At 42.4% G+C, this 71,401-nt stretch overlaps 5 protein-coding genes and 1 long non-coding RNA gene across 6 annotated transcripts; 2 read left to right on the plus strand and 4 right to left on the minus strand.

The window, feature by feature from the left end:
- The first annotated feature begins 7,363 nt into the window (after nucleotides 1-7,363).
- LOC129734930 (transmembrane protein 272-like) lies at nucleotides 7,364-7,714 on the plus strand. Its single transcript, XM_055700354.1, is given in 1 exon segment — nucleotides 7,364-7,714. A coding segment is annotated over 1 exon segment (327 nt). The 5' UTR covers nucleotides 7,364-7,387.
- A 12,360-nt stretch (nucleotides 7,715-20,074) lies between these two features.
- On the plus strand, nucleotides 20,075-58,883 carry LOC129734926 (dehydrogenase/reductase SDR family member 12-like). Its single transcript, XM_055700347.1, has 7 exons — nucleotides 20,075-20,143; nucleotides 20,561-20,694; nucleotides 52,852-52,913; nucleotides 53,688-53,792; nucleotides 54,346-54,436; nucleotides 55,787-55,921; nucleotides 58,494-58,883. The coding sequence occupies exons 1-7, from the start codon at nucleotides 20,088-20,090 to the stop codon at nucleotides 58,619-58,621; spliced, it is 711 nt and encodes a 236-aa protein (XP_055556322.1). The 5' UTR covers nucleotides 20,075-20,087; the 3' UTR covers nucleotides 58,622-58,883.
- Nucleotides 29,620-32,580, minus strand: LOC129734937 (uncharacterized). The gene is made up of 2 exons (XR_008730464.1): nucleotides 31,476-32,580; nucleotides 29,620-31,393 (listed from the first exon to the last, which is right to left on the minus strand). It is a non-coding gene; the product is annotated as an uncharacterized LOC129734937 (long non-coding RNA).
- LOC129734921 (syncytin-1-like) lies at nucleotides 32,650-34,635 on the minus strand. The gene has a single exon (XM_055700340.1). The coding sequence runs from the start codon at nucleotides 34,439-34,441 to the stop codon at nucleotides 33,278-33,280; it is 1,164 nt and encodes a 387-aa protein (XP_055556315.1). The 5' UTR covers nucleotides 34,442-34,635; the 3' UTR covers nucleotides 32,650-33,277.
- LOC129734927 (uncharacterized) lies at nucleotides 46,454-48,369 on the minus strand. Its single transcript, XM_055700348.1, has one exon. The coding sequence runs from the start codon at nucleotides 47,238-47,240 to the stop codon at nucleotides 46,623-46,625; it is 618 nt and encodes a 205-aa protein (XP_055556323.1). The 5' UTR covers nucleotides 47,241-48,369; the 3' UTR covers nucleotides 46,454-46,622.
- On the minus strand, nucleotides 47,479-52,845 carry LOC129734922 (uncharacterized). Its single transcript, XM_055700341.1, has one exon. It carries the CDS (start codon nucleotides 49,306-49,308, stop codon nucleotides 48,280-48,282), a length of 1,029 nt encoding a protein of 342 aa, XP_055556316.1. The 5' UTR covers nucleotides 49,309-52,845; the 3' UTR covers nucleotides 47,479-48,279.
- Nucleotides 58,884-71,401: the final 12,518 nt, after the last annotated feature.

Below are 71,401 nucleotides of genomic sequence, written 5' to 3' on the forward strand. Positions count from 1 at the left end.
GTCACAGAGATATGTATACCAGGAGTGGTGAGAGACAGTGGTACGGATTAAGATGCCCAGTTGTCACCATGCTTTTTGAAAGCTATTATCTGTGGGTGTTTTAAGTGCTGCTGGCAGACTGGTGTCGTGGATGGGGTGAGGATCTGGAAGGAGGGAGCTGTATTTCCTGGATTTGCCACAAAATCCTTTTTCAGCCTTAACCTCTCAGCTCCAATTTGTGTCCTCTTCTTTAAAATGCCAGTAACATCCTCTGCACAGCTCTTGAGAGAACCACGGGGTAAATGCACTGATGGTGTGGCATGCTATAAGACCTCTGAACGGGACGTACCATATACCATATAAGTACCATAAGTGCAAAGTACCCTGCTGCTGCTTTTCAGCAGGCTGGTGCAGGGCTGATGGCTCCCTGCAGAGGGATCCTTGCAGGCTTTGTTATTTATGCCTTCATTAGGAAAGAAGATCAGTTTACACAAATCCCCTCTCCCCATCCTTGGGAAGGATGGGTGCTTCAAATAATATCTGCCCTGTTAATCAGTTCCACCTCTATCAGCTCTTGATTGCATCTGCTCTCAGGGAAGCACCACTCCCCAGCTGATCAGTGGGAAAGGTCAGGTCACACAATCGTTTCTTCATCTCTCAATTATTTCACAGTATTAATGGCTTTCTATCAGGCTGCTGCTTGGGCTGGCTTTTTAATTAAACACAGCTGCTGATTGCATAGATGCAAATCTGAGTGCCACTGAAAAGAATAAAATGTCGTGTGTCTCGGTATGATGTAAAGTCAATGTAGGTCACTTGAAAAATGAAGTGTGTATATGACAGGTATGAAGCAACCAGAGGATGTATAGCTTTCTCTTCAGTGGGGCTGCATGTGTTTGGGCTGCAGCTCGGAATCACGATGGAGTCTGCAGGGAGAGCTGCTTTTTTTTGTGTGAGTCAGTAGAGAGAATGCATGTTCACAAAAGAGGCACTCGCTGTGATTCCAGTGAGAATTCACTTTGGTTCACACTTCCCTCCCGCCTGCAGCGTGGCAGTCAAGCCACAGATGCACAGGGTGATCTTGAAGAAAGTGGAAGAAAACCTGTACATGAATTGGGAATTGACTGGCAGGGTGAGCAGCCAAGTGACGTGCGGAATTAGACTCTATAACTCGAAAGTTATAAAGTAGGTATGTTTATTGCGCGCAGATGCACGGGGGATCGCTCCTCCACAAGCGTGCATACCCGAAGTGACCAACCATCTCACATTTATACAATGAACAAATGAATATTCAATTAACGCCTATACATATTCGTTACCTAAACCCCGCTTCGTATGTTAATTAGCTTATCAGTCCGTTTCCTGGAATGTGGTGGTCTTGCAGGTTTGTGGGTGATTCATGTCCTTGTGACCATCCGATCTTCTCCAGCAAGGAGACTTAGCACTCCCTCCCTCTAGATAGCATTGGAATATCTCTCATCCTTTTCTCATTCTCTTTTAAATAGCCCCTTTGTTAGAGGAGGAGGGGCAGGCGTCTCTTCAAAACTGTAGTTGTGTCCTCAGAGCTGTGTGCCTATGTGACCAGACACCGCACCCATGACCAGTCACCACACCCACATTCCTTGAGCAGACATATACAATCACAATCGATGTCCATTGTCGCCATTTCACACTATTTCTCCATATTACTGTTACCTCTTGATTTTTTATTTTAATTTCTAATTGCAATTCAACAATTAAATCTCGTCCTAACAGATTAAATTCTGCTTCAGGGACGAGCAAGAGTTCACCCATTCCAAATTTATTTTCAGTTTTGAATACCACATTTTTGATTTTGCTTACTTTAAAGGGTTCTCCTTTTGCCCCAATTACTTGTACTTTTTCAGGGGAAACTTTACATCCCTCAGGTATTTGCTTAATAGTTGATTTTTCAGCCCCAGTGTCTACTAAAAAGGTGAACTCTTGTTTATGGGGACCTATTTTTAATTTTATCAAGGGCTCATGATGACTCCGGTCCCCTAAGATATAGAGCCCCTGACTCTCCTATTTGCCACAAACTGAGTTTTTAGGAGCGCTTGCCCTAAAGGGTCGTCTGGATTTACCCCAGAGTACAGCTGAAGGGCTTTCCTCAGTCGTTCCAGCCACTCAGTAGGGCTTTCATCTTTCTTTTGCATTTCATTAAATGCTTTATTGATATTCTGGCCACGGGGTACTGCTTCCCTAATCCCCTGAATTACTATAGTTCTCAGGTACTGCATATGAGTTCTATGCACTGGATCCTGATTATCCCAATTAGGTCTTTGGAGTGGCCATTTAATATCTGCTTGGGGTCCCTGGGCATGCTGAGCATCCCACAGTCTCATTCCTGCTCGTCATCATATCACTTTCCTCGGTAGTAAATAATTGACCAAGGATAGATTACATCTCATCCCAAGTATAAAGGTTTGGTCCCAAAAAATTGATTTAATCTTTCTGCCACTCCGAGTGGGTCCTCAATTAAGTTTCCCATCTTGGTTCTTTTAAAATCTCGTAGGTCAGCCGAGTTTAGGGGTACGGAAATATATCCGATCACAGGTTGAGGTCCCCCCATGGGTATTTCCCTTAGGGGGTACATCTGAGCTGCCCCTTTCTGACTTCTAGTTATGCGTCTAGGAAGAGGGGGAGACCCTTGTTCCGACTCTGGTGGGGGAGTGGGCGCTCTGGGGACCTCTGCGGGAGCAGGAGGAGGAATGTAAGGAGGGGGGGTTAGAAGGGTTTCGTCCAACTCTTCCTGCTTTTTCTTTTGTTTAGTTTTCATTTCATTCAGTGGGTAAAGTCTAGCTCCCGGTCTTTCTAGCCACACTTCCGCATATCGACTCTCCTCCGGGTTAAGGGGTTTTTTATTATTAACCCAGAGGTTTAATTGCTGTCTTACCCAATCTTCTTCTGACCCATAGACTGGCCAAAAGACATTTTTAGAAATCTTCTTCCCTCCCCATATCTTAGTACAATATTCTATCATCTTCTGCTTATCTTTCCCTAGAGTTCCAGGGAAATATCTCCAATTGTCTAAGATATATGCCAGAGGGGTATTCTTAGGTACAGTGGGTACCCTTCCCATGGGAGTCGAAGGCTTGCTGCCCTTCGCCCCCATCTTCTGGAATATCCACAAACATACACTCACTCGTTATATTCCAGGAAACCCAATCCCGCCCGAACGGCAAACCCGCGAACAACTTCGCAATATACTTACGCGTCCTGCGTCTTCGTCCGGACTCCCGTGCACAGAATTTTTATGGGATTTTACCGGTTTCTCCTTTGCTCATTATTCTAGAATTTAGGTTCGTCGGTAAGGTTGGAGTAAGCTGTTGGTCGCGGGGCCGCGAAATGTCGCGGGGCGCCTCCCCGGAGGACCAAAGCCCACCGTTCCTTATCCGTGTCACGGCACCAGAATTGTTATAAATTGAGACCACAATAGATCATAATCCAATTAAAATTTTTATTAATTATAGCAAGTAGAATATGAGCAAAACCAGCGCTGGACGACAGGGGAGTCTGCGCTCTGCCAACTGCCGTCCTGAGCAGTTCAAACAGTCCCTTTTTATACCTTTTTTTTTACTTTCGTGTTCATGAAGTAGTGGAGGTGTTGACCCTTCATTCATATGCACAAGCGGCATCCTGGACACCTGGCGGTTATCTTATCTTTTGTTGCCTAATCTTTACATTGGGCTTAACATAAATCTTAATAAACAATACCGTATTCCATAGTTTCTTACATCCGTGTCACACCCTCATCACTATAAAGCTATAACTCTGCATTTACTCTAGGGTAAAGGATTGTCTTTTTCTGACAGTCCCTTTGCAGATGGTGTTAACTGTCTGCTAGAGGCTTGTCACAACAGACTGCAGAGCTACTTTAGGGCTTCTCAGCAGGATTAAGCAAAACTTTTTTTTTTGCTGTCCCAGTGATGTTCCTGTGAAAGGAAGGGAAAGGGACAGAGCTGAAGGAAAAACTTTGGAACTGGCACTGGTAGGGCATGAAGGGATAAGAACAGCAAGTGCTGCTGCTGGAGGAAACATCTGTACTGGTAGCAGTGGCTGTTCTGGATAGCTAACGGGGGCAGCAGCAAGCTGGTACCCAGCCTACCTTCCTGGTGCACAGCATTGGCAGAGCAGGCAGGGTAGACCTGATGGGTTGTGGCCTAATGTTTCAGTGCAGGCAGCCTGTCCCTTGAAAGGGAATCTGCCAGTCTCCCATTTGACAGCACTGCATATTGCAGCCAGGAGGTAGCTATGTTTCCCTTTCATTATGTTTCTAGCCCAAAAAAATTGATCTAGGATTGAAAGGTGGGAAAGAATATTCCTCTGCAGGTCTTTGCATCCCCTACACTCTTTCACAGTGGTAAACAAACCACAGTACATCACTGGGACATGGATCCTCCTCCTGAGGACCTTTGGTCAGTAAATAAGTAAATGGAGAATAAAAGAAAGTGCTTAATCTTGTTATGAGGAATTTGCTATGTTAAGAGTTCTACTGAGAAATGCTTAGCCATTCAATCATACCAGTGGACTTATCTGTATAATCAAAGGTTCATTTAATAATAGTTTAGAAAAGATTAGAGCAGAATCAAAAGGAAATTTTAATGCTAGTGAGTTGAAGCCTACATAAAAAATGTTGACTGTTTCTTAGCAATTTCTGGTTTAAAGTCAGTTTTTCTCACCCTAAATAAGATGGTAAGTGGGTCAGTTAATATTCATGCTGATGTCAAATAATGGCTTGAATTTGGCTTCAGTTGACAGCAGGACTGCCTATTCTACTGTTTGGCAATACATTTAGTCAGAATTTGATTGGCTTAACTCATGTGTCATCTCCCAGTGTAGTCAAATTCGACCTGTCTCAGCTCTGCCCTCTGTTGTGTTCATCAGACTTCACTGACCTTGAAGTTTTGGGTTTTTTTGCTTGACCTCTGAAAGTTAAAAAGTCAGAGAATGTGTATAGGATGAAGTTTGAATGAACACTGTCCAGTGATGGACATCATGTAATAGCAAGTCATTCTGGCCCACATCTGCATAGATCTGTAGGCTCCTCATCTGTTTCTTTATCACCTTCGGTCTTTTAAAAGGCAATGGTAACCTACAGACATTCACCAAAGCAACCGAACCATTCTACAACATCCAGAAAGGCCTGCTGAATTCATGTCATGCTCCTCCATAAATGTATATTCAGCAGTAATTAACAATGTGAGCAAGTGCCAGAATTTGTTTCAATCACAGCTTGGCAAGGCAGTATCCATAAGAATTAAATGCACTTTTCATGAACTGGTAAGATGTAGCTGAGATGCATAAATCACCTGGGAGGTTCCTCTGACTTCCTCAAAACCAGTGCTCACCATTCCCACTGCTAGGCTTGGTGAAGCTTGAGTACAGACAGCTGCCTATGTGTTAAGCCCACCCTAGCGAGCTGCACAGAGCTTCAGTCCAGCCACAGGTCCCTATGTGGAAAACTCAGACCCACTGGCCAGATATGTTTATCTCTCCTGTGTGTCATGAGCCTGCCTAAAATAAACGTTCACCTGAAAAGAAGATGCCCTGCTCATTTGAACAAGCCTACCAGTCTGAGTGCTCAGCTGGATGTGAGACATCCAGTGGAAACACCATTTTTTTTGGCCTATGTTGGTGCTGGGACTTTAATCTGTTTCTCACAAACTGGTACCAACACCTGGGCTAGAAAAATAGCTGGTTTTCTGAACAAGTATGTAATTGTTTACATATAATTGAATAGTTTTACAGGGAAGAACAAGAGAATCCTCTTCCCGAGATGTCCTGGATCCTCTTGCTAAGCCTTGCCTGTAGAAAATTTGGCACCCAGACTAATATCTGAACTAAGCCAAACATATACCCAAATGGCTTTTCCTTAGCTGGTGTTCTCACCATTAATCACTGACAAATGGAGAAGGAAGAGTGTAAAACAAGGGGTGCTATTCTACCTCATTTCAAAGAGAAGAATGAGCACAATATAACTTGGAGAGAACACAGCTGAGAACCCCTGCTTGGACAGTATGTCACTCCCCATAGCCACTCAAAAATCCACATTTTTTACCTCTCCATCTGAATTTTATTCCTGGTTGGCCAGGGCAGTTTCTTGCTCAGTTGGTTTCTGAGAGTCCCTTTCCTAAAGACACAGCTCACTGCAGGAAGGCTTACACAGGAACCTAAAAATGGGAATTGTGATAACAATAGCTAGTGTCTTGAGGACTGGGCCAAGTGTTTCAGGTGTAGCAAGAACACAGGTTTCACAATGTTTGGCTCAAATCCTTGTTGGACCCTTTATATATCTCACCTATAAATCTACCAAAATTAAGAAACTCATTTAGGGACAGAAATTTGAAAGCTTCTACACACCTACATACAACCTACTTACCTACCTGTAGAGGAATGAAGCTGGGTTAATTATCATTGATAATATCCAGCTGTGGGCTGGCTTCAGGGGTAGTGGGTTGGCTGATGTAGATAAGGTGCAGCTGTGGCTGGTTCTGTTAAGGAGTTGGGCAGCCAAGGAAAGGAGAGCAGCTGAGGAAGAAACAGAGAGAAGAGCAGGTTCTGGATGAGGGTAGACTAGGAGAAGGCAACAGAGGGACTGGCATGAAGAGTATGTTGGTATGAGAAGGTAAAAGACCTTGTTGCAGTTTGATAGTTTGGAGAGTGCTGTGATACCTACCTACCTACATATTTTGTATTGCCCAAAATAAACTAGAAAACTTCTAAGCGTTGCTGATGAATCCTACTGCATTTCCCTGTAGACCAGACCTTCCCAACCTCACAGTGTCATGGTATTCCACCTATTTCTCTGCTTGTTCTGACTGAAGGCAGGAACGGAGCAATCTGAAAAAATTACATTTAATTGAAGAAAACTTGACAGAATCATTCTGAGTAGCTGAAGCAATTTATTTGGGGTTTAGGTCAAAGTCTAAATACTTCATAGTTTTATTTAAGCTGATTCACCTACATAGCCATGGAAAACAGGAGAGATAAATCCACCTGCTACACAGCAGGAACCACTCTACTTAAGTCATGTAGCAGTTCCTTTAATCTGTTCTTAAGTCTTCAGCGTGGGAGCTGCTGTTGTCTCCCTACACAATTTGTTCTCATGCCTTTCCATTCTTACCATTGGCAAGTTTTTTTTTTTTCCCCAATGTCTGGCCTAAATCTCACTGGTGTAGGGGAAAACTGCATTATTTTCCAGCAGGATCTGCCTCATTTGTGGGTCCTCAGCTTTCTCTCATGTGATTATTTTTTTTCCCACACCCATTTTAATTCGGCCCAAAGGCTGGCCATGGCCAGGTTTTCAGACTTTCCGCAGCCCATTACTTACTGCCTTTTTCTCCTCCAATGCCTCCAGGTGACTCTCCTGCTGTATGACTCAACCGGGATGAGGCAGTTGCTTTCCAAGTCTGTTGTGATTGATGATGATGACTAATATCCCTGGAGGCAGAATGCTCACAAGTACTACATCCATCTAACTCTCAGCCTTTTCCTCTTTCTCTGGTTCATTCTTGGGAACTACTGGTTTTTTTCTGTGTACCTGCCAAATTTCATCCCACCTTTCCATCAGCCTCAGGATTACTGTGACAAAACCCTGTACATTTTTGCCTTTGGTGTTCTCATTATTAGCCATACTGTTCTCTTTCTCCTCATCTTTTGTAGCTGCTGCATATATTGTTTTTCCAGGCAAAGATACTCTTTCAAGGAAGACTAAATGTCACATAAATAAAACCCCAGATGTTTGGGAAAGCATGTACAACAAAGAACAGGCAATAATTCATCCTTGTGTACATCTTTGTTGTACTATATATGTATGATAGTCAACTGCAAGAGAAAATTGTAAAATACAGTGCCATCTGGAAATTGCTAAGCTGAAATACAGCAAAGTCAATGTAAAATTGCTGCTATGGGTGCCAGGGTGCACTCTTGCTAACTTGTACATCCCCTTTTTTAACTCTTGGATATTCTATCTGAAGTAAGCTCTTGCAGATGGCAAACTCCTCTAAACCCAGGTCCCCTTATGTTGTTTCAGCATAGTATACCTTTGCCTATAAAAGTAGCCATGTTGTCTTCACTGGATCCGAAAATCTCCGTAGCCTTGCTGAGGTGTACTGTTGTCCCTGTGTTACAGGTGAGGGAGCTGAGACAAAGAGGTAAAGGGCTGTATTCAGACCACCTTGCATGGTGCATGGACTTTGACAGTAACTTAGACGCTCACTGGAGAGCTATTCAGGCCACTGTTGGACCAGCCTGTAAATAGCTATGATTGCAATGCAAGCGTGTATAAAAGGCAGCCTGAATACGGCCCCCAGGTACTTAGACTAGAAAGCATCTATATGTAACTTTGGTGCTAAACCAGATAGTCTGAATATATCCGTGTTTTTCTGATACATCCAAACTGAGCCAAGGCTGCTTTGCAAGTCATCAGCAGAATAAGGAACTGAGCTACAGAGTACTGAATTGGTGCTTTACCCAGGGCTCAGCATTCCTCGGTCTGGGGAGACCCTTCAACTTTTTGTAGAGTGGTAATTTCACAGCACCACAGCAACACAAAGATGGTTTTCAAACCATTGTGATCAAGTTCATAGAAAAATGATGTTGGTATTTTACATATGAATTTTAAATATAATATAGATTTAAAATATAAAACACGATAATAAGGCATGGGCAGGGATGTGAGAATTTCAGGTGGATGTGTTTGCTGTGGCAGTTCTCTGGTTGCGGTGTGAGTGTACGTTTGATTTGTTCACCTTGGTGCTGTACATATGAAAATTTATACTTGATGCACAGATGTAATGCAAACAGCTTTTGAGTCAACAGCAGTGTCAGCTTTAAAAGCACCAGCATGCACAGAGGCAATTGTTTTGTGACATGATGGAAGAAGCCTGTAACTGGTCCTGGTAGGCTGTTTTTCATGTGTTGATGAATGCAGTGTAAAAGTGCTCTTTCTGCTTTCACTTTTATGCGCTTCTGTTAATATGGTCAAAATGGAGGGGCTCCCCTTTATAAAAGCATGAGAGTGGCCCCAGACACAGGAAGAGGATGTGTGTTTTGGGTATTTTTTCTGTCAAAACCCACACAGCTGAAACCTCTGTTTTAGAGAAACCTAAAAGAATTATACAATGCCTGTGGAAGGGTGAGATCTGTAAAAGAACCTCAACAATATGCCACAGCTAAACAGGCTCTGCTCAACCATCCTTCCCGGGACTGAGGCTGAACACACTGTGACATCTGTGGAAACCACCTGTCTTCAACCACAAACATTTTTCTCAGGGGCTATTGTATTGTTAACTAAGGGTGCATTTGGTTCATAAGGACTTTAATTCAGGTCCTGGCTTTAAAAATTGTTTATTTCCAGTAAACTAATCTTAGAAAGAAGGTAGGATAAAGGGTGAAATAATCCGATAAGAGGGCCGCATTAGTGTAGCATTCTCCTGCTCGGCAGCAGCCACTCAGGAGAAGTCACAGTCAGGCTGTCCCTGCTCAGAAATCCATGGAATGGGAATTAGTAACACTGCTGGCTGACTTAGGCCATGCATCATTTTATGTAGGGAGATATGACCAGTGGAAATCTTTCCTTTTGTTTGTGGGCTTCAGATTGTGTCTGGGAGAAATCACAGGCTGTGTTTTGCCAAAAGCTGCTCCTCCCCGTGTTCTCCACTGCCTTTCTAAAGGTACTGTGCATTTCTGAAACGTAATTGCACTGCTTCCATCAGTGGAATGTTAGAATTCCTCCTTCCCACCCCAAATACTCCACTGGCTCAGCACTTGGGCTCCTGGATTTCAGTGTTCAGTTCTAAACTGATCTACGCGATCTTACCCTCAGTGGAAAGCGTCTTTCATTCATTAAGATGCCAAAGCATTTAAGAAACTGCCTATCAGCAGGCATAACTCCATCACTTACTTGAATGCAACAAAGCAGCTGTTTATCGTTACTCATGAACTTTACCCAAAAGCTTAGAACAGGCATAAAAAAGAAAATTATACTCAGCTGATAATGTAAAAGATATTTAACAAGAAAATAGATACACAGGACTCCAGTACAAACTTCCCTTTCTTATAAAACACTGCTAGAATAATTCTTGATCACAAAGAATTAAGGGCTCATACTCCTGATTAACTCTGAATTGATTCCCACGCCACTGCACATTCAGTAACCTTGCAGCAAGTGATGATGTATGCACTCCTATCTGAGCAAATAGGAGGTGATTCTAGTTCAGCCCGGAGGAGATGTAAGCAAAGTCACATTGCCTTGCATTTTGTGTGCCTCTGTGAACACAGTTACAGCAGCTCAGCAGATGTGCAATGATTTATCAAACTTCAGCCGCACAACAGTAAGCCTGAGGCCTATGTCTCATTCATGGGAGGCTAAGGCTAACTGCTTCTTTACAGTCTACCACGCAAGCTTAATTCTTTAGGTATAAGAACCCAGTGCCTTCATTGATATCGCAGGAAACTTCTGTCAAAACAAAGTGCTGGTGTTTAGTACCTTGTTGGCATAAACCCAGTATGATGGAGAAAGTATTAACAAAGCAAAAGGCATTTGTGAAATATTTTGAAGTTATACAAAGTAAACAAAAAAGCTTTGTTAGGAGAGGAAAATTCCAAATCAATAGTATTTACCTTTACTTATGTAAATAAGCTATGGCACATCTAAGTGTGAACATCAACACCTCCAAAACTGTTGGAGCCATCAGCTCTGTATCCAGAGAGACTTGATGTGCCTTCTGCACTTTCACTGCTACTGTGTCCTTCAGCAGGCAAAAATCATGCAGGTGTGGAGCAGGAACACCTGGTTTTGGGCATATCATTAAGTACAACTGAGTTACAGTGACTTACTAAGTTACCACTCTTCTCCTGACCCACCATCAGCAGTGTAATTTCTCTTGGGTTGCTCCAATGGCTAAATAAAGCACTCTGCTTAAATCCAGAGTAGCTTAATTGAAGGCACTTTATCTCACTTTGGGATAAGCTAGGAACATATGCATGGGCCACAGCACCTTAACTTGGCAAGCAGCAATGTTTTAAATTGCCACAAACTGATGGTGTCCCAGACATATATGCTCAGTCCCTAGAGAAGTAGGCACATTTACATTTCCTCAGAAACAGCTGTGGGGGAATTAAGTCATTACAGCCCAAAGGTCAAATGGCTGAAAATACAATCTACACCTTGGTATGAAAACATTTAATATTTTGCCAGTGGACCAAAATTACAAATTGAAATGTTCTTTTTTCTTTCTTTTTTTTTTTTTCCCCCACGGTAATGTAAATGTGTTCTGGAAATGGAAAAAAATACACCCTTAAGCTAATTATTATGAACTCAGAAATATGTTGACTACAATGCAGGAAACCAGCTGTAACTGTTCCAGTTAAATCCTCTTGCCTTCTTGAGAAACAAAGGTCTATTTCTAGCTTTTAAAGCAAAAAAATATACATTATTTCAAGCCTGCTTACTTCTAGTTATGGGTACTACAAAAATCTAATAATATAAAGACACAAAGGCACTTTTGCATGCACACACAGACTCTAGACATATGTATATCATAAATGCAGTGGTAACAACCATGAAATAAATCACCTTATTACAGTTTATTGCCTACAGTATATTTCTCCTCCCATTACTCCACCTTCTTCAGCAATGGGCATAATACTCCAAAGCTCTAGGGAGCATCTTCCCACAGCTATTTTAAAAACTGCAGCCAGACAGGCAAATGCTTTGTTCCTTCATTCCAAATGCTGAACACAGACAGTTCCTACCTGCTGACCCAGAGAGGAAAGATGAACATCAGACATATCACATCTCTTCAGGAGCAGAAACAGGAACGTTGTGCTGTGGGATAAAAGAAGCAGATCTCTCACACAGCACTTGCTCTGAGCTTTATGAGGTCCCAGGACATTAGTTTTTAAAACTACAAGGTGACTGCAGAAAAAAATAGAGAAGCAGGAGCTATTCTAGGTTATGTCAAAAGCTGTTCTGAACGTGTCAGATCCTGAAATGTGAACAGCTGGTGTAAATGAGCCTAAATGCTTTGACAGGCACAGGGCTATGAAGATTAAACTGGTGATAACTTGTATACATTGTAAAACATTCTAAACCAGATCAGTTATTTTGAATCTTATCTCTGATTATTCATCTTCCCCAGATTCTAATTGATAGAGATCTTGCATCATGATGAAGACCTATGTATATTCTACATATGATATGGAAAGGATTGTTACATCAGGACTGCCATTTGAAATTGTTGCTTCTTGGCTTATGTTTCTTGAGGTTACTGTTCACTGCTGCAATACATGAAAGTTCCACAGGTGGTAGCCATACCAGGGAAAAGAAAATGTTTTGAAAGGGTATAATATTAGAGGGAAAATAAAAAAGGCTGACAAGTGCCATGTGATGGTGCATAGTACAAGAAAACTGCTAAAAGGAACAAGGTTATATTGCAAGAACAGGTTTTCAAAGAAATTGTATGAAGTTCTGAGAAATCACATATACATGTTTGTAACAGTAAATTTCTACCAGATGTCTCATCTGAATAAAAATGCAGGGAGCAAGATATTGACCAGTGTAAGTGCATGAGCCTATGTGACTGGAGTTTAAAGATTAAGGTACTTTACATTTAGCAGTCATGCTAATTATAATCAACCCTGCTGCAATTTCACTGAGATAAATAGTTATATCAGAGATTGATTTCACCCACAGATTTGAATCTAAGCCATACTGGCTCTTCTGCATGATCATTAGTACTCAAGCAAAGGGGGAATCTGTGATACCTTTCCCTCTGCTGCAGTACAGCAGCTCAAATGTGAGAGATGCTCAGAGATACAAACTGTGGGCCTGTAGGCCAACATACATGAAAGCTTTTTTTAACAAGGTCCTCTTGATGTCCATGTGAGTTACGTACCTGCATATCTTAAGGATTTGATTCTCAGACCTTTGCAAAAAACTTATTTAGCCTTTCAGTACCAATATGAAATGAGTACCCAGAGCGCAAATAGTGGGGAAAAAAAAAATCCACTGAGCACATTTGTTCACAAGTTGCTATAGACAACACCTTTTTATTATTGTTGCTTATTTTTGCTCTTTGTATTGCTATTCTACTGCTGCATGGATTTCACATTACTAGTTCATAAATTCTATTTCTTTTCAGAATCTATCAGAAAGAGTTGCTTCATTATTTTTAATGGACTTTTGAAAAAATCTGTCCAAAGACAGGTGGAATAAAACTTTTAATAAACAAGTCTGGTGGTTACTTGCAGGGGAGGGTTTGGCTCCATAGCTTTATATGGGTAAGTTTTACGCATCTCTGTGGGTTCTGTTACCACAGCATGTGGACTGCTCGCAGACACAAAACTTCAGTCCATTCCTTTGGCATTTGAAGACGACATACAGCAACCATATAAGCTGAGGTGTCTCTGTTGCCCTACTTGTAGATATTTCTTGGTAGATACATACTACTAGAAGTTATCTGCAATTTGGTAACAACTGTGCTAGAATAATCAATGCTAATAAGGTGTAAGATTTGCAGAAGAATAAGAAAAATAAGAGAAAAGAGTGGAGTATAGCAGAACTCACCTGAGTCAGCCAGCCCATGGGCATCCCTGTCCAACATCTGGTAGTAAGAACAGGGTAGAAGAACAATAAGAAGAGAAACAGCTAGCTGAAGAAAATATTAGTACTGCATTACCGTCACAGCCTAGCAACAAATGTGTCCATTCAAGTATGTTGCCTACTGTAAGGATATAAAGATATTTTTTCACTCACGGAAATCATAAAATTGACCTTTTATTGACTAAAAATTTTCAAAGATGAATGTCAACTATAAGGCTGCTAGTATTTTTAAAACAGTTGTATACTAAAGTATGCATAAATTATCTCCTATACATAGATTAATTAGGTTAGCAGCAGGTTTAGCTGCTGCTCCCAGTGAATTCTTTTCACTTTGGGAAGACACTTGGTGGTCCCTCTCCTTGCCAGGACATGCCTTCCCCTGGGAGGCTCCACAGGCTCACAGAGACCAGGGCCCTCAGCAGCTGATGGAGCAAACCTATACTTCTGCAAGGCAAAGTATGAGATGTCTTTTACTGGCCCCTGAGTAAAAAGGAGTGATTCAGCTGAGCTGATGACATACTGCCACATTTGTTTCTCAAGAACAAAAGGCTGTTTGGTCTTGGGAAAGCCTGACACTTCATTGGAAACAACACTGCTGATGACAGCAGCTGGCAAACTTAACGATGACTTGGGTATATGAGCACACAACAAAGAAAATACCCTACCATTCATAAAGACACCACACATGCCAGAACCTTAACCCATCCCTGCATTCAGGATGAGCAGCTTTTGCTTCTCTCACCCTGCTGCTAGCATAAGCACTACAGACATGTCCCTGAGACCTCAAGGCCTGGATGTTCCTCTTCAACCACTTGCCAAACTCTCCTCCTTTTGCCTGGATGAAGCAGAGTGCCAACTGCCTCCCCCCCAGGCTGCTGACAGCTCTTAATTGCTATTACAGTCACTGGGGCAGAGCTAGCGTCTAAAGCTGGAGCTTTCAAGTGTTCTGCACCCAGAGCTGAGGCCAGCATGGCAAATGCAGGGTTGGAAGTGGCTCCCACAGCAACAGTGGCTTGCACGTGGTTGCTACTTCCTTTGACAACCTGATCCCAATTATAGATGCCCAGCTTTTCTGCAAATCTGGCCCTAAAAGCCTGCTCCTGTTCCCATTGCAATCAGTGGCAATGTCTGATTGATTTAATGGGAGCAGGCACAGAGATTTTCTAATTAAGATTAGAAAATTGGTAACTGCAAAGAAAGCAGAGAATGCACAACAGCCTGCCAGATCTCTGATAGGAAGCAAGAAATGAGCCAGTTGTCTGTAAGACAGAGATTTTGGTCTTTCTCTCTCAAAAAAACCCCAACCAACAAAGAAATAACCAAACCCCAAAACAGATTGGCAAGATGGCCTTGAAGCTGCTCTTAAACATTTTATATAACCTGGTCTAGTGTAAGGTGTCCCTGGTCATGGCAGGGGGATTGGAACCATGATTTCTAAGGTCCCTTCCAACCCAACCCATTCCATGTAATAGACAATTGTTTTTCAGCTCTTGAGTACTCTGTCTTCCCTTGGAAAGAAAACATGAAACATGCTGAATCACACAGGCCTTAACAGAAATTGGTATTTTTAACTTTTCTTTTATGTGGGGAGGCAATTAAAACTTTGTTTAAAACTACTTGCTTTTTGACAGGTACAAAGATGGATTGAGTTTAAGGTGTGTTTTTCACTTTAGTCCAGCTGGGGGCCAGAGAGGCATTTTTTACTAGCTCTTATGTTTTAAGAAAATACTGAGATTCTCAATTTATTACTGTATGAGAAATCCTAGTATCTGGAGGCTCAGTCACAACATTTCAGAATTTTTGTTTGCTTTGAGGGTTATGTGCATTCATGGAGGGCCTGCATAACAGACTCATAGGCTATTTCTACACTGGTAAATGCATCTACCTGAATGCAGGATCACCAGTGCCAAGCCAAGCTGTGCAGTGCTAAACCTGGTGCTGTCTCATTTATAGCACTTGGGAACTAATTACCCCTTGAGCAAACTATCCCCCTGATGGTGTTTGAGCTTGTTTTGGATAGAAATATCTGTTTAATACCTAAAAAGAGCCTGGGCATCAACAATTGTTTGCCTAGTATGGACAATAAAATGATCAGGACCTGGGAATATGCTATGAGTTATTTGATCGTGTAGATATACCTGCTGTGTTGTGGTGGTTCTCAAGGGGAACAGTTACCTTGGGTATGTTTCATCAGGGTTAAACAGTGGGTTGTGTTTAGCCAGGGTGAAGCCATTTATTCTGTGCTCAAATGAGGGAAATGTCAGGAGCTCAACAGACTTGTGGTTCTCTTGATTGCCCCCTTTCCAGTGGGGGAGCAGGCTACACACACACACACATATATATATATACACATATCAGTTGCTGGCTGTGATAAAGATCTAAGATGCTGGCAGCCATTCCATTGATATGGAGAAATAATGTGAAATGGGGATAATGGACATGGATTGTGATTGTATGTGTCTGCTTAAGGAATGTGGGTATGGTGACTAGTCATGGGTGCGGTGACAACTACAGTTTTGAGGAGACGCCTGCCCCTCTTCCTCTAACAAAGGGGAGATGGGGAGACGCCTGCCCCTCTTCCTCTAACAAAGGGGAGACGGGGAGATGCCTGCCCCTCTTCCTCTAACAAAGGGGCTATTTAAAAGAGAATAAGAAAAGATGAGAGACATTCAAATGCTATCTAGAGGGAGGGAGTGCTAAGTCTCCTTGCTGGAAAAGATTGGGTGGTCACAATCACCTGAAGAAGATGGGATGGTCACAAGAACATGAATCACCTACAAACCTGCAAGACCACCACATTCCAGGAAACGGACTGATAAGCTAATTAACATACAAAGCGGGGTTTAGGTAACGAATATGTATAGGCGTTAATTGAATATTCATTTGTTCATTGTATAAATGTGAGATGGTTCATCATTTCGGGTATGCACGATTGTGGAGGAGCGATCCCCCGTGCATCTGCGCGCAATAAACATACCTACTTTATAACTTTCGAGTTATAGAGTCTAATTCCGCATGTCACCATGAGGAGAATTCCTTGTCTAAAAAATTCCTCATATTCAGAGCAGTGTCCTACTGGAGTCTAATGCTAAGCTAGTAGCACCCATGAAAGAAATCTAAAGCTGTAACTCCAAATTTCCAAGTTCCAGAATGGATTCTAAATCAGCTAACAAGGTATATCAATCTAGAATTCAGTACAAAAGGCAAAATGCAGCCAAAAGTCTTGATGTGGGCATAAATTTTGCCTGTACAATTATTATTTTTTTTTTTTGGCAAGGCAGGCCCTTCATTAGCACCAGCCAACTCTGGGCAAAACTACGTCTTACCTTTCTTCTGCGCACAACCCATAGTGCCTCATCAATGAAATGGCTGGGTTAGCCAGAGACCATTCATCCATTCATAGGGTCTCTGCAGTCTCCTGCCTCTGGAACAACAATACAAAAGTGAAATATCACAGGGGGTAAAATGAGGTAGCAGAAACATCTAGGTGTTAGGACAGCATGCAATGGCTTGCTTCTGATGTGAAGTTGTTCAGACAGAGTGATGTGCCAAATCCTTTCCGGGTGCAAGCTTAGGCACTCACTATGGAAAAAGCAAGTGTGTCTAAGCAGAAGAGTGTGCTCAGGGTTTGTTGCGCTCTGGCAAAGGCATCGTGTCTCAGCAGTTAGGAAATCTGCTGAAAATGGCATTTGCTAGAAGGATATGGCTAACATCACAGTAGTGGTGATGCAGTATTTATATAATATCCTCAGAGAATTTTGTGTGTGTACCAGGGTGACACTGGTTCCCAACCCTACATTCAAATGTTCTCCTAACAATCTTATCCTCTCTAATATTTTTAAGAGTAATATGCTGTAATTGCCCATTACTGCTTAAACCCCCAAATATTATGAGCTGTTCACATCATCTGGCTGATGTAACATATTTTTGTGTTTGACTCATGGACAGCTTCTGCTGTGCATACTCACTTTGGTTAGTACCTCAGAGCTACACCACACAGCATCTTGTTGTTTACAGTCCAAATGGTTTAGCCTACAATGAATTCTGCATATGTGCATACACCCCATTTCCTTTCAGAGGTCAGCAGACCCACAAACCCCCCAGTCTGTGAGAACATAGACTGAAACTACAAACAAAACACATCAGAGCCATCATCCAGTTTTGTCTGTGCTAAGCCATAGTCTCAGTGCTTAAGAAATAAACAGAGTAAACACAGAAGTGACAAGGGAATAAAGCACAACCTGGCTTATTGCATTTATTCACAGGAACTTCCACAGGGTGGTGTTTTGGGTTTTTTTTTGTTTGGGGTTTGCTTATGTTTTTCAGACTGAAACCATATTTCCTCTAAAGAATGCAGCTAATTCTGTGGCATAAGCAACCGTGGAACATTACTGTTCTCCTGACAGCACGCTGAGATGCACCAAGGGTTACAAAGCCTAAGGTGAGACATTCTCTAACTAGCATAAAAACATGGGACAACACTTCAGTTTTCTGCCTTGATATTCATAACAGCAGGCATGCCCACATAATTCTCTGGTTTTCCTCTGCTGTGTATTCTCTCTGAGCCAGGGTCTGAGAATAACCAGACAGATTTGTACAGGGTGTGGGGGATAGGGAGAAGCTTAAGGGCACGGAGGGCAAGGGATTGAAAGTAGGAAGAGAGGACATTATCTCAGCCTGTAAGCAGGACTTGCACAAGCCTAACATCCACTCAGTTCACAGTAAGTGTGATTATCTAACATCATTATAGCAGTCTAGGCTGTACAGTTTTGGTTCCTAATTGCATGTTGTAGGTGATGATCACAAAACTATTTCCATATAGCTCACAATTATATACTTAGAGGCATCATAGTATGCATCTGTAGTTCAGGCTGCCATTCATCTGCCATTATAGGAAATAATATTCTGCCACTCACACTCTTGCCAAGCTGTTCCTTTCTGGGCCAGAAGTCTCAATTTCAAGCATCAGAATCAGGATGAATTGTTTAGGAACACTTCAGTCAAAATGTCCCAGCCATTTCCAAGAACAAAGTCAGTTAAAACTGACTGAGGTTTTGAATAAATACTTTCAACTGTTTTAACATGAACAAGCATTTTGAGATTTCATGCACTGGTATGACATTTAGCTGGATGGTCTCTGAATGGAAGAAAACATCACTGTCTCTTTTTTTCCCTCTGAAAACTCTTATTTCACCCACGATACCTAGTACAAACAGATAGTGCTGGGTTCAAAAGTTTTAAATTCACTGTGGGAAGTACCTTTTGTGCAAGCCTAATACACAAGGTGCTGAAAAAATTGAACGCTTTAGTACAAGGCCTTTGCCAGAGCAAAGAGATTTAGAAAGAGAAGCATCAGGCTATCATACAGGGTCAAAAAAAGAAAGAATATTCCCATTCCTCCACGATCTCTCCTATTGAAACCCGGTAACTTAAGCTCTTGAAAACTTAAGAGGGGTTCCCCAAAGTAGCTTCTCTGAGTGTGGCCCTGCACACCACATAAAATACGTGAATTTCTCTAATTCACACACGGAATTTTGTGAGTGCATAGTCCTTTAATGTATTTAAAGACATAACTACAATGACAATTTCCTTATGGCTAACATGGGTCATCCAGATGTGCAATTCCAAGTGATTCTCTTAGGCTTCATAGCTCCAATGCACATACCAGAGGAACTGAAAACACATTTTAAGTTTCACTACCCCTACTGCAATGGCCGCTTGTGTACAGGCATCCCATAACCCATCAGCAGGAGCCGGGAATTTCACAGGCTTCTTTCTTACATAAACTGCTACTTGGTGTGGCACAACACAGCTGTTGCTGTTTCTGCAGGAGCATCCCTGGGACAGCTTTCCAGAGCAGGGGATGCAGGCCCAGGTCCTGCAGAGCGCTCCCCATTCCCAAAATGACACCCCATTTCCAGCCTCGGCTCGGCTAGCACTGTCGCTGTGGCTGGCACTGGCGCCTGTGGCCGGCAGGTGCCCAGGGAAACTCTCCTCCCCTCTGCCACCGCCGCCACCGGGCGCCGCGGCCGGAGACTGCGGCACCCGCCGAAGCACCCCAGGGCTGGCTGGAGGCACCCAGGCCGGCGGCTGGAAGCGGCCCCCTTCCCTCACCGCCTGACGAGGGAGGGGGGGAACGGAAAGAATAAGAAAAAAACAACCCGCAAACTGCTGCGGGGGAGGAAGAGAGGCACAACTCCCCGCCACAGACATGCACTACCCGCCCTAGCCCTCGCACCCTCAGGCGGGCGGGCAGCCCGTAACGGCGGCGGCCACCGCGGGCAGGGTCGCCCCGGGCCGTTACCTAACGGCAGGCAGGTAGACGGGCAGGCAGGTAGGCGGGCGGGCGGGCCAGGCCACCCCGGGCCGTTACCTAACGGCGGACGGGCAGAGCAGGGCAGGGCTGGGCCGGGCCGGGCCGGGCCGGGCGCCTTATGTAAGGGCAGGGGCGGGGCAGCGTTGCTGTGGCGGCAGCGGCGCCATGTCCTGGTGCCGCAGTGCCGTGTGGTTCGTGAAGGGGCTGCGGGAATACACGAGGTACAGGCGGCGGGGCGGGCGCTGTGGACAGGCTGGGGCCGTTTCTGGGCGTTCGGTTTCTGTGTATTTTTAATGGCAGCCTCCCCCGCTCCGCCTGAGCGGACCGATGTCAGCGTCTTCCCTGTGGGAGCTGCCCGCGCAGGCACCTGCCCCGGGGCTACAGCCGGGCCGGCTCCCGCCTCTCAGGGCTTGGCCCGTGTGGCCTGTGGCGAGCAAAGGCCTTCAGCTGTCGCTATGTCACTCGCTGCAGTGTCACTGGTGCTATACCTGGCCTCTCCCTCGAGCACGGGGGATAACGGGGAGGAGGGGGTGTTTAGCCCACGCGGAGCTGTGAGGGAAGAACGCTTCTCAACTGCCCCCTGTGTTTTTTGGAAGTACTCTCTTCTAGTTTCTCACAGGTGTCTCTGATTTATTCAGGACCAGCTATGAGTCTGCTTCCAAGCACTTCAATCCAGCTGATGTGGAGGTGGACGTGGCTGGGAGATCCTTTCTGGTCACTGGTGCCAACAGTGGCATTGGCAAGGCCACAGCCAAAGAGATAGCAAGGAGAGGTGAGCCGGGCAGGCGTGAGGAGCCATGAGGGGTCCATACGGAGAAGATGGAAGGGATCAGGTCTGCCCTTCCAGCACAAGCGCAAAGATGCAGCTCCCGGGGATGAGTGGTCAGGCGTGTTATTTTTCAAGTTTAAGTATGATCAGTGCTGTGAAAACTGGAGTAATGAAACCACATTAGTGGAGACAATCTGCAAAGTGTTTCTCAAGTGCAGGTTTACTGAAACTATCTGGCCCTTGTGGTGGTGCTGGTGGATAGAGGTCTACTTATGGCTGATGTGGTACAAGTAGCAGCCTGGCTAAATTTGAACAGTTTTGAAGAAGTTACGATTGTATCATATGATGAAAGAAAACAATTGGCTTTGCTAAGCTGAGATGGACGGGTATAAAAGAAGCTACACTTGATCCAAGTGATAATAACCTGGAGCTTGTGCCCTTTAACTGGTTAAAAGCAACCATTTTTTTTCTGTTGCTTTCTGTAAGCAAGGAGATGGTATGAACTGGAACTAGCTGCTGGTGAAGGATAAACCTAATCACTTTCAGAGTTGGCACAATAATACTTCTTGTGATAGGAGTTTTGGCATGTAGGATGGAAGGGAGGAGCTTGCAGCTCTTTGCTCTCTTTGCCTGCCTAGGTTTCATAACTATCTTATGAGGTAAAGTGGTGACTCAGTTAAACTGATTCAAAATTATTAGCATGAAAGAGCCTTTGAGTTAAAGATCCCCATCAGTGCTAGTAGCCAGTATAAGATTGATTTCAGGTTCCCACCACTGCCATTATGTATAATAGCCTTATCTAAGTATTGCTTTGTCTGGAGACTATTTTGCTCATAAACAGATATGACTGCCAGGTTTTGAAAGCTGTCAAGATGACTGGATCTGCATAGGATTTGGTCACCATGTCTGGTATTTGGAGCCCAAAGAACAACCTTGGGTTCAGACTGCTTGGCTAAACCTTGTGTTTGTGTTGCTGTGTATATGAAGTTAAAATGACCTAAAAGAGTCATCCTGATCCTGTCCTTGAACTTGTCGCTCTGAAACACAATGTCAGTTGTTGGGGCCCTAGTTTCTAGTTGAGTCTCTTCAAGTACACTATGACAAGAAATAAGGAATTCAGACTTGGCAAAAGAATAACAAAGCTATGTTGGCTTTACCTTTAAGTACTTCATATTTTTGTAAATAATGATGATAACTTCTTTAGCCTGACTTCAGCTTTTCTCTGAATTGGTGTCTTATGGGTATTACAGATTTGGGCTTTCCCATATGTCTTCTGAACTGCATTTCCAGTTTGACACAGTCTTCTCCCAGCCACTCTGACAATTCCCACGTGTTGTTTAAGTTCAAATAACACCAATCTTTACTACGGAAAATATATTCAAATCCCTTTCCTAGCCTATAGGTCACACCAAAATTTCCCCCTCTCCTTAACATCAAGAAAAATGTTCATATTCAAAGCCCTTAGAACCCAAATATTTCCACTGAAGATTTTTCAGTGTAGACTATGAGAATGTTCCTGATCAGCTTGAAGGCCAGCTGCTTCTTCCATGTGTCTAATTTGTACACATTACTTGTGCTGTACCCTGTGTCTTGGGAAGAGCTCCTTAAACATCTGCAAGTGTACATCCTTAACTGCCTTAAGATCTGTAACTAAAGCCCTCCTTTGCAGTGAAGCCTGCAGTCACTGTGAGAATGGCCAAAGAAGCAAGCATTGGATGCTGCCCCTTCTGATTGCCTTTTGTCTTGCTTATGAAATCTGTTCTCCCTGGGTCAAAGACTTTCATTCTGATCTGGAAATACTCAGTGGCTGGCTGTGCATGGTTCCTTCCATGTATAGTATATGTGTAACACAAAATGAAGACAAAACTGTATTAAATGTTGGCTAGTGTAATTTGTATGATTATCCCAGATTCAGGAGTTTCCCCCTGCTGCCTGCAGTTATGCACTTCGTAAAAGTAACTCAGTCAACTCTGGCAGTGCAGTGGAGGAGTCAGACCCTGTTAGAAAATTTCAAAAGAACCTTGAAACTTGTTGGCTGCATTAGCTGCATGCCAAATATACTTGCAATGGTGGTCCTCAGTGGAAAAACCTCTCTTGTAGACAGAAAATTTCATTATCAGACCCCACTCTGGGCTGTGCAGTGTGACTGCTCTATTCCGAAGGTAGACTTAGTGTCTTGCATTTGGGTTCCAGGTGTTAGAAGAGTGACCCAGCACCATTGTTTCTATTATCAATCCTTTGGGATTATATTGCTTGAGCCTTCTAGTGATGCACTGCTAGCAACCCCTAAAACACCCTTAAAAATGGGTATAAGTAGAGTGCGGGTATTCCTGTGACCGAGAGTAACACATTGCTTGTGATGATCAGAGAATACAAAGCATAAAAATTAAAAAGAATTATGCCTACCTGTACGTTGGTCCCCTTCTTGAAGGGTGTCTTTAAGGTAGCTAAGTTATAAGGTCATGATAAGTATCCAGGCCTTTGAGAGGAGCCTTGCCCGGCATGTTCCTTTCATAGAAAAGATGGCTGGAAGGGACCTCTAGAGGTCATCTTGTCCAGCATCTCACCGGAAGCAAGACTGTTGCCAACACTAGATCAAACCAGCCATTGCTTTGCCTTGCTGGATCTTGAAACCTGCAAGGATGGAAATTCTGCATCTTTTTTTCTTGATACCTGACCTGAACCTCCTAAGCTGCAATTTTTGGCCATTTCCTGAAAACTGGTATGCAATCACAAGAGGTTTTTTGTTTCATTTGGATTGTATCGGAAACTAACCCCAAACAAGAACTGCAAATTGCACATTGCTTCCCGGCCTTCCTTCTTTGTTGATGCCTTCCCCCAAACATAGTAATTATAAAATGCGTTTCTTGTCGAAATCCACCAGGTGGCACGGTTCATCTGGTTTGCCGAAATAAGGAACGGGCAGAGGTTGCCATAGGAGAAATAGTGACAGAAACCGGCAATCACGTGAGGTTTTTTTCAGTCTTTTGTTTACTCTTAGGAAGATTAATATTAAAGACCTCAGAGGCCTTGAGATACTTAGTCTGTTTTGTCATTTTGCTGTTGTGTTTTCAATAGTAGTTTCATACGGACATGGAAACGTCTAGTAGCTTATCACCCACTTGGTTTGAAGTGATTTAATTTCACTAGGTGATGTTTTCTATGATTAATAACATCACCAGCAGCACGCTGTTTTACTTAATGTTTGTTGCTGATATGTTTTGTGATGTCCTACTTACTATTCCTAACTATGTGGCCGAGGCTTTGAAAAGTTAATGCACTGCAACACTCTTACAACAACATTTATGAGTCTCAGAGTCTCAGCACTGGAGTTGAAGGTTTTATGTGTTTGAATAACACACTCTTGATTTGCTAAGGTTGGCTGCTCTGTGAAGTTCTGTGTGTGGTCCTAGTTCCATGCTTTACATACTTTCCCATCTTTTTTTTTTTTTTTTTTTAATTTCTCTTCCCTTCTGTTACATATTCTTTTTGCTTCTGCATATATCACTGTACAGTATCCCCCTGTAGCTGTCACTTTTGCTTTTACTAATTGTTCAGGAGGGTATGCTTATGGAGAAGTGCAGTCATTGTCTTTCTATCTTTGTGTTTTGGCTAGGATAGAGTTAATTTTTTTCATAGCAGCTCCTATAGTGGTATGTTTTGGATTTGTGACCAAAACCTGTGTTTTAGTTGCTGAACAGTGCTCGCACAGCATCAATACCTTTTCTGGTTCTCATGCTGCCCCACCAGCGAGTAGCTGGGGATGCACAAAAAGTTGGGAAGGGACATACTGGGACAACTGACCCCAACTGCCCAAAGGGATATCCTATACCATATGATGTCATGCTCAGCAATAAAAGCTGGAGGAAGGGGGGGACATTCGCTGTTACGCTGTTTGACTTTCCAAATCACTGTTGCATGTCATGAAGGCCTGCTTTCCTGGGGATTGCTAAACACTTGCCTGACAATGAAGTCAGGCAAACAAAACTAAGGATTTTTCTTTTTTATTTTGCTTTGTTTGCACACACAGCTGTACTTCACTTATTAGCCTGTCTTTATTTAACCCACAAATTTTGACAGTTTTATCCTTTCAATTCTCTCCCCCCATCTCATTGGGAGGGAAGTGAGCGAGCAGTTGTATGGGGCTTAGCTGCCTACTGAGGTTAACTCACAACGCTTGGATGGAGACCTATCTTAATTTTAAATAGTGACTTGGCTCTTGAACACAGTGGTTTGATTCCAGTAATAGTTTTTAACGTGAATCAAAATTTCTGAAGACTTAATGGTTAGAGATACCATATTGACTAAATTTCTGCTCTTTGGTTTCAGCTCCCTAGTGTGACATAACCAGCATTACACTTCAGTTCTTTAATGGAGGTGAGTTAGATCAGTCCTTATGTAGAAAATAATACTTTCTAGCTGTCTGTAACTGTGTAATCCCATGGCTATAGTAAGATTATCTGTGTTACTGTCTTTTCTAACTGCAGTCAGACAGCCTGGGAAGAAGGGTAAGTTTGATGACCTCTGAAGGTCCCTTCATGTTCTATTTTTTGTCATTTGGTGAAACTTGAGGCAAATAATGTTCTTCCTCTAAAAGCAGCACAATTACTGCATTCCCACTCTTGGTATGCTGCAAATCTGTAGTTTCTCTAGTCCTGGAAGAGTTTGGGAGCACTGCAGAACTTGTGTGAGACCCTGGGGACAGGGTACTTGTACAAAAAGCAGCGTTTGGTGAAGTGTTAGACAAGTTGAAAAGAGACCCTGTGGGACATGTGACTGTATTGGGAAGAGTCATTTTAATAAGGAGTCCACTAGAACATCCCTCTTTATAAGTACTCGTTCAGAAGCAATCCAGGGAGATAATAAAGTACCATATCTGCAACTTGACAAGCTCTATCCAGGCTTAACTTGCTCTTCCTTGAGCTGTTAACTTGATCATCTGGACAGAGATCCTGTTGTAGCATATACCAAAGATTTTTTCCATCTTCCACAGCAACACCAGCTGGAGTTTGGTGCTGAAATGGAGTTGTTATTTGGCAGGCAGGTGCACCTAGACCTAGGAACCGGGAAGTTGCCCTAATCTGTTAAAGTAGACCTAATCACAGAGATTAGGTCTCACTTTGAAAATGGCTTTGCTACCTTAAGGATTTTCATAGGGAACAGGCCTGTGCATCCTTTTTCTGAGCCAATGTGACAGTCTTCAGCAGACAATTATTGATTTAGGTGTTTTTCAGTCTCTGAAATCATTTGTAATATTGAACATCTGTCCCAAAAAGTTCAGTTCTTCTGTACTACTACATAGTGGTAGTAGCTTTAAAAGTAGAAAGCTTTTAGAGAGGTATCCAGTTAGAAACAGTAGAGCAATGTTAGGTTTTTGGTCAGAAATTAACATTACCATGAGAAAATTCTGACATAACTCAACTTAAGAAGCTGAAATCCAACAGTTAGAGAGGAAGAGTCATGCGTTTCTTATCTTCAGGGAAGCAGAATTATAGGCAGGGAATAATGTCTTATAATTTTCTCAGCTTCTTTGCTCATCTTATTTGCTTGTATGATGAGTATTTAAAGAAACAACTTGGAAAGAGTGGAGGCCCTTTAATGATTATTTGTTGTTTTGCATGAGAACACTTCCTCTGCATAATTATTTTAAAATTGCCTTTTCCTGGGTTACTTCATAAGACTGTCTGTGGTATGTGTTTGAGACTAAGTGCTATCTAGGAGAAGAGTAGGAGTTGACATGCCTTTTGTATGCCTATGATAAATGCCACTGTGCTTGTACTAGGTAGGTAGAACACAAATCTGCAAAAAGCAAGAGAATTGCTTGTAACAAACAGTAAAAGGTTTGTGATGTTTTGGAGAGAGGCGATATTTCTAGCTTTAGTAGTTTAGAAAATTATAAATTTGCTCTATGTCAAGCTTTTCCTTTTTTTGTTCTATTGCATCCACGTTCCTGGTCATAAGTATGTCAAAACATTGCAAGACTGTTGTGACATGGGGTGGCTAACAAGGACTTGGCAGTTAATGCAGCAGTTAGCACGGAAGGGGTTGCAGAAGGCACCCAACACTGAGACAGCTGGAGTGGGTGCAGTGATGCACCTGGAAGCGTGCTCTCCTGCCCTGGTTGGAGCAGCTGTGCCTGGCACATGGGAGGCTGGCCCAGACAGAGCTCCAGAGGAATGATGTGGTAGATATTGGGCTGCAGGGAGTCACTGGTACTTCTCCCTGAGCCTGGGGTGGAGCATGACGGTGGCCTTATCGGTTGGGTTCTGCTGTTGAGGTGCTGGGCTTCTGGGTGAAGCAATGGCAGGAGATGAGCAGGCTGCATAACCATAGGGAACAGAAACAGGATATTGACAAGGTCTTTGCAGAGAGTAGAAGAGCACAAACCCCAACATTGCACAGAAGAAGGGACAGCTAGAAACTGTGCTTGAATAAGCAGTGGATAGAGACTCCCAAGATGGGGAGGAATGGAAGCTTGTGACTGCTGGCAACACAAGGCAGGCTTGTTATCTGCCAGCTAATGTGCATTTATAGGTATAGTGTCATGGTAACAGATAAGGAAGAACAAGCTCTGTCAGGGGAAGTGTGGAGACAGATGAGCCTGAACTGTTGTCAGCACTGGAAGTGGTGGATGATAATGGCTGGAGGCTCCCTCCCTGGGGGGGTTGGAGGCACCCATCTGCAGTCTTGGCTCGATGTCTGGAGAGGTTTGTCACTTGCTAGGGACTCACATCCATGGTGTTGTGGAGAGTCGTCTGAGGCTCATTTGGACCTCTGGCCAGTATCTCTTGTTGCCCAACCACATGGGCACCCATGACATTGTGAGGGGTGACCCTGAGTTAATCAAGAGTGCCTTATAGAGGATGAAGGGCATGGGGGCCCAAGTAATGCTCTCCTAAATCCTTCCAGTGAAAGCAAAGGGCTTGTGCAGAAGCACAGACACCCTGAAGGTGCAGCTGGTGTCACTTTTGTTTTGGCCTTTATGACCTCTTTGACCTTCTCTGAGAAATGAGCATTGCTGAGCAGGAATGACAAAGTGGAGCAAGAGTATCTTTGCCAACAGGTCTGCTAAGCTAGTGAGGAGGGCTTTAAAGTGGTTTCACTGGGGGATAGTGACCAAGCCTTCTGAGCAAGCTCCCAAATTCATCTTGCTGGTCTCCTTTGTGGCACAGCAAATACTCCTTTTCAAGGGGAAGTGTTGTAAACTGTTTCACTGCAAATTTATTTTTTTTCCTCCCACCATTTCACCAGTGGGAGTCAAAATTTCAGGCCGTGTAGAGAATATACATTCTGATGGCAGAAAAAAGTAATATATAAGAGTCTGGCCCCTGTCACACAGTCATAGACGCAGGTAGTACAGCTGTATGTCCAGCACTGCCTTCTAGGTGTACTCATAGCTCCCTGCAGACTCGTAGCTCATCTGATCTGAGGTGCGTGTGAGAGAACGGCTGCGGCTTGAGTTTCGGTCATGTCAGTACAGAAGCACGCGTTTATATACACTTTCAGAAGCTGCGCGTTTTAAACAGATTGGTTCTTGAAGCTAAGCCTTGCATACTAGGCAATCCCCGATTGGTGGTTAACTACCAGCAATTAACAGCAAGGTGTTACCTTTCCTTGGCGCCATCCCTCTCCCACTCCCCTGTGCTCTGTAAACATGCCTCATCATGTTAATTGTTGTCTAGACAAGCTCGAGCACATTCCCCTCAGCTAACTGATTGCCACGCGTGGTCCTAGTTTCCAGCCCGCTCCTGCATCTCCCCCTTCCTGTTGCACAAAAAGAACCTTTGAAATCGAACGAGTAAAAACAAGGTATAAGTAATAGAACAAATAAAAAAAGCAACTAAGACATATTATCAGTGTCAAAATAACCCACTGTCTCTGTTCCGTACAATTTTACAATTTCCCCTTTTTGTTTTTGAACAGCTAGTACCAGGTTTGCCATGTTCTGCAGGGCCCTTGCAAACATGACAGCAACCAAGGTAACAGCAAACAAACAATACTGCCAATTGAGTGAATGGATGCCAAAAAGGCTGACATTTTCTCAGATTTTGATAACATGTTGCTGCAATGGGGCGCCTAAAATCCACGCAGCACATACCATCAAAATCCTCAGAGCCATGTCCTTGAACCAATAACAAAAGCCGTGGCAATTTTGACTCACATTCTTAACTGCCTACCAAACAAGGTGATTTAACTCTTTAATGCTTTCCCTGCTGTTACTCTGGATAAGAGAAGAACCGCTGCGACACGTTCCCATCATAGCCTCCTACTACATTAGCATCTACAGAAAGACAATTATCGACATTCAAAGTGTAAACAATATCAGCTTCTTTTGGATTAACATTATACATAGGTGGAAGGGCACACCAAACAAGAACTGGTTCAGTCAAAAAGTTCGAAACATAGCATGCCTTCTCTGAACATACCTCTGGGGTCATTCCCTTCATTCCCTCTCTTTTTTTATGCAAAGAGAAACACTTTTACCATAACAGAGAAGCCCCTATTTACATCTCTGAGCCCGGACACAAACCGCAGCTGTATGCTCCACCAGGCTCAGGGCAGAAATCGTTCATGTAGTTACATAGCTATATATCTCTACAAGCATGCAGACACCTATTAAACACTAGATAACCATGTTTATCTTTCCTAGTCTCCTTCACAATACCTAGCTGTTCTCTCATCTCTTGTTAGGTCAAATATTCTCCAGCTTCCTCTCCTACATCTCTCTTCAGACATTCTCTATCCTCCTCTTTTTTGCTTGTTAATTGCGACAAGGCAAAGGTTGTGTGTAGCTGGGTGACCATGACCTGATTTATGTGACAATCAACTAAACACTGAATACAGGAAAAAAAAGGTATGGGAGACATAAGGCAAACATCACTAAGGTGGTTAAAGATAATTATAATAAATCCTGTAATACTTTTGAGTCATGCCCCAAAGTTTCCCAGCCGTGAGAAGAGACCAAAGGCATCCCGCCCCTGGCTCTGTTGCAGATCTTTGTTTTAAGGCTTTTGAGTTTTGTATACTTTTGTAAATTAATTCACAGTGGTCACTCAGATTCACGTAACACATCCTATCAAAGCCTTCACACTTGTGTCCCTGTGCTAATAATAAAAATCAATAGCAACTCGGTTCTGTAGCAACATATGATGGACAGAATCAACATCTGTTAATAAGCCAGAAAAAAAAATAGTATTTGTAGTATTACTTTGTTTAGCAAGCTAGCAGCCTAATTTACTAAGCAAGTTAAGAGCGTGTACTATTCTTACAGAAGAGATTAGAGAAGCAAAAATGTGTTATGCTGCATTCCAGAACTCAGCCTGAGAATTACAGTCTGCTGTGAGTTCTGCGTTACAATCATTTGACACATGTTGGGGTTGCAATTGTGAAAGTTGCCCGTTTACAATTTTCATTGGCATTATCACAGCTAGTTGTTTTAAAAGCAACCCTTGAGCTTCCTGATGTTCGACTTGTTGCAAAATATTCTGAAGCCAATCAATAAAGTTAGTATAAGACTCTCTAGGACCCTGCAAGACTGTGGCAAGACTCCCGCATCCTGACTGCTTTAATAGCCATCTCATTCATTTGCAAACAGTTGTCCCTGGCATACCCTGCCTGAGTCACAGAATCGGCACAGTTAATTGCTCCAGCCAACTGCTCATAGTTAACAGCAATTCCCCGATTAAGGTTTTCAGTCAAGGCCACTACACATAGCTCACAGAAATCAGATAACCACATCATAGACTGTATCAGTTAGTACCATACAAAGCAGTAACTTCCAGTCATGCAGTGTGAGTGTATAAGGCTCTGCCATCACTTCAAGAAGGGACATAGCAAATGTATTATGAATCCTCCCTTCCCGCACTGCTTTGCTTAACCCTTTAACAGCCTCGTATTGCACAGGCTGCCACTCTGCAGGTTGATTTGTCTGACAAAATACTGAACATGCCCTAGCGACTCCCAAAACCCATCACTGAAGTGTTTCCCACTTGCATTCCTGCCACCAATCCCTCAGACTCCCTTTCACCCTCCCCCAAAAATACAATCAATGCATCAGGAGAGACGAGGGGGTGGGGAAAAGGTCTAGCTCCTTTTCCAGATCTATAGGACCTGGATCAAAAGGTTTATCAGTGTCAATAAAATCATTGTCTGAGTTGTCCTGTTCCCGTGCTTGGTCCTGTGTTGTGAGGGTCGCTGCAATCAGTGACAGAAGCTTTGGGGGCAGAGGAGGTGTGGACGGAATCACCATCGCTGAAGGTGTCTTGAGAAGAGTTGCGCTGTCGGTGGAATTTACAGCTTCCTCTGGTTTAGCACCGATAGTAGAATTAGTCCACACTTGGCAAAGAGTAGTCAGAATTTGCCACCAAGGTGCTAAATGCATTCCCGACACGGAGCTCCCCTCTGCGGCAGCATCATACAATTGGCTGCTGTATGTACACACTTTCATTCTTTCAAAGTCTCTAAAGTTTCTTGGCTGCTCACCTGTCTCGATGAATACAGGTGTTATCCTCGGGGTTTAGGTTGTCCGCCTGGTCCAGACAGCAAGACGATCGTTCAGCCAAGCCGTCTCCTCCGGAACGCAGCCCTCTTCCACGAGCTGTCTTTTTTATCGACCAGTTCCGTCCCTAATCTTCCAAGGCTTCGGGACACCACCATAGGGGTCACCATTTGAGGAGACTGAGGCACGGACTCCCAGATCTGACTAGAAGACCCTTCATGAGTTCATATATGTCTCTTTCTGGGGACGAAACCTGATTCCCCATTACAGATTTCCCACAGCTCACCTCTCAACTCCGGAGGGATTTCAGGCCGGCTCCTGCTTCCTTTCAGCAGATCATTCAAAGTTCTGTGGGATTCGCTGCATGTCGCTCAGATAGGCGATTCGAGAGCCCTTCACGTCAGATCCTTAAACGCATCACATCGGGGTCACCAATTTGCTGCGAATGGAGAGAGGGGACGCAGCTTGATGCAAGCAAATGTCAATTTATTGTACAGAAGCACGAGTTTATATACGCTTTCAGAAGCTGCGCGTTTTAAACAGATTGGTTCTTGAAGCTAAGCCTTGCATACTAGGCAATCCCCGACTGGTGGTTAACTACCAGCAATTAACAGCAAGGTGTTACCTTTCCTTGGCGCCATCCCTCTCCCACTCCCCTGTGCTCTGCAAACATGCCCCATCATGTTAATTGTTGTCTAGACAAGCTCGAGCACATTCCCCTCAGCTAACTGATTGCCATGCATGGTCCTAGTTTCCAGCCCGCTCCTGCAAGTAATTCAAAGTAGCCTGCTGTTTTCCACAGGCACTCAGACCTGTGCAAGAAATGGGCCATAGTCCAGGAGAACTGTTCAGACAGAAACATCGTGCTCCCAGTTGCTGTGTGTCCTAGAGGGCTCTCAGTTCCTCCTCCGTCGTGGATACAGCTGCTGAAGAACAGGCACTAGGAAACGTGGTGGCCTCAAGGCTGAGCATCTCTGTTTACAGAGTATCTGCTTGAGGCAAGGACACACTTTTTGCAGAATCCCCCTGGAGTAGTGGCAGTTCTTGTTTTGTGGGGAAAAAAGGTCTTTGTTTCTGGTAGAATCCTGAAGGTCCTTTCAGAGGAGGGGCATGATCATCAAGATACTCAATGCTTAATGCTTTCATTGCAAGGCACATCACTGTTGATCATCACCTTTTCCTCCATGCACCTTTGTGTTCACTTTTGGTCTTTTTAAACAATTTAGAAAACCAAAACCAAAGCAAAACTCAAAAAACCCTGTATGGTTTAAACACAGTGATAATTAAGAATTAATCACATTTTATATGCTTTACCATTTTTAACTAAGCTCTGTGGGAGGAAGTCTCTCCTTTAACAGGCAAAAATTATTTTTGTGTCAAGGAAGCATACTAGAATGCTGAAGTCTTGATTTTTGATTCACAGGTCCAAAGCCAGATTTTAGTGACTAAATATTCTTTATTGGCAGCGCCGGGTGTACGGGGGATCCTTCCACCAATCGTACACACCCGGAGGGGCAGATTACCTTATATTTATATAATGAAACAATGAATATTCAATTAACGCCTATACATATTCATCACCTGAACCCGCCTACCCTTGCTTCATATGCTAATTAGCTCATCAGTCTTTTATGCTTGCGCAGATTCCTCAAAAATTGTGGGCCGGGGTCTTTAGAATGTGGGCAGTGGTCTATGGGAGGAAGGCCGTAGGTCTTCCTCATGGTGTACTTTTCACCTTAGGTCTCAAAAGTGATGAGTTGGCAGACTTGTAGAAATCTTTCCCAGTGTTTTTTGCAGTACCCCTCATTATTCTACTCAAGGGCATCCTGCTGTCCCGTTATCTCCTTGGTAGGGCAGCTTGCTTTGCAAACAGGGAGGACAGCTCGCCTTGCAGAGATTTGCAACTTCCTTGCCAAAACAGTCTATATAATCTTTCAGACATTTTAACCCTTTTGTCGCTATACAATTACAGGCTCATTTATGCATTACAATGAATACTGGTTTATGAATACAAACTTGACCATATTATTTAAAGCTTATTTACATCATTCCCCCCTTTTCTCGATACAAGCAAATTCCTTTGCTATTTTATCTTTCAAAAGTACAATATAATAAGCATTTGAACAGAATACACACAAGTACTATTAAAACAATCAACAACACTATGGCAGCTAACACCTGTTTTAACCATTGTACTTTAGGTAACCAGGAAGTTAAAGTTGTCCAAAGATTTTCAAAACCCCAGGACACGTCATCCTCACTTATTTCATGTAATACCTTGGTTTGTTTCCATATTTCCTCTAAGTCAGTGGAAACTCTTCCACTTTGGTCCACGTATACGCAACAACTAGTGTTTATAACTGTACACACTCCCCCTCGATCAGCTAACAGCAAATCCAAGGTCATTCTATTTTGTAATACCACTTGTGAGAGGCTGGATATTTCCTCTTGTTGGGCTTTCAATGCATCAATTGTTCTGTTTTCTAATTTCTCTATTATCGCAGATATATTGATAATGTTTTTTTCCAATTCACTCACTCCTAACCAGGGAACAAACCACTGAGCAAAACTATGAAATGCAGTAGGCCTCTCTATTATAGGATTTGTGTTTTCTCGTCTAATCCTCTTAATATGATTTCTTAAGTATCCTTGTGAGAATGAATCATGTACTGTCATATTAGGAACTACTGCCCCCAAGGTGCAGGTTCCCTTCCAATTCTTAGGTAAGACCTTTCGAGCTGTATCATTGCACAGCCAGTACCATCCTTTTCCTTCAGGCGCTGGCCAAGCAGTAGAGCTAACAGACAGTGAAGTACCGATGTCTAAAGTGTTATTACAAAAGGACTGGCTTCCTACATACATTACGGGATTACAATCCACAATTCCCATTCCTTTAGGTGGATTACACCTTTGTACACAAGTATAATACGATTCATGTACCGCAGGACTACTTATTTCTAACTTCAAAATTTCATTGTCCTTGACATTCCAGGAGGTATTTTCCCATAAATTTGTTAACGATACGTTCCTGGGTAAAGGAATTCCTATGAGGGATATTCCCTTGTTCCCATGTTCTGGCATATGAGTACATATCCAGCAATTTGTTTTATTCAAAACCTGGGAAATTCCTTGTATCAGGGACAAATGAGTATTTTGATCCCATGACGTTAAACACAGACCGGGTAACCAACTTACTACAATCACAATTTGGAGAACCGCATTTTGGTGGATCCTATTGGAGTAATGATCCATGGTTTTTCAGGAGCTTTCTTCACTCTTGAATAGTGGATCCAAGCTGCTTGTTCTTTAATCTTGATAGCAGTATGCGTGGTCAACAACACCTGGTATGGTCCATCCCATTTCTCTTCCAGAGGTTGCCCTGCGAAGATTTTTATATATACATAGTCCCCAGGTTTAAAGATGTGTACTGGTTGATCTAGTCCTCTAGCCCTAGTTCCTAAAATCAATTTGTGCACTTTATTTAACTGTTTCTGAAGTGCAATCATATACATATACAAATATTCTGATCCTAGTTGTGTCAAATCTTCTCCTTTAAATGAAGATTGATATGGCCTCCCATACAAAATCTCAAAAGGGCTTAAATTTTCTTTTGTCCGTGGTTTCACCCTAATTCTGAGTAGTGCCAAAGGAAGAGATTGAGGCCATGATAAATTGGCTTCTTGTCCAATTTTAGCTATTTGTTGTTTAATTAAATGGTTCATTTTTTCTACTTGCCCGCTTGCCTGTGGCCTGTAGGGAGTGTGCAATTGCCAATCTATTCTCAAAATTTTACTTATCTGTTGTACTATTTGGGCACAAAAATGAGAACCCCTATCAGAAGACATTGTGGCCAGGATTCCAAAGCGTAGTATTATTTCATTGAGCAAAGCCACTTCCCTTGCTTTATTTGTTCGGCAGGGAAAGGCTTCTGGCCATCCCGAGAATGTGTCAGTTAACACCAACAAATAGCGATACCCCCCTTTTCTAGGGAGTTCTGAAAAGTCAATTTGCCACTGTTGCCCTGGATAATTCCCTTTACCAATTATTCCGAATTTTACTTTATTCTTGGTATTGGGGTTATTGTGTAGACAAATACTACATTGCTGAGTTACTTGTTTTATAGTGGTATATAAATTCCGTCCCACTAATATCCGATTCAAGCTTTTATATAATGTGTCAGCACCCCAATGTGTTTTATTGTGTTCTGTAAGAACTGTGGGCCATATTAAATTGGAGGGTAATACTATGCGGTTATCTTTCAAATATACCCATTCATTTGGTTTCTTTTTACCTTTCAGATCTTCAATCAATTTTAAGTCTTCTTTCGTATAATTTGGCTTTTGGTTTACGTCTATAGCTTGGATTTTACTGTCTGGTATTAAAGACAATACCTTTACGTCGGTTAATTCAGCTACCCGCTTAGCCTCTTGATCTGCCAATCGATTTCCTATCTCAAAATCAGCATTCCCTTTCTGGTGTCCCCGACAATGCATAATAGCTACTTTTTCCGGTTGTTTCACAGCTTCTAGTAATTGTAAGATTTCTTCAGCATGCTTTATTTGTTTTCCTTGAGCGGTCAGCAGTCCTCGTTCTTTCCAGATTGCTCCATGAGCATGTACCACACCGAATGCATACTTAGAGTCTGTCCAAATATTTATTTTCTTTCCTGCTGCCAATTCCAATGCCCGTGTAAGAGCAATTATCTCTGCTTTCTGGGCAGACGTCCCAGGGGGTAATGGTTTGGACTCGATTACCTGTTTAGTGGTTGTAACGGCATACCCTGCCTTACGTTGCCCTTTTTCACAAGCTGCTTCCATCAGTATACCAGGATTCGTCAGCATCTTCTAAAGGTTCCTCCTTAAGATCAGGTTGGCTCGAATACACAGTTTCCATCGTTTCTATACAATCATGTATCACTGGTTCATCCAGAGTTCCGCTGAGGAAGGAAGCTGGGTTTACAGCATTAGTGACAACAATTTCCACATCATCTTGTTCCACTAATATTGCCTGATATTTTAAAAATCTCTGCGGTGAGAGCAAATGGTTTCCTTTTTGTTCCAAAACTGCTGAGACTGTATGGGAGACTAACACTGTCATTCTCTGTCCCATCGTAAACTTTCGAGCTTCCTGTATATTAATAACAACCGCGGCAACAGCCCGAAGACATCCGGGCCATCCTCTGCTTACTTCATCCAACTGTTTAGAGAAGTAAGCTACTGCTCGTTTATAGGGACCCAGTTTTTGTGCTAGTACTCCCAAAGCTATCCCTTGTCTCTCATGAGAGAATAACCAAAAGGGTTTAGAGAGATCCGGCAATCCCAAGGCCGGAGCCTGCATCAGTTCTTGTTTAAGTTGTTTAAAAGCCTTTTGCGCTTCTCCAGTCCAGACTAACTTGGACTGATCGTTCTTTACCAATTCATACAGAGGTTTCACCACCAGTCCATAGTTATAAATCCAAAGACGGCACCAACCTGTCATTCCCAGAAAAGTTCGTAGTTCCTTTACCGTTTGGGGTTCTGGAGTTCGACAAATAACCTCCTTACGTTCGGTTCCCAGTTCTCGTTGTCCTCCTGAGATTTCAAATCCCAGATAAGTCACACGTTGCTGAACCAGTTGGGCTTTCTGTTGGGAAACTCGATACCCATTTAAACCCAGAAAATTAAGGAGACTTATAGTCCATCGAATGCAACTCTTTTTAGTCTCAGTAGCTATTAAGAGATCGTCTACATATTGTAACAAAATCCCCTCGGTGTCTGGAGGCGTCCAAGTTTCGAGTTCCTTGGCTAATTGATTTCCAAAAATAGTGGGGCTATTTTTAAACCCTTGAGGTAATACTGTCCACGTAAGCTGCGTCTTTCTGCCTGAGTCAGGGTTTTCCCATTCAAAGGCAAATAACTTTTGACTTTCCATGGCTAAGGCTAAGCAGAAAAAGGCATCTTTTTGTTGCAGATTGGATGAAAGAGAACGGCCACAGTTCCATAGAAGGACTGTGTGATACAGCTTTTGACATAAGTCTGGAGTGAACCAAGCTAGGCCACAGCGAGAAATTACCAGACTTGCTAGAAATGGAAAATTACCAGGCTTGCTAAAAATGGAAAATTACCAGGCTTGCTAATAAGGGAAGAGAGATAAGGTCATGCTGACCTTGTGCCTAATGTTGTAAATAACTTTGAGGAATTCGCGTAGACAAGAGAGGAAAAAAAAATATATGTAGTTAGCTATCCGCAGAAACCGCAAATAGGAGGACGTATGAAAGTGTAATCCTTTAGAGCTTAGCCAATCAGCAGATGATTTGTAGGCATAATTAACTGGAACTGTATATAAGACATAATCGCGCCGTAATAAATCGAAGCTTGCTTTATCACTCATATTGAGTCGGCTGCTTGCTTCCCCTCGCTCATCAAAGTGGCGCTCCGAACAGGGACCCCCAATCCCTGTTCTTCACCGGACAGCGAGGACGGAGAAGCACTGGTAGCAGCGACCAGAGAGCAGAAGATCGGCTGATGCTGGCATCGTACCCGATCCGTGCTTGAGCCCAGGATAATTAAAGAAGGGGTTCGCCATCCGTGAGCTGCTACCCAAGGGAAAAGGCTGCAACAAAGAGGACTTTAACGAGTGCACAATGGAAAAAGAGGTAGCGCTAGCACTTTTACAATGCTTTTTAGAAAAGCGGGGACTAGGCCCTTTAAAAGATCTGGCCGGGTTAATTGCATTAGGTAGAGCAAAAGGATATTTTGCAGATCCTGAGCATATGTTTGAAGTAGAAGAATGGCGTAATTATGGGGATTGTTTATGGGATTCAGTAATTGATGATGATAAAGCTGCTAAGAAATTAATGAAACCTTGGAGAGAAGTTATTAATTGTTTTAAAAGATATAAAGTTGAAAAACAAATGGCAGCAGCTGCTTCCAGCCGACTCGAATGGTCTGACCCGGCTGCTGGGCGTCTTACGGCAGGAGGTGATTATTTTACCCCCCCGCCTCGGGAATCCCTGTTCCTGTTGTCCACCGACCCTCAGACCATCCTCCTCCCCCTCCACCTCTGGAGGAAAAAGCTTGTCCCTCGGCACCACCTCAAGTGGAGGTGCAGGGAGAATCACAAGAAAGCGAAACTGAGGAGGAGACAAGTGACAAAAATGAGAGGGCAGACGATGGGAAGTTAAAGTCTGATTCAGCTAATAGAACTTTTAAACCGCCTTGCCTTCACCCGCAGCCACGACTAATTCGAGTCGGTTGGGACAAAATAGTCCAAGAAGCGATGGAACAAAAAGACTTTGATGTCGTAGCTCAAATTAATCATCAAGCCTATCCAGTAATTTACACTGTTGATAATGCAGGAGTAATGACAGGAGAACATCATACTTTAGACTGGAAAATATTAAATCAGTTACGGAGTACAGTTAATGAGTCAGGTTTACATGGCGAACCTGCAAGACAAATGTTAAACTATATTTGGAGTAGCGGAATGCTTTGTCCAGAAGACATTAAAAATATAATGCGACTCATTTTGAAACAATCGCAACAGTTGTTATGGCAAGCCCATTGGCAGAAACTTTGTGAACTGTCTGTACATATGCCTCGCGCACCGAATGATCGTTTAGCGGGTTTAACAGTAGAACAATTGATGGGAACCGGGCCCTTTGCTTCTGTAGAAATGCAGATGCAATCTGGCCCAGATGTCTTATTAGAGTCTATGAGGCTAGCACGAGAAGCCTTACAAAAAGTCAAAACTACACCGGCTACACCCTCATATATGTCAGTCAAACAAGGAAGGGATGAATCTTTTGCCTCTTTTGTAGATAGGGTTACAGATGCTATTAATCGTGCAGATATGGCTGACTTTATGAAAGGACCTTTGTTAAGACAATGTGTGCTGGAAAATTGTAACTCTTATACAAAAGGCATTTTAGTTACTCTTCCTCTGGATGCCTCTATTGAAACCATGTTAGAGCGAATGAGCAGAGTTCCTGTAGGAGCCCAAGCTCTGTTAGTTGAAGCGCTTAGGGAGGTAGGGGACAATTTAGTTAAGGCTCAGCAGCAAGCATTTGCAGCCCTCACTCCACTGAAACCTCCGGATGAACATCGAGACAGAATACACCATCGAAGGGACTATACATGTTTTCGTTGTGGACATTCGGGTTATACGCGCCGGCAGCGTCAAGAACGCCAAGTATGGTGCCGAAACTGTCAAATGAATAATCATAATACCGCAGCTTGCCGGCGTTCGGGAAACGGGAAGCGGAGCGCCAGGAGTCGCGGCGCGCCGACCCCAATAGCGGCTCCAGCAACCTGCATGCCGATGACTGTCCGCAACCAGCTCCCCAACCAACAACCAACACCTCCCGCCTTCAACCAGCCACAAATTTACGACCAGCAACCCGAGGGAGCCTCGGATTGGATCTGGCAACAGCAATAGATATTACTCTACTTGATAATCGTCCACAGAAAGTTGCCACAGGAATCAAAGGACCTATAATGATAAACGGACAACTTCATGGAGCTTTGCTGCTGGGTCGTTCTTCCAGTGGCCTCAAGGGACTCTTTGTTTTACCAGGACTTATTGATTGTGACTATAAAGGAGAAATTTTTATAGTTGTTCAAACAAGTTTTCCGCCTATATATATTCCTAAAGGTAGTCGCATTGCTCAATTAATACCACTCCAACACTTAACTCACCAAATGTCTGCAATCTCCAATCACGATCGCGGGACAGATGGTTTTGGGTCCACAGGAGGCTTAGCGATGTTGACTGTACCTATGAATCAACGACCACTCGCCCAAATTATTCTTGTACATGGGACTGATAAAAAACACATGACTGCACTTTTGGACACTGGTGCCGATATCACAATCATCGCGCGTGGTCAGTGGCCTTCTTATTGGCCACTGCAACACGTCCCTGGAGGAGTTGAAGGAGTAGGGGGAATAGCGCCTGTTCAGCGCAGTCAACAAAGAATACAAATCATCATTGATGGAAAAACAGCGATACTACATGTTACTGTTATGCCCTTACCGAGTGGAGTGAATGCACTCATCGGAAGAGATGTGTTGAATCAATTAGGAGTACTACTTACTACAAATTCACCTTTTTAGGAACGGTCACTGTCAATTGGACTTTCCCGATTCCTTTGAAATGGCTAACGGAAGAGCCTGTTTGGATCAGACAGTGGCCGTTGAAAAAGGAAAGTCTGCAACAAGCACATTTGCTAGTTCAAGACCAGTTAACACAAGGTCATCTTAAACCGTCAACCAGTCCTTGGAATACACCGATATTTGTAATCCAGAAAAAATCAGGAAAATATCGGCTTTTACATGATCTACGAGCGGTGAATCAACAAATGCAAGCAATGGGAGCCTTACAACCGGGTCTTCCTAATCCTGCTATGTTGCCCACCGAATGGCATTTATTAATAATTGACTTAAAAGACTGCTTTTTTACAATTCAGCTACACCCCAATGACACTCAACGATTTGCATTTACATTGCCATCGGTTAACAGAGAGGGACCTGACCAGCGATTTGAATGGACTGTGTTACCACAAGGCATGAAAAATAGCCCTACCCTGTGTCAGCTATTTGTTGATGCTGCTCTCCAACCTATTCAAAAAGCATGGCCTCATGTTATTATTTACCATTATATGGATGATATTCTATTTGCTCAAAAACAGCCTTTCAGTGAACAACAGGAGACCTTTTCACAACGACAGTTAGAGATGCAAAATCTCGTCATAGCAACTGAAAAGGTCCAGCGTTCACCCGCATGGAAATATCTTGGCTGGAATATTACTCAGTCACAAGTGAGTCCACAAAAATTAACCATTTGTAAAGATCTGCATACCCTCAATGATGCTCAAAAGTTATTAGGTGACCTCCAATGGCTACGCCCAGTAGCAGGCATCACCAATGATGAACTAGACGTGTTACGACCTTTATTAAAAGGAACAGATCCATCTAATCCTATTATTGTTTCTAAGGATCAACAAGTTATGATTCAACAACTCAGTGAGCGGGTTGTAGAGCGTGCAGTAGATCGAATTGACCCTAATCTTCCTGTAGACCTCACTGTGTTAAACGGTCCCTCACACTTTATTGGTGCACTTATACAGTGCAAAAAGAAAAAGGGGGAGACTGTGAGAGTATTAGAGTGGATCTTTACCAAAATGCAACCAAAGACTACCATCCAAGAAAAAACGCAAAATTTGGCAGAAATCATTCGAAAAGGAAGAACGCGAATTTTACAAATTACCGGAATGGAGCCAAATGTCGTGTATCTACCAATACGCAGAGAAGACTTGGAGTGGTGGTTGCAGAATTCATCAGCTTTACAGTTAAGTTTATTAAGTGAAGCTCTGGAGATTAAAGTTGAGCCTTTAAAAGCACCTATATTAAAATGGATTAGTAATTATGACTGGTTAAAGCGTCCGAAACGAAGTGAGCGACCCTTAGCGGATGCTATCACAGTTTATACGGATGCAGGGAAACGCTCAAGAAAAGCAGCAGCAACATGGCACGAGAACAATCAATGGCACCACCAAATCCTTCCTGCGAAAGCAGGAGATTCGTTACAAACTTTAGAGCTAGCTGCTGTTGTATGGGTATGTACCCAATGGATACATGCGAGGTTAAACATTGTAACGGACTCGATGTATGTTGCAGGAATCGTAAGCCGAATTGAAGATGCTCGCCTTAAAGAAGTGCAAAGTCAACGGCTGTTTGAACTCCTTAGGCAACTGTTGTCAGCAATACAGCAGCGCACGCAACCCTACTGCGTTATACATATTAGAAGTCATAAATGGTCTGAAGGTTTGGGGGAAGGGAATGCGCGCGCTGACCAGCTCGTGTCTGTAGCAGCTCCACTAAGCGAGTTTGTTAAAGCACGAGAATCACACAACACATTTCACCAAAACGCGCGGGGACTGCATCGACAATTTGACATTACAATGGAAGAAGCTAGAGGAATTGTACGAGCTTGTCCTATGTGCAGTCATCATGGACCGGGACTAGGTATCGGAGTGAACCCCAGAGGACTTAAAGCCAGAGAGTTGTGGCAAATGGATGTCACTCACGTTGCTGAATTTGGCAGATTAAAATATGTACACGTTACAATTGATACATATAGTAAATTTGTATGGGCTACAGCACAAACAGGGGAACGAGCACTCCATGTAATATGGCATTTAACAAGTTGTTTTGCTGTCATGGGAGTGCCACAGACAATAAAGACTGATAATGGCCCTGCTTATGTCGGTGAAAAAATGAGACATTTTTGTCAAGCATGGGGAGTGCGACATATTACAGGTATTTCTCACTCTCCCACGGGACAAGCAATCATTGAAAGAACACATCAGACATTAAAGCAATATTTACAAAAGTTTGAGAAGATTACAGATGTACAAGAGAGACTTGTTAAAGTTCTTTTTGTGTTGAATCATCTATGTATATTTGCAGAACAGCAAGAATCACCCGCATGGTTACATGGGTATCTTAAAACATGTAAAGATGATGTTCCAATGTTTGTTATGTATAGGGATCCTTCAACTGGTTTGTGGAAAGGGCCAGCAGAAGTAAAGTATGCTGGAAGAGGTTATATGTGTGTACTTACCCCCACAGGGCCGCAGTGGATCCCAGCAAAATGGACCAAAGCAGCAGTGACTGATGCTCCAGTAACCAATGTCAACTCGTGATTGATTTATTAATATTGTTTTAGCTATATTTTAAGCATAATGTTGAGAATTGTTGTGTTAATTAATTTTGTTGTCGTAGTTATAGCTTTTGTGCCTAAATCATTGTTTGATTTGCGAGAAAATGTATGGGTAACTTTAAGTAGAGCTATTAACACAACCACGTTTTGTGCAAGTTTGTCAACCCCTAGCGTACCCTTTTTAACTTGTTTAGTAGGTGTGCCGTTAAATGACTCAGATTGGATCGCCCTTAACCAGTCTCTTAACCAGATGCCAAAAGTTACCATATTGGCTCGAGGTAATAATATGAGCAGCTTTTTTGAAAAATTTGATAACTGGGATGACAAACTCCCTATTGGTCCTAGCCCTCAAGAAATCGAACTAGTCGATTCACTAAATGCCTCTTATTGTGTATATTTGAATTCTTCCCGGTACCCTTGTGCTGGTGAAGCCTCTAACATGCCTTGTAGTACAACTGCTATCACTCCCGTATATCCAATTAAGAATCAGTTTAATTGGAGTGTTTGGTGTAACCATACCAGTCGAAATCTATCTAATCCTGCACCTGGAGTATTATATCCTAGGAAATTACCCCCTGGTTTGTTTTTTATTTGTGGTAATAGAGCATGGAATGGAATACCCTCAATGCCTGTAGGTGGTCCATGTACCATCGGTCGTCTGAGTTTAGCCTTACCACATTTTCATCCTAACAAATCAAATCCAGTGAGATGGAGAAGAGACACTTCCCAGATCCTTGGTAACCTGTGATGATAACGTTCAACTTTGGAACAAATGGGAGGTATTTTTTGCTTCGTTATTTATCCCAGGTGCCGCCGCTGCTCGGGCCCACAAAAATTTAGAAAAGCTGTCTTGTTGGGTGATTAAACAAGCCAACCTCACCAGCAGAGTTTTATCAGACCTAGCTGATAGTTTAACTTTTGTTCAACATGCTGTTTTGCAAAACCGCATGGCCATTGACTTTTTACTATTAGCACATGGACATGGCTGTGAAGATTTTGAAGGCATGTGTTGTATGGACCTTGAAGATAATTCAAGCTCCATACATAAAGAAATCAAACAATTGATGGAACATTCTCAAAAAATTCAACAAGATGTTGGATTTTTTGGCCTTGAAGGCTTAACAAATTGGCTTGGGATAGGAGGCTGGTTAAAAAGACTGTTGCAAAGTGTGTTGCTTATAGTAATAATTGTTATCATTGGATTTATATGTTTAAGCTGTGCTCTCTCTTGTATTCGAAAATTATTTGAGCGTGTAACTGGACCAGTTTTCCTTGTCCAAAAAGAAAAAGGGGGAATTGTTGCAGAATGGATGAAAGAGAACGGCCACGGTTCCATAGAAGGACTGTGTGATACAGCTTTTGACATAAGTCTGGAGTGAACCAAGCTAGGCCACAGCGAGAAATTACCAGACTTGCTAGAAATGGAAAATTACCAGGCTTGCTAAAAATGGAAAATTACCAGGCTTGCTAATAAGGGAAGAGAGATAAGGTCATGCTGACCTTGTGCCTAATGTTGTAAATAACTTTGAGGAATTCGCGTAGACAAGAGAGGAAAAAAAAATATATGTAGTTAGCTATCCGCAGAAACCACAAATAGGAGGACGTATGAAAGTGTAATCCTTTAGAGCTTAGCCAATCAGCAGATGATTTGTAGGCATAATTAACTGGAACTGTATATAAGACATAATCGCGCCGTAATAAATCGAAGCTTGCTTTATCACTCATATTGAGTCGGCTGCTTGCTTCCCCTCGCTCGTCATCTTTTAAATCCAGTACAGTAAACCAAACTTGACTATTCTTTAATTTAGTCAACAGAGTATATGGGTTCGCCACTACTGGATGTATATCCTCAGTGATTTTATTTATGGCCCTTAAATCCTGAACCAGCCTATAGCTTTTTCCATCTGCCTTCTTGATTGGTAATATAGGCGTATTGTATTCCGATTCACATTTGACCAGTAGCCCATACTGTAAAAATTTATCAATTATTTCTTTAATTCCTCTCCTATCTTCTATCTTTAAAGGATACTGTTTAATCTTAACAGGTTTTCCCCTGATTTTAATTTTATGGTTATTGGAGTCACATTCTTGGCCTTTCCAGGGACTTCAGTAGCCCAGACTCCTGGATATACTTGATCTGCGATCTCCGAAGGTATCTCACCTTTAGGGTCAGTCTGTATTAATGCTAAACTCAATACATTTATTAGCTGTTCCTCTCCTATCCTTAACTCCATTTTCCCTTTTTCGAAGACTATTTCTGCTTCTAGTTGCTCTAATAAATCTCAGCCTAATAAAGATTTTGGTGATCCCGGTAAATATAAGAACCTATGTATTCCCATCTGTTTTCCCAATTTATACTCTAACGGCTTTAAGAAAAAGGCTTTTTGTTGTTGGCCAGTGGCTCCCACTACAGTCACAAAGTCTTTATCCTCTGGTATTAATTTCTGGTTTAGCACTGAATAAGAGGCGCCTGTATCTATTAAAAATTCCATTTTCTGTCCTGATTTCCCTAGCTCTATTTTAACCAGAGGATCTGCTAGGGTAGATTCTCCTGGTCGACTTCATTGATCCGATGAAACGTTTGCTATCATGTTTTGAGCTCTCCCTTGCTGCGGGCATTTCGGGCGAGCGGGAGTCAGATTCAAATACTCACAGAGTTCAAGATCTGATCCGTTTATTGTACAAACCAGGTAGACTTTTATAAGGCATTCTATAAGCGTGCAATAATGTGATTGGCTATTTTACAAGCGCATAATAATATGATTGGTTAACAATTGTTTACTGGGAAGATTTCTGTTTCTGCTTGTTCTGGCATGTAGGCTCCTTTCTGCGGTTTCCCAGCTCCTCTTATCACGTCCCGTTGGCCTTGGTTTTGTGCCAACATCTGCAATTTGTTCCTTTTTCTTCATTCCACTGTTCTGGTCGCAACCTCGTCTTATTTCTTCAGTATTTTTCCACTTGCTTCAGAGTTCAGTATAATCATTCAATACAGCAAGAGCCCCAACACCTCCCCCTTTCTTTTTAAATACAGCATTAATACTGCGTTCCACACAGCTCTGAAAACATTGTAAAAGGCAAGGCACTAAAAGTAACAAAAGAATAACAAACAACAATATAGACAGACCTTGTTTCAATAAATCCCTCAACCACCCTCAGTTCTTGTTGAGGTAAATAAATTGATACATTTAAACGGTAAATCAACTGTTGCAAAAAATACGTATTTTTAACAAGTGTAGTATTCCACCAGGTACAGTTATCTCCAAGGCCATGATTCATGTCATTATGCTGCCGATCTAACCAACCCCAATATGATTGATTTATAGCCGTATAGTTTACTCCCAAAGGCTCAAAAGCTAGTTCAAAGCAGAAATGCATTTCTTGTAGGTGACATCTGAAGCACTTTTTTTTTTCTTTTTTCTTTTTTTTTCTTTTTTTTTCTTTCTTTTTTTTTTCTTTCTTTTTTTTTTCTTTTTTTTTTCTTTTTTTTTTTCTTTTTTTTTTCTTTCTTTTTTTTTTTTTTTTTCTTTTTTTTTTTTTGGGGGGGGTTTGTAATCAAGTCCGTATTTTTCCTTGAGAAGCTTAAGCTGTTCCTCTTGTTTCAGGAGAGTTTCCAACTCTGATTTGTCGAATAGGTCCGTATTTCCCAAAAATATCATACATTTCCTCCGCTGTGATTTCATACGGCAGGTTCCGAATATAAAGGACCCGATTGACCTCTGGGGGCAGCCAGATGTTAGCTCGCTTGGCCGCTTGCATTGCCATGGCGCCGATCGGAGGGGGGGGGGGTGGAGGGGGGGTGCCGCCTTGGAGAGAAACCGCGGCCGGGACGGGGCCTGCCGGGCCGCACGCCGCCGCTCGCCGCTTGTTCCTTTTCAGGACACCAGGGTGGTAATTCATCATCTAATCCCCACGCTATTCGTTCAGCAGTGGTCAGTACTGGATAAGCTTTGGATGTATAATCCGGGGGATTTTCACACGGAGGTTGTCCCTCTGGCTCTTCCTCCGACTGAGCAGTAGGATCGCCGGGAGACCGCACTGCAGCCTTAGCAGCTGCAGCGACTTGAGCCTCGCCATGTAACTGCGCGACCATACCCCGTACAGCTCGATACGTGCGAGCCAAAGTCTTTACCCCCTTAGTCCCAACTTGCACAGATTCCCATAAGTCCTCTCCTACTTTCTTCCATGTTTCATTATTATATATATCTTGCGTAGAAGCAAGGTAACCACGGCGGCGACTCCAACATAGCAGATCAACTACTGCCTGCCGTGAGACTGGCGTTTCAGTTTTTTCTGCCAGTTTCATCAAACTGTCTACGATTGCTTTTTCCACCACTGATGCAGTGATTCCCATCCTGCTTAAATTTCCTGACTCACCGGTCAGCCGTGCACGTTCCGCCTTTCTTCGGGCGCCCAGCTCTCTCTCCGCTGGCAGCAGGATCCTTGCCGGCTCCGCAGCTCGTAACACGATCCTTAATGAATCCTCCTGACCTTTTAACCGATCCTGTCGACCCTCATCGGATCACGTCGGGGGTCACCAGATGCTGCGGGCATTTCGGGCGAGCGGGAGTCAGATTCAAATACTCACAGAGTTCAAGATCTGATCCGTTTATTGTACAAACCAGGTAGACTTTTATAAGGCATTCTATAAGCGTGCAATAATGTGATTGGCTATTTTACAAGCGTATAATAATATGATTGGTTAACAATTGTTTACTGGGAAGATTTCTGTTTCTGCTTGTTCTGGCATGTAGGCTCCTTTCTGCGGTTTCCCAGCTCCTCTTATCACGTCTCGTTGGCCTTGGTTTTGTGCCAACATCTGCAATTTGCTCCTTTTTCTTCATCCCACTGTTCTGGTCGCAACCTCGTCTTATTTCTTCAGTATTTTTCCACTTGCTTCAGAGTTCAGTATAATCATTCAATACAGCAAGAGCCCCAACACTCCCTCATTTTGGACACTCCCCTTTCCAATGGCCTACCTCTTTACAATAGGCACACTGATCTGATCTTAGAGGTGGTTGCTGGGTCCTTATTCGTTTCCCATCTCCCCTATTTTTAACTCGAAAAGTTGGTCCTTGGTTATTCAAGGCGGCTACCGTTGCTGCCGCAATGGTCTGTCCCAGTTTCTGTCTTTCCTCCCCTTCCCGGTTTCTAAACACTCTCCACGCTTCTTCTACTAATTTTTCTAAGTCCCTCATGTCTGCCCCTTGTAATTTTTGGAGTTTTTTCCTTATGTCTTCTGTTGATTGTCCCAGAAATAATGAAACCAATTGTAATTTACCCTCTTCTGAGGAAGGATCTATCGTTGTATATTTTTGCATAGCTGTTCTTAAACGATCTAAGAATTCTGAGGGTGTCTCAGATGGTCCTTGTTTTATAATATATAGCCTGGACTAGTTCACGGACTTAGGAATGGCATTTTCTAAAGCGATTCTTATCCATTCTTGATATCTTTTTAATAATCTATAATCATTATCATCATTATAATCCCAGTCAGGATCTGCCCTTGGAACATGGACTTCCACAGTTCCAGGTAAAACTGAGGCTATTTGAACTTGTACATGCGTTCGTGAAGTTTTAATTATCAGTTGTTTCTCAGTTTCAGATAAAGCTGCTAACATTATTTCTATATCTTTCCAGTCCGGATCCAAATTTTTCACAATTAATTCGAACCTACTGGCTATCCTCTCCGGATCATCTCTATAACCTTTTACTGCCTCTTTCCATGAATCTAATTCACTAGTGGAAAAAGGAATCTTGATTCTAACAGGCCCATTAGTTCCCACAGCCTGTCGCAAGGGAGCCTGTATTACTGGTCCTGATTTGCTCCCTAATCCTGCTTTGCTCCGCGTACGAGCAGTAATTGGAGTGAACCCTTTAGGGTTCACATTGTCTCTGGGTTCCTCACCCTCGGATCCCTCAGCTTTCCCATTTTCCACGATCGGTAAAGGTGGAACGTAATCTTCCACCCTTTCTTCTGACTCACTTAATTTTAAACATCTCTGACCAATACTACATGCTGAACAACATCTCTTCAGTTTTCCTATCCCATCCTTCCTCATATCCTTTTCCATTGCTAATATTAAGGGATCTTGTGGTGCTAGGTTAATTCCACACTCCTTTTGCCACTCTGGGTGATTCCTCAGAGTGAAAAACATATCAGCATACATTACTTCATCCCATTTTCCTTCTCTCCGTAGGAACAACATTAACTGCAGCAAAGTATTATAATTTATAGTTCCATTACAAGGCCACTTTTCCCCACCTTCCAGCTTATAAAGTGGCCACCATTGATTGCAGTACTTTATCAATGTTTTCTTATTCACATTTCCACCAGCAGACCCTCCAATATCCTTCCAATGATTCAAGACACATCCTAACGGGCTTTTCTTTAAAATCCCACCACTCTGCTTTCCTCCCATTTTTCCCAGCTTACACTCACAGAACACACTTATCACTTACAGAATTAATACTTACAAAATGCAGCACGCAGGTATCTTTCTATAGCAACACCAAGAACTTACTATTATTATCAAAAATATAACCGAAATCACAGTAACAATTATCAAAGTCAAATTCCACATTCCATAAATCCGGTAACCAAAATAAGCAACACTGCAGCAAATAAGCTTTATAAGCAAACTTGCCAGATTCCAGATGGCAATTAAATGCTGATAAAACCCAAACAGAACCAGAAGTATACTTGGGGTGCTAGCTACAGAAGTATACCTGAGTTTTCCAGACCAGACGTATACTTGAGACGCGAGTCACAAAGTATACCCGTACGCCACCCTGCGGGAGTCAATCCTCTCGTCTTACGGGCAGCTCCAGAGAACAGATAACCGGTAATACCAGAATAAAGCAATAAAGAATATTGTCACTTACTATAATGGGATTCTTGTCTGCCCCTGCAGTGATCCGGTGAGTTGGGGAGTCCCTCCGGGAAAATCCCGGGGGTACCCAAGGGAGTCCACTCTACTCAAGGGCATCCTGCTGTCCCGTTATCTCCTTGGTAGAGCAGCTGGCTTTGCAAACAGGGAGGACAGCTCGCCTTGCAGAGATTTGCAACTTCCTTGCCAAAACAGTCTATATGATCTTTCAGACATTTTAACCCTTTTGTCGCTATACAATTACAGGCTCATTTATGCATTACAATGAATACTGGTTTATGAATACAAACTTGACCATATTATTTACAGCTTATTTACATCATTTTGGAAAGGCAGATGTCCAGTACACTGATATTAATTATCAGTTATTAGCAAAAGGATATACAATTTGGATGTTGTCTTGGTTTCCCTGAGTCAGGGAAGAGGGAAATATAGTTTCTTCTACCATATCAGCCTTGGTTTTCCTTGCTTTTTTTTTTTTTTTAACTAAAAATACTAAAATTTTCCTTTTTTGCTTTTTTTTACTGGTAATGCAATTCATGTTTTTATAAGGACTGTGGCAGGCAACACATTAATCTGCAGCTTCTTCTTTTACTTAGAAATTAATTTCTATATTACTGCGTGCTGCAATACAGCTGTGCTTGGCAAAATACATGCCATGAGGTACGTGGCTGTGCCAGGCCTCTACACTGCTGCACTTAGCATTCTTCCTGTTTGTTTAAATGTAACTAGCAAACTGTGTGCCAGCTTTTGCATGAATAAAAATGTGGAGTTTTCAATTGATGATGATGTATTTCAACCAGAAATATACCTTATTAATAAGGTATACTTATTCTACTATTATTAGACTAAATTTCTTGTCCAGGCTGTTCTGCCTGACAGACCAGCCCATGCAAACAAGGACATATAATATCTAAGTATATTTGTTAAAGTACTAAGGAGTTTGTGTTTGAACACTTCAAATGGGGACAATAGTTGGTGAAGTATTTAGTAGCTGGAGAAATTAAATGCTTCAGTTTTAATGCCTGATGCATCACATCTGTGTGTGTTTTGAGATACTAGTGCTTAGCATAGGAAGCTGAGATCAAAACTGGTCTTTTTGTGCTCTGTCTCAAAGCAAATTTGCAAGTGGTTTTGTGGGGCAAAAAGATGGAGTGCTCTGGCTCTGTGGGATTTACTGAATTCTTAATGAACTTGAGAAAGAGGGGAGATGCTGGCTTTGCAGTTTGTGGTTTTAAATAAGCACATAAACTTCTGACAAGCTGTAGTTGCTATAAGCAGGATTTTTGGCACTGAGCATTTCTCTCATCCAGCTGGAAAACAAAACAAAAGTCAGTTGTTAGTGAGGCAATGTTAATGCATTCATCTTTGCATCCCTTTAGAACTAACAAATCAACATGAAGCCCTTTAAAAGCGTAAATTAATCTGCAGGACAGTAAAATGAAGCATCGCCATAGCTGGTGCATCGCAGCTCTGCCTTTAGGAGATGCAGCTTATTTAACCAAAACATGATGTTACTTTGCATTTGAAGGGTCAATGACAAATCAAAATTTAATCCAGGCTCTCAGCTTGTACTGAAGTGATTTTTTTTTATTTTTTTATTTCATCGCAGCAGTCTCCCATGACAATCAGCAGTAGTTCTTGTCCTAATGATGTCATCGTTCAGTCTCCCCGCCTCTACCAGGGGAGATTATTATTCACTGGCAACTGCCTTTGCTTGCATTTTCTGCTGAAGACAGGCTGTGTTTACTCATCTGCTGTGCATTTGCTTTGTTTGATTTGCCAGGGTTTTACATATATTGTGTGCATATGGATGTTCCTCTGATTATATAGAGAAAATGAAGACTGCTGTGGCTGATGGGGGAACTGAATGGTTTGTTCACCAAGCATGTAACACGTTTCATTTTGGTAGCATATTTATAAACATGCTGTATTTTAACTGGGTGATCTCGTTGCCTCTGTGGAAGTGAGGTTATAAAGACACATGCTGAAGTCCTCATGTCTAGTGAAAAACATGGCCTCAGTAGCTCATGGAAAAAGTTTATCACTGACATAGAACTGCTGAACTAGAGCCATTTGTGAAGAGATAAGAGAGAAGTATTACACTTGATGCAGAAACACTAGACTAAATGGGGCTAGATTCACTTTGAAGCAATTTTTAAAATACGGTTTAAAGGGAAAAAAAATTAAACGTATTTCTGTTGAGACAAAACCAAACCAAAATCGCTGTTGTTGCACTTGGGTGGGTGAAACATCACGAGGTGTGTCTGAATCAAATATACTAGCGTTGAACAATGTTTTGAATAACAAACTTTGCTGGTCATGGTAACAGCTGTAATGGAATATATTTATGTGGTGTGTGCGAATCTACGCTAAATGAACACGATCAAAGTGAGGAAGGACACAGTTAAGTTTCTGCAAATAATCTTAGCTCAGCCTTGGGCATGCAACATTAATATTTTTCCCCCTAAGGATTCCTTATCTTCTGTAATAGTCATGCTGGGGATTTAAGAGACAGTTTTTGTGTGCAACACAAATCAAAAGTGTCAGCGTACTCTAAGTGATTTCACAGTGTGAAGGCAAAAATGGGCAAGCCTCAAGTGCATATGCAAGGCTCTAAGAAACACAAGCGTGAAGCGCAGTTTTCTTCTCTTGTTCGTGACCCAGCATAGATACATGTATATTTACCACATGTGGAGGGGAAATGCATTCCCTGTTTCTTCATTGGCACCACCCCCCACCCCCCCACCAAGGAAATTCTTATCTGAGCTATTTTGCCTTCAGAGTCACGGCTGAATGTAGTGAGCAGTTTGCTTTATGGGTACAATAAACATAAAAGTCTATAAAATAACTGATGTGCCTTTTGGTAAGTATGCAGCAACGAGGGCCACTACAGGTTGAGTTGGCATATTGCAGGTAAAACAGCGGGGGTGGTGGTAAAGAAAGGTATCTTCATTAAATTCAGATCTATTTTCAGAAATAGACTTTGGGTTTTGGGTTGTGATGGGAAGGGTGGGGAGAGAAGAAAGCTTTTTTAAAAAGAAAAGTTGATGTTGGTGCTTCTCTGTCTTTTAGGAACATACATTCTGACAACTGCCCTGCTGCCCCTCCTGGAAAAAGAAGCTGATGCCAGAGTGGTGAGTCTGCTATGCTGTTGAAAAGTGGTGTTTTACTGTTCTTACTTTCTGGTTTGTGACAGCATTTCTTTGACTGTGCTAGCAATACAGGATTAGTTATAATGCTGTAAGCATCTTGAGAAACCTCTGTGATTTTGCTAACAACCTCCTTCTCCAAGGTAAAACTCCTGCCCACAACCCTCCACCCCTCATTGCAAATCAGAGTACAAAACACTTCCTTTGGAAACTTCCCCTTTTACTTTCCCTGGGGCAAGGCATCTCCTGCAGCGTAGTGCAAAATTCCTATAATAGGAGTATAGGCTTAAAAGAACCTCACAGGTCTTGGCATAAAGTAGGACAGTGGATACTTCTTTTTTAAATGAAATTTTCTAAGTTTTGTACAATCTTTTGTTTCCTAATTATATAATTCGTTAATAAAAATATATAATAATTTTAACAATTTGATAAATGATAAACATATAAACTACAAATAGTGCTATCCTGCTATTTTCTTTCTCCTGATTACTTTTCAAAAGGAAGGAGCACAAAGTTCCCTGGAGGAGTCAACACCACTTTGAATGAAAATCACTTTCTAAAAAATAGTTTTTCTTCCACCTCATTTCCAGGTATGTTCCACACACGAGCGCAAGCATAGTGCTAAGAGTGTGCAGAAGAATCCTGCTCCCTAGGGACTTCCAAATATGGCCTGAAGATAACATTACATGCATGAGCAAAATTGTGGGGAGTTCCTGGTTTTGCTTTTCATTCATTTGCTTTTCATTCATTTGATTACAGATAACTGTCTCTTCTGGGGGCATGCTAGTTCAAAAATTAAACTTATCTGACTTGCAGTCAGAAAACGGGACATTTGATGGAACTATGGTGTATGCACAAAACAAGGTATGGTCCATGGTTTTGAAAACAAAGCCCAGCACTTGTTTGCTAGGCAGCTTATACCATCTGCTTTGCAAAAAGCCTGACATTCACTGTTGCTTTCCCATTGCATCCAATTCGTGCAGAGATGCACCAGCAATAATATTCAGGAGTATGATGGCATGCACCTGTGAGTGCATACCATCTTGCACAGAGAACATGGCTAGACTTGAATTTGATTTGATATAAGTCTCAAGGGGGAAAACTGTCTTGTGCTGACAAACCCTTTCTGCCTTCTTAGTTCTTACCGACACTCTGCAGCAAGTAGATGTGGTCAGTAAAAGCAGTGTAACCACTTTAAAAGTAAGCTTGTGGCCAGGATATGGATTGCAATGACCATGGTGGTCTCTGAAAAAATTATCCAATAAATTCAATCAGGATGAGCAAGGGTATATTTTCTGCTATATATAAACATCCCGGTATTTACAGCACATTGGGTGTAGCTTATCTCCCTGGGAACTAACTTGGTGGGCAGGCTATTGAACTTGATACTAGTCTGGCTCTTTTTGCTCTGTCCTAGAGACAGCAAGTTGTCTTGACAGAACAATGGGCAAAAGCTTGCAGAAACATCCATTTCTCTGTTATGCATCCTGGCTGGGCAGACACTCCAGGTAACATCTGCTTGACGCTATAATTTTTTTCGTTTCTGGATTAGTCTAAAAGCAAAGAGAAAAGAAATTTTCTGGTAGATTTCTCCAACAGGTGCAGAGATGTCTTGGCTCCACACTGGTGTCTGAAGTAGTTTTGTACCCCCTTGGTAGCTCTGTTCTGTAGTGTCTGCTATCTGTCTATATCCAGAGAATATTAATGGGTAACGAATGATTCCAGCCCCGCACAAATGCACAGCAGAGCCATAGTGCTTTAAGCTAATCTCTAAGTTAACATTTGTAGTGGGACTGTTAAACACACAGAACTTCTGCTTTTGTAAGTACCAACGTGCAGACATTGGGAATTTGCAAGGGCATACAGGAAAATGGAGTATGCACCACTGTGCAAGCCCTGTTCCTCTCCTTTTCCTCTGAACATTTACTGCCATCAAGAAGCAGTGTTTGGCCAGACAGTCCTTTGTCTGAGCTGCAGCTGTTCTTCAGTGACTGTGTCTCAGCAGGAAGGCCGGCATCAGTTATCCAGTATGCGGGGTGCATTCTGCAATATGTTACCAGCCCCTAACACCCGAACTTTGGATGCAGACCAGCAGTCTGTCTCTAGGTCTTTTCTAGGGATGCAGTTCCCCAGATTTGCTTCTGACAGCAGAAACATTTTCCCTGGCTACTTTATACTTGAAGACTGCCCTTTCCAACTAAATATCCTAGTATTTATATTTCTTTGAAATATATTTATTTTTGCAGATCAGATCCTCTGTGAATTTCAAACCTAATGAACCATAAAGGTATTCCACCTTAAAGTTCAAGGACTCTCCAACCTCCAAAAATAAACAGCTCAGGGGATGGGCTTTCAATCATCACCTGTTGGACAAAATAAAAAGAAACCAGAGTTTAAACATTAATTATGTAGTTGGTTTAGGTACTGTTCACCATACAGGTTTTAAATACAATGCTGCAACTGGTTTCCTAAAACTGTTGAGGAAATAAGAGCTAAAAATCCTGTTAGAATACTTGGGGTTTTGGTATTTCTGTTTCTCCCTTGTCTTACATCTTTGCAGTTTAGAATGGAATAGGCTCAGAAACCTCTCACTGATCTTATTCTCAGCTCCTACTAGTTTTATCCCTGTAATTTGACCCAAACAAACAACTGGTGGATCATCTGGCAGTTTAGCCCTATTCCACCACAAGTCATTGTAGTCCTAGCTATGGGGAAATACTTTTTTTCTTTCATAAACTCCTGAGATGCCTTCTCTTTCTCCTACGTTCACAATTTCAATTTTAAGCTGCTTTAAAAAAAAATTAAAAAAATCAAGTGTCTTGCATGGCATACCACCATTCTGGTGTTATTTCTTCTAGCTGTGAGATCATCAATGCCAGATTTCTACCAGAAGATGAAAAATACCCTGCGCACAGAGGCCCAGGGAGCTGATACTGTTGTATGGTTGGCAGTATTTGAAGCAACAAAGTTACTGAGTGGCTTATTCTTCCAAGGTAAGTTGGCATTGTTTTACATTGCGAAGCAGTGGAGATCCCTAAGCTGCCTGAACTGTAGGATCCCCATCTGGCTTGGAAGGTGATGAAAGGTCAACCAGGCAACCATTGTTCAAAGGATAAAGCATTTCTTCAAATCGTTCCAAGACTAAAGGTTTAAGTGAGCATTGTGCAGCCAGAGAACAGTTGTGTTATGTTCCTGGTTTTGTCCTCTAAAGTAGCTGATGGAGACTTAAAGCATTTCTTTAGGGAGGGTTGGGATTTTTTAAATGAAAATGGCTGTACACAGGTCTGTGCCAAGGTAAAGTGAATCACAGCAAACAGCATCTTTTATGATGCTGGGAAACTAGCATCCTTCTCACAGAGCACTGGGGGTTGGCTTTGCTCTTCTTCCTACTGTTTCATGCTAGTTAAAACTGCCAATTCCCCCTTTCTCCAATCCTGGGCAGGGACTTGAGCACAGTGGCGTTTCTGGCACTCTAAGCTTAGGGAATGGAAAAAATAGGGCAGAGCCTTTCTTTTCTCCCAGGCAGATGACAGACATCTTAGTAGAAGCAGCTGTAGGCATAGATGTCTTAATGGTCATGCAGGTCAGTCCAGAAGGAGAAAAGAAAGCGCAGGTTAATTGCTTACAGAAGCCCAGTACTTTTGTTGGATGTGGCACTCAAATCCTGATTCACTGAATTTCTAGGCGGAGCATGCAGGAAGCTCAGACCCTGGTTCCAGAGTTGGTTTGACTTTGTCCCATCTGTCCCCTCCCAGGTAGTCACAGTGTTGTTTGACAGATATTTAACCAGACCTCTTTCATGTCATCATGTGGTGCATGCAGAAAACCCACATCCCAGCTGGTCAGTCTTCTTTGTAGAACCAGGCTTTGCCTTTTTCAAACTCCTATCACCTTCTTCTGGTCCTAATGCTCCTGCTCAGTTGCTCTCTCTCTAGGTCATAATTCCACCAGGCTCTTGCTTTTGGTCTTTGTCTACCCCCAGCTTCAGTAAACAGGGAACGTGCCTTGGCTCTTCAGCTATAGCTATTGACTCTTGAGAGCTTTGGCCTTGGCATGACTGCTCTTGAGGCTGCAAGAGAAGTCCTGTGCCTATGTCCTGTGCTTCTCAAAGAGTGATGAAGTCAGTTATTTCTCTCTCCTACTGCTCTTTGGAAGCCACAGCTTACTATGGGCTGCCTTCAGGCTCAGTAAAGGACTTTGTGAGCAGGAGCACTTTACCACAGTCTGCTCTTCTGGTCCTTGACGGCCATTTCCTGAATCAGTCACACCTTCCCTCCATTTCCTCCATTCTTTTATTCTGTTCCCTTCAAGTGCAAACCAAAGCCAGCAATTTTTTTTTCCTGAGGAAAAAAAAAGGGAAGTGAGAACATGACTCGTACAACCAGAATTCTCTGCATCTGCCAAAATAAATAAAAAATGTTTGACAGAGTTCTGCTTTCCAAAGACTAGAAGCATCTTCTCTGTGATTCTGAACTTGGCTTTCACACATAGCTCCCAAACTAGCACGAGCTACTGGAAGCAGGTAGGAAGCAGTTTATATTCTGTGTGATGGAGAAGGGAACATTCCTCTGAGTGTTTCCCTCTCCTCAGTTTTCCATGAGCAGAGGTTTCATGGCTTGTGCAGCCAGTTACAACATTTACTCTTAAGAGAGCAAACAGCTTTGCTCCCCTGGGAAGCCTGATATGTTTTCAGAGAAATCTGCTGCCCAATGTTGCAACCACTTGTTCTTTTAGTCTCAGCTGGCTACTGCAGAAGTTGGGCTTATTTAATAGACTAACAGTGCTGCACGGGTGCTCTGACCGTTGTTTCATAGACATCTGAGAGCACTGTTATAATGTTCCCGGGCTCTAGATACCAGGTTTTTCAGAGAAAAATCCCTTTGAATGGATGGTGATACAGCTATATTTACACAGACTGAGGAGTATGAGATTTGGAGAACCAAGCAAAGCATCAAACTGAGCAAATTTGGTCACACGTCTTTCTATTGGATACATGTTACTTAAGGCAATTGAGCAATTAGCTGAAGTTCTTTAGCATTTAGAATTTAGCTGTTATTTTTAAGGATGAAAGTAAGTATTTTAAGATTGAAAATAATCCAGACTACAAAGTCCCAGCTGGAGAATTTGTGTAGCACCAGGAACTTTACCTAGGAGGCAAGGAAAAACTTGCTGCCAAAGCATCCTCTGCCTGCAACAGCAATCTCAACTTCTTGGCCTTTGTCTACAGGAGTTGGACTAGTGATAGAGCATGTGTAACACCGCAACCAGTCCTTCCTTCATCTATACTGTCCTTAGCTGCAAATGAGGTCTTGCTCCCCAGTCTAAGTTGTGTTTGCCTAAAGGACAATCATTTTAGTTCCAGGAGACAAATGAAATTAGTTTCATTTCTGGTTTAGAAGATATACTTAACTAAAATTGTTTACAGATACCTAGAAGGTACATTTCATGGCTTGCAGACCATCAGGTATGTTTTGGCACTATAAGGCCTAGCAGAAAATTCTCCAGAAGAGGTAGTTAAATGTCACCATAAGGATTTTTTGTTGTTGTTTTGTTTTGGTCTTCCAGACAGGCAACCAGTCCCTACGCACTTACCCCTAGCAAGCACCCACAGTCCACCTGAGGATGAGGAGAAGCTAATGGAGGTGCTGGAAGAGCTCTCCCAGAAGTTTAAATCTACTTCTCCAGGAACTTAGTGTTACTGCTGATACAGTAAAGCTCACACTGTAACAGTACTGTAGCACGGAGGGGAAGCAGGATGCCATGGGCCTAAAATAAATTAGGTTCAGGTTTTCACATCATGGGGGAAGAGTGGTGTCTGTGCCATTTTTTCTTCTGCTGTGGAGATTCTCTCCCATTGTGAATATGCATATGCTGTGTCAAGACACAGTAAGGTTGTGTTCTTTGATTTGGAAGAAAAATTGGAAGGCATTAAAATAAACTCTAAGGCTTTGTGAAGTTACCCGCAATCATTTAAAACACCACAGAGAAATAGAGGAGCATACCTTCAGTAGCCCTTGTGAAGGACTTCATGGAAGAAGTAGTAGATGTTTTAAACAGTGTTTAACCACTCTATTCACAGGTTGGTGGCTTCCTTCACTGTGTGGGGGTGACTGGGCTCTAACTTGTAACTGGGAAGGCAGGAACTCTTGTATTGCCTGCTTAATTTAAATGGAAGGACTCCTCACGGCCTTCAGTTTCTATAAATCAATGCTGGTATGCAGAAGTGATCTGCTTCCTCACGTTTAAACAGAAAGAATTTAGGAATGCTGCCAAATGCTTTCCACATTATGAAGCCAGGCTGAATATTATCCCATTTATGTCAAGACCCCATGAAGTAGGATGTTTCAACATATCCCACACCCAGGCATGGCTGGATCCAGTGGAGAAATGGCTCCATGATTCCAGGCATGAAATGAAGTAACTACTAAGCTGTATGTGCTGACCACTTCTGTGAAAGATCAAAGGGACTTGCTTTATCATTCTGAATGGATTAAGAGGGAGAAGGGAACACTGTGGGGCACAGGTTCTAGAGGAGTCCACCTCCTGACAGGAGGGCTGTATTTTGTCTGGAACTGTTCATTTCCAGACACAGAAGATGGGATTTGTCTTACCTGACCTGTGGACATTTGAATTACTCATTGGGATTCTTATTAAATCAATAGAGAAAAAACTGGCTTTTTCACAGTAATTTACTGGATCTAGTTTAAGAAACAACGCCTACATTCGTGCATCTTTCTACCGATGGTGAAGACAGTCAGCTCAGACCAAGACATTCAGGTGGGATTCATTTTGTGTTACATATTTCACATTTACTGCAAAGCCAAGGCTATTAACAAAAATAGTGATAACACGTTTTCTCCTGAACTGAGTGTGTTTGCTAGCAAACTGCATACAGAACCAACCAAGCTGCACTGTTGTTTTACACAAGGCTGCGGACCTTAGACACAAACATAACATAGGCATTCTTGAGCCCTCTGCAGTGACTGGTAGCTAAAGGCCCTGCTGATGGGCAGAAGAGAACTGTTACGTCTGCTTTACACATTTTAGTTTCCCCAAAGTTATCCTACTGGCTGGCAGCATTTACTCATTATACAAAGACATACTATTAAGCATCAGTTTAGAAAAAAACTTTTTTTTTCAGCCTATTATCAGTCTCCTTGGAAATAGCGCCTTTACTGTCAGAGAGGCCCTGAAATAAGTTTTCCCATGATAAGCAGTGCTGAGACAAGTGGGCTGTCATAGCTCTTCCTGAAGAGGCTGGATCAGCATTCCAATGATTGCTTCATTTTAGAAACTTAACTCCTCACGCTGCAGTGAAAGAAAACAACAGCAAGGCTTGGACAGATGTTTATTTCCTAGAAGTCCAGTATTAACATTTCATATGGTTCAAACTGTTAAATACAGTTGCTGAAAACAAGAGTGTGGCTGGAAGCATATATAGTAACTACACTTCTCAATCCAGTAGCCCCAAGGACTAATAAAAACATTTGCATTATTATTTAAGTCAAGTTGCTTCTCTGCTCTGCAGTATAGAAGAGAAGTTTAATGACTGGTATTTAAATAGTTCATAAAAATAACCAATAGTGCACATGTTATATATATAAAACATTTTAGTCCACATTCTGTATTGATGTATTTGAATAGGCTTTTAGTCTTTTTAGTCACAGCTTAAAAACAGAGTCAAAGGTATGAAAACTGCTTTAATCAAAGTTTGGTCACAGTGTAAAAGAGCCAGATACTATGGTTTAAGAGCACTTGTGATTTAAAAATAATTAAAACACAGAACAGCAACTAGAAACAAAACCCAGAGCCTCCCACACTTTGGTACTGTGGTCCCAATGATGCTTTATTTCAGCAAGAAATTTATTTCCCACAAGAGCAAACGCAGCATGTAGCTGTAAAGCCAGTGAGGTGCTTTGTGTTAATGCAATTTAGAATGACTTGTACCTGCGTGTAAGCACATACTTTTAGTGCCATCTATGAAATTTTAGGGGCAAGAGAACAATGGCATCTAGTGACAGATGACCAGAAATAGAAGGTGGCACAAGTTCTTGCTCAGCAGTGCATACTGAGGACTTCAGTACACATCTGGTGTCTAGGAGCCAAGCAACAAGCACAGCAGCTGTTCTTGCTGCCCTTCACTTTCCATACTCAGCCCAACACTTGTGTCAGCTTTCAGGCTTATATGACTCTGACCTCAGTCGTTTAATTATTCCCATTCTGAAGGCTTTTGCATTTTTCTTCATTTTTTGAAGTCACCTAGTTGGAAGGTTTTTGCTCAAAGAAAGAGGAATGTAGCGTCACAGACCACATATAAAGTAGTGTCCCCATGTCCTGAGGGAAAGACACGGCCCATCAACAGCGCAGTGGGCACTGGCTGCAGTGATGCGGGGGCTGCTGAAACGTTTCTCAGTCTTGGGTGAAAATGTTAGGAGGTCAGTGTAACAGAGAGCAGGCAATTTTGTCAACTGCATTTCCTCTTCTCCCAAGTTCCATTTCTGGGCTGTGTTTACTCTTTGTAAAAAAAAACAAAATAAAACAACTTGTGATTGATTAAAGGTATAAACAATTGTTTGTTGCCTGCCTCTGAATAGCAGGGCATTCCCACATATACCTCATTATTTTGAAGTAAACTGTAAATACCAACTGTTTGCATTTGTACCAACACACTCCCCAGCTTCTGTGCTGTCCTGACTCCCCCCACTTACACTGTTCCACTCACTGGGAACAAGTTGCAGGCAGCCCCTTCCTGTTCAACAAGACTCAGGTGGGCTGTTTGAACATGCCCTGCCTGGCCTCAAAGAGGGGAGTTTTGCTATAGACTTCAGCGTAGACAGCCTTAAGTCAGTGCTGAAAAATGCAATGTAAACAATTTATTTGGTGAGACACAGACTTCAGCCAGACATCTCAATTTTCAATTCAATTACTAATTGTATTTTTGGAATGCCAGAGCATTTTTTAAAGCCACAGCAGTAGCAGCAGTACTAGCTTTCATTAACCAACGTTTAACTCAAGTGAGCAGAGTGAACATGTATTCAGTACTTTCAATACTTAAAAGGGGCTTATGAGAAAGAGGGGGACAAACTTTTTAGGGCTTGTAGCAATAGGACAAGGGGTAAGGGTTTAAAATTAAAAGAGGGTAGATTTAGACTAGATATTAGTGAAGAATTTCTTCCTGTGAGGGTGGTGAGGCACTGGCACAGGTTGCCCAGAGAAGCTGTGGATGCCCCATCCCTGGCAGTGTTCAAGGCCAGGCTGGATGGGGCTTGGAGCAACCTGGGCTAGTGGAAGGTGTCCCTGCCTGTGCAGGGGGGGTGGAACTAGATGGTCTTTAAGATCACTTCCAACCCAAACTGTTCTATGATTCATTCTGTTCTTTCAGAGAACAACCTGGTAGTCATTGACTCCAGTGGAAAAGGGTAGCTATAAACCAGTTCAATCTTTCAATCCCTTTTGCCCATGCCCTTCTACTCCCTGTGTGTATTGCTGTCTCACACACCCTGGAAAAATAAAGCACCCCTTCTCATGACACCAGATCCTACTTATCTAAAATTAGTGCTGGTCAGCATCCACCCACTGTCTTTTAAAAGAAGCTGTTATCACTTGGATGGCAGCAGGAAGCTTCAGATCTCTGAGCTGAGCCAGGAGAATATTTCCCTGTTTGCCCACCCTAAGGCTTACGTCTTTTGTTTTGCTGAGAGGTAATTCTGGGTGCATTTGGGCAGACCCAGTGACTGATGACAGGAGATAATTTTGAAATGCAAATAAGTTGACTTGAAAACTCTGATCCTGCAGTCATCCTAACAGCACTGATCTAGGCAATGAGAGAAAGAAAGCATTGAAGAGGCTGGGAGTCTGATGGGCAGCAAGCGTAACAAAAACCCTTTGGGGAGTAAAGCAACCAAATCAAAGAACTTCAATTTGTGAAGTAGGTCAGTATTTATGTTCCTCTCTCTAGAGGGAGCCATCAGATAAACGGTAGGAAAAAAAGATGTATTCCTGTGAAGGAAACTTGTTCTCTCTCAAGACAAAAGCTAATGCACAGCCTTACAAAGAGACACAGTGTCAGCCTGGCCAAAGGTCTTCAGCAGGCCGGGTTTTCAGCCTGCTGCCATGAGAAACAACTCAAACCTTTGCCATGCCAGCAGTGCCAGTGTTATTCATGGATAAAAGCATTGTCAGAACCAAGGCAGAATGGTAAAACTTACACTGGTGCAAACTTCACGGGGGGGAGCTCCCAGGAAGCGGTGGTTTCCTTGAATGGCTAAAAATCATCTTCCTGAGCTCCCTTTATTTTCCAGCTGAGACTCTGAAATCCACAGGGAGCCTTGGGGCAACGCAGAAAATTGTGCAATTCCTTGACTGCCCAAACACCTGGCTTCCTTTGGCTGCTCTCCCACTGCCAGGCAGTCAGAGCAGGAATTCATTGTGGCAAAAGAAGAATGCTGCTTGCCCATGTAACAGTCAGTTTTATGACAACTCACAGAACAGGTAGGTGAATGGGTCGTCCAGTCAAAACTCAATAACTGAAATTCCCCTTTACAAATCAACACACACATCGAGAAGGAAAAAGTAATAGCCAGAAGCTGATAGAAATTAATTTAGTGGGGTTAAATTAGCACAATTCACTCAGTTACGGTTGGAGACACTTATTTACATAATGGAACAGAACTGGAAAGCATTACAATATAATTAGCAGAAAAGATGGTCAAATTGCTGAGTACTATTCCTAGAAAACACAGACCTGAACAAAAGCCAGTAAGATCTTTCCATGTAAAATCCCTCTATTCTAAGTACAATGAAGCCTGCAAGATATTGGTTGGTATGGTCAACTTAACTCACCAAGTAGAGTGTCAGAAGCAATGTTCAGCCTTTGGAAAACCAAACCACCCCTGAAACTAGTGGTAATGACAAAGATGAGTCAAGCAAGTTCATGTATTCATTTTTTTCTGAAACTTTCTTGATTACTTGATGATGGCAGCCCTACAGAATTTTCTTGGGAGAGGACGAAGTAGAGGTGTTAATGATGGGTATTTTTCACGTCTAAAGGACACCCTGACCTGATATAAAATGTTTGTATTTGGTTAGTATCTGCAAAGGTGCTGAATTCAGTGAACAGGGATGAAAAAATTGTGTAAAGAAGCCTGGAAAGTACAAAGGTGATAAATCCTTTCTAAATTCAGATTATTTAATGTCTAGGGAACAAGTAACCAGAGAGAGGCAAAACCTCTGTCTTCATAAGGCTTGACACCTTATCTGCACCATCTCAATAGTGATGTATCTCTTCCCCACCATTTTAATGTCAAAGTACTTAAGAATTTAATGCATTTCTCACAGCACTACTTGAGATAGATAAATGCTATTGGACAATTAAACCGAAGAACAAGAAATTGAAGCCAGACCTTCATGGACTCCATCTACCACCCCATCACTAGAACAACTTGACATTCCTCATGACTTCTGGATCTGCTGTCAGCTTACAGTGCTGGGACAGGGAAGGTTTGGCTTTGTACAGTTCTGATGGACATTCATTTCTAAACTACTGGCTTTTTTTGTATGCTGGTAACATTCTCTTTCAGCATCTCTTCTTTGCAAAGACTATACACTTGTTTTCATTTTGTTTGGAGTTCAATGTCCCCATGTGGCACCAGTTTCAATGCTCTGAACTCAACCTCTTTCTGTTCTTAGCAGCACAACATTGTCCTGCAGCAAACAAAGTTTCAGAGATAACCAAAAACTGGTCACAAGGGAAAATCCCCCAAACTAGGAGAATGCAATGAAAAGCCACGTGTGACCACAGAGAATTAATTTCAAGCAAATTCCAGAGCTTCAGGTTCTGTCAGACTAGGGACCACTTCTTTCTTCTGAGGAGCAAAGATTTCCTGCCGAATTTCATATGCAATTTTGAAGAGAAAAAAAATCTGTTTCTTCCTCAATATTACACAAGAGGTCAACACTGAAGGGACTTTGCACATGAATCCATCTTGAAAAAAGGATCGTTTGTTGCTACTGTTGCATACTATTGTCACATACAGAAACAAAGTCTAGTGAATCCTAATTGAAAATATCCCCTATAAAACCACACATGGCAGACCTGTTTCCTATATGCTACAAAACAGAATTTTGGTTGTTGTTGCCCAAATCCTATTAGGAACAGCAAGGACAGACACATGTAGCATTTGCTAATTTGTTAGTAGCCCTAGTATTTTAGATTTAATAAGATATTTCCCCTCCCCCCCCCCCCCTTTTCTAACCCATGTGGTAGTGATATGGAGAAATAGTGTGAAATGGGGACAATGGACACCGACTGTGATTGTATATGTCTACTCAAGGAATGTGGGTATGGTGACTGGTCATGGGTGCGGTGTCTGGTCACATAGGCACACAGCTTTGAGGAGACACCTACAGTTTTGAGGAGATGCCTGCCCTTCTTCCTCTAACAAAGGGGCTATTTTAAAAAAGAATGAGAAAAGGATGAGAGATATTCCAATGCTATCTAGAGGGAGGGAGTGCTAAGTCTCCTTGCTGGAGAAGATCGGATGGTCACAAGGACATGAATCACCTACAAACCTGCAAGACCACCACATTCCAGGCAAAGGACTGATAAGCTAATTAACATACGAAGCGGGGTTTAGGTAACGAATATGTATAGGCGTTAATTGAATATTCATTTGTTTTATTGTATAAATGTGAGATGGTTCGTCACTTCGGGCATGCACGCTTGTGGAGGAGCGATCCCCCGTGCATCTGCGCGCAATAAACATACCTACTTTATAACTTTCGAGTTATAGAGTCCAATTCCGCAGTCAGTTTGGCGAGCCAGGCAGGAGGATTTCTGCTCGGCTGAGGGACCAGCTGCGGAGCGGACGCTCCTAGGCGCGCCCCAGGAGATTTCCTCGGAGGAGCCTCCTCTTCTCAGCTGCTCACCCGGGAGCAGGAGAGAAACCCCTGGATCCACGGATAAAACGGTATGTTTAGTAACGGGGCGGCTGGTGAGACGCACGGAGACGTCCGGCGCGCAGCGTAGTCCCCAGGAGGAAAGGTACCTTGGGAGGGGGTTTGCTGACCAAGGGGTGGCCGCTAGCGATCTTGAGGGCAGACCGAGCAAACCCGAGGTTACTGCCATTCCTAAAAGCCCGGAGGCCTCGTGACGGAAAGCGGGGGGTGGGACGGAATAAGGCGGAATCTCACAGGAACAAGAGGGACCTCACAGCAAAAGTAAAAGGGAAACTTTTGCGTCGGAAAAAAAAAAAAAAGAAAAAAAAGAAAAAAAAAAGAAAAAAGGGGGAAGCTAAAAACTTCCTTTAGGTTGTCTTAAGAATTGGGGAATTCCTAGAATGTAACAACTGAAATAGCGCTCTGTGTCTTGTTTGTTCTATGTGTTGTCTTGTTACATGTTCAAAACTTGGAGTTATGAAATGTATGTTGAAAAATAATAATCTGGTAATTCTAGGCAAATAGCGGAAAACTTAACACTCTGCTTAAGACCAGGAAAAAATTTGTTTTTTTGTTTGTTGTTTGTTTTTTGACAATTGTTCATTGAAATGCATACTTTGTGAACTGTTAGTGTTCCTAAAAGTTGTACATAAGTGCACGGTACCGTATAACATACTGCTTGTGTGACTGCGGGCTGCCCGGAGAGTGTGAATGGTGTGATTGAGATGCGCATTTTGATTTTCCGTGTATAGCTTAATTATTTTGACTGAGTGTGAGTGCAAGAGTGCTTGAGAAACGCGTTTGAGTGCAAAACGAGTAAGGAGCTCTATCCGCGTTTCCGACCTTGGGTGGCTAAGGCAGCCGGAGAAAAACAAAGTAATTAAAATTGCAAAATGGGAAATGGAAGGAGTAAACCCTGTGAAAAATCGCCCTTGGGTTGTATATTAAAACATTGGAGGGATATCGTAGGACAGGGTGGCACCGAAAATAGAAGGAAATTGATTAAATATTGTAATCGGTGGTGGCCTTTGTATAAATTGGGGAGTGATGCGAAATGGCCTCAGGAGGGAGAAACGTTAGATTATAACACTCTCCTGCAATTAATGTTGTTTCTGAGAAGAGAGGGAAAATGAGACGAAGTATCATATGCAGACATGTTCTTCGTCCTCCGGGACAAACCTGAGTGGCAAAAGGACTGTGGATTAGTACCCCCTCGGGACCCTATGGTACTAGCACTAGAAAGAGTGCGGGATTAACATCACCTGATCTTTGATTGTGGCTCTAGAAAAGGATAGGAAAAACCTGAGACCTAAACTAGAAAGATGTTCTTGTTGTTGAAATTTTGCGTTAAAAAGCTCAGGTTGCGTTTCCTTCTGTGGAGCAACCAGAATGAAACACGTTGTAAGATAAGAACTTGTACTAATGTATGTAAAACCTGAGGCGGGGGGGGGAAGGGGGGTGGAGAATCAAAGACCTTGTGAAAGTGTTAAAGTATTGGGGTGAGTTTGTACAAACCCCCGTACCCCCTCGAAGGTGCGGCTGAGTCCTGCTGGACGCATGGCAGGGTGTTTGCTGTTTGCCTGCAAAGGCTGATAGGTAAGAACACAGACTTAAAGCAACAAGGAGCAGATTTGCATTCAGGGTAAGAAAGAGTTAAAACAGAAGTGCTGCTGCAGAGGCAGGCTTGTGTAACCTGCAGAGCAGGAAGAGCATCTCCTGCCCCGAACCCTTCTGCTGGTGAGGAGGAGGGGGTTGCTGTTGCTGACAATTGAGCAGAAGGACCCGACAATGTCACCCCAATTGCTGCAGCATTTGCAGTACAACAGGACCGGTAACGGCCCCTCTAGGGCAGGGAATGGGTATGAGAAGAATAAAGGTGAATCTTTGATGGGAAATTTAGATGTTTGAAAGTTGGTTATGAAAGACTTGTCAGGATGATCTAATAGGACTAGATAAAGGTTCGAGTTACTAGGTAAGCATGATTAAACTTCAGTTAAAAAAAAATAATAAAAAATGTTACAGTTGTGGGAGCTGCTGGCCACCAGGAAAACATCCTGAAACCTTTAAAGTACAAACTAAGAAAACAAATAAGAATGCCAAATTCACCAAAATCTTTGTTGGGACGAGATTTATTAGAACATCTAGACGTTTAAAGAAGGGGAAATGAAACTAAAAGATAAAAATGATCAAGTAATTGAAATATTGAGCTTATCTTTAATTCAACGGAAAAGAGGACCTCCCTGAAGTAAAAGAAATTTTTAACCAGGTGTATCTGAAAATAAATTCCAGGAAAGGTGAAAAATGCTTTACCTGTTACAGTAAAAATGATAAGGGGGAGGCTTGCCCAGTTCAGATAAAAACAATATCCCTTGGTCAGCAAGGCTGTGGGGGATATTGGCAGAAAAACTGAAATAAAATACACTCTGTAGTAGTTCTACTAATGTAAATCTGTGTGTTTTACCATGACAGTGACTTGTTACGGGATGTGCAGATGAAACTCTGCATTGACAACGAAGTACAAGGAATAAGGTTGGTCAAGTACCTCCTACCATAGTCAAGGGCAAGACTGGGTTGGCCTCTGTGTTTGCCACCAAGAAGAATCTTGAGCTCCGCTGTTGGCTGCAACCCAGTAGCCGTTGAGCAGTGGGAACATATGCCGTACCAGACCTTGATATGAGGAATGGCCCCCGCTGTTATAAGAGGGTCATCCAGGAAGGAAGAACATAAGATGGCCCATTGAGGCACTGATTTGGAAATTGGAAACCGCCTGGCCGACCATGAGGCCAGATGAGTAGCAGAGGAGTAAGGAAAGGAGGAATTATCCTTAATACCAGACGATAAAATCCAAACTGTAAGTACAGATCAGGAGCCAAACTATTCTAAAGAAAACTTAAAGGTAATTCAGGACATGAATGATAAAATAAAAATAAATAAGTGGACTTATTTAAGCGATGGTCGTATAGTGGCACCATCCAATTTAATATGGACCACAGCCCTATTATTAGTAAGATGCATTGGGGAGCTGATAATTTATATAAAAGTCTAAATCAGAAATTGATAGGGCAAAACTTGTATACTGTAATAAAACAGGTGACTCAGCAATGTGAAATGTGTTTATGCAATAATTCCAATACAGCAAATAAAATAAAACTAGGGAACATTAGTAGAGGAAATTATCCAGGACAACAGTGGCAAGCTGATTTTCCAAAGTTCCAAGAAAAGGGGGGTACCAATATTTATTAGTTATGTCTGATATGTTTTCAGGTTGGCCAAAAACCTTTCCTTGTCGAACAAATAAAGCAAGAGAGGTAACGAAGGGATTGTTAAATGAAATTATCCCCCGCTTTGGGGTTCCGGCAACAATCTCTTCCAATAGACTCACACTTTTGTGCCAAAATAGTACAACAAGGGAGTACAGTATTGGGAATAGATTGGCAATTACATACTCCTTATTACTTCAATGTTCTGTTTGGTGCTGTCAAAGAATGATCAGAGAGCATAATGATCAGAGAGCATAATGATAGTTTTTAGAACAGGGGGGACTGAATAATGAGCTACGTACAATGAGCGATGGTATACTACTTTTTTAGAAAATGATGTGCTTATATATAATTATCCAAAGTTGGGAGGTGTTCAAGGACCCTTATTGTCAACATGATGAATACACCAAGACCCTTAGTGTCAGCACCATGGATGTACTAGACACAAGGTCCTTGGATTCCTTATTTTTATAAGGGCCATCTGGTCCTAAGTTTGTGTTGTGTATATAACGCTACCTAAACAAGGAATTTGAATCATGCTCATTAGTCTATCGAGGAACAGAGTCTGCGCAGAAACAAGAAGGTAAAAAAGGTTCACTGGAGGAAGACTCCTGATCTTCATCCTGAAGACCCCCAGACGACCACTCCTCAAGGACATTGCGCAGGATTGAAATATGTAAATGAATTCCCAGAATTAATGAATATGTAAATGATTTCCTGATGGAAACCATAATTGGTGGGATACTCTCTTTGGCTGGTCACCTTCTGCAACAGGAATTCTTAACGCTATGGTACACCCCATTGTGATCTTATTGATCAGTTTAGGAATTTCCTTAATACTAACCACTATGTTATATTTGTGGGTTTGGAGAATGTTTAAAAGGGTAACGCTTATGTATGATGCTTTATATCATTCGGGAAGACTGCTCAAGTAAAAGAATTTACTTAGTTTGATAGAAAAGGGGGGATTGATATGGAGAAATAGTGTGAAATGGGGACAATGGACACAGACTGTGATTGTATAGGTCTGCTCAAGGAATGTGGGTATGGTGACTGGTCATGGGTGTGGTGTCTGGTCACATAGGCACACAGCCTTGAGGAGACGCCTACCCTTCCTCTAACAAAGGGGCTATTTATAAAAAGGATGAGAGACATTCCAATGTTATCTAGAGGGAGTGCCAAGTCTCCTTGCTGAAGAAGATCAGATGGTCAGTCACAAGGACATGAATCACCTACAAACCTGCAAGACCACCATATTCCAGGCAAAGAACTGATAAGCTAATTAACAAAGGAAGCAAGAGTAAGCGGGTTTAGGTGACGAATATGTATAAGCGTTAATTGAATATTCATTTGTTTTATTGTATAAACGTGAGATGGTTAGTCACTTCAGGCATGCACGCTTGTGGAGGAGTGATCCCCCGTGCATCTGCGCGCAATAAACGTACCTACTTTATAACTCTAAAGTTAGAGTCTAATTCCGCACGTAAATACCACAGCATCTGTAAGAAAACAGTACAGCACTTGGGCAGAGGAATGAATGCAGAAGGAAAAGGTTTGCAAGCAATAAAGGAATATGGAGGAAGACGAGAGATCCTCTCTCAAACAGTAATACCCTTAGGCCTCTATTTTTCATATAAATGTTTTCCTTTGTTAACTATACAGTGCAGTATCTAGTAAGTTATGCCTTTACTGTGGGGAAAGGAACTACATTTCCACATCCATAGGATGATGCTCTCTCTCAGCATTTTAATTTCTGGATGCAAGTCATCTGCATTATCCATCACAAAAGACTAAATTAAATCATTAACTACTTCACTGCTTCTTGGAGGCCATTTGATGTATTAGAGTATAACAATTTATTGCAGATACTTGAGAATCCTACTGTAAGGAAAATAGGGTCCTAGCTGTGAAAAGACAAGAAGAGCACACACAACCTGTAAAAGTGTTATTTTCCCCTGACAGTTTATTTTATCACATTCAGTCAGAAAGCACTTCACGTTTAATTCATACTACACAAGGACGTATGGGAAAACTTGTGTTTCTTGGATTTTGAGAAGAGCATCAATCATGTCCTGATGCAAATGAACCCCTTTCCAAGCAAGCAGCTGTTATGTCCTAACATCCATACAGTTCCCAGAAAGCTGAGTGGTAACAAAATTGCACATTTGTGTCACTATATGAGATTTCACTTTATTAATTGATTATCTGTCTGGTTTTATTCTTTGAGAAAACCCCCGACAAAACCAAAAAACCCAAACTCAAGCCAAACCCCAGCCC

The sequence above is a fragment of the Falco cherrug genome (genome assembly GCF_023634085.1).
Source record: "Falco cherrug isolate bFalChe1 chromosome W unlocalized genomic scaffold, bFalChe1.pri SUPER_W_unloc_1, whole genome shotgun sequence".
NCBI classification, from domain to species: domain Eukaryota; kingdom Metazoa; phylum Chordata; class Aves; order Falconiformes; family Falconidae; genus Falco; species Falco cherrug.

Bases quoted from the DNA above. Each gene is read 5' to 3' on its own strand.
- LOC129734926 (XM_055700347.1), top strand. From the start codon at position 20,088: ATGTCCTGGTGCCGCAGTGCCGTGTGGTTCGTGAAGGGGCTGCGGGAA. The intron at 52,914-53,687 runs GTGAGTCTGCTA...ATTTGATTACAG, and splicing joins AAGAAGCTGATGCCAGAGTG to ATAACTGTCTCTTCTGGGGG. The intron at 53,793-54,345 runs GTATGGTCCATG...GCTCTGTCCTAG, and splicing joins TGGTGTATGCACAAAACAAG to AGACAGCAAGTTGTCTTGAC.
- LOC129734921 (XM_055700340.1), bottom strand. From the start codon at position 34,441: ATGGATCATTACTCCAATAGGATCCACCAAAATGCGGTTCTCCAAATT.
- LOC129734927 (XM_055700348.1), bottom strand. From the start codon at position 47,240: ATGGGAATCACTGCATCAGTGGTGGAAAAAGCAATCGTAGACAGTTTG.
- LOC129734922 (XM_055700341.1), bottom strand. From the start codon at position 49,308: ATGGGAGGAAAGCAGAGTGGTGGGATTTTAAAGAAAAGCCCGTTAGGA.